This window comes from Quercus suber, unplaced genomic scaffold, assembly GCF_002906115.3.
Source record: "Quercus suber isolate HL8 unplaced genomic scaffold, Cork oak 2.0 scaffold_71, whole genome shotgun sequence".
NCBI lineage: Eukaryota > Viridiplantae > Streptophyta > Magnoliopsida > Fagales > Fagaceae > Quercus > Quercus suber.
Window position 1 is genome coordinate 377,849 of NW_027069536.1, and position 72,089 is coordinate 449,937.

General features: G+C 31.2%; 3 protein-coding genes across 5 annotated transcripts; 1 reads left to right on the forward strand and 2 right to left on the reverse strand.

Moving 5' to 3' along the window:
• Positions 1–7,804: 7,804 nt before the first annotated feature.
• On the forward strand, positions 7,805–29,606 carry LOC112029507 (agamous-like MADS-box protein MADS1). The gene is given in 8 exon segments (XM_024062192.2): positions 7,805–7,985; positions 8,140–8,375; positions 16,146–16,227; positions 23,191–23,252; positions 23,344–23,443; positions 23,559–23,600; positions 29,310–29,351; positions 29,436–29,606. Coding segments are annotated over 7 exon segments (726 nt in total). The 5' UTR covers positions 7,805–7,985; positions 8,140–8,148.
• A 2,449-nt stretch (positions 29,607–32,055) lies between these two features.
• On the reverse strand, positions 32,056–42,671 carry LOC112029506 (probable galacturonosyltransferase 15). 2 transcript variants are annotated; one of them, XM_065773216.1, is made up of 4 exons: positions 42,548–42,671; positions 42,055–42,443; positions 41,281–41,324; positions 32,056–33,320 (listed from the first exon to the last, which is right to left on the reverse strand). In XM_065773216.1, the coding sequence occupies exons 2-4, from the start codon at positions 42,281–42,283 to the stop codon at positions 33,108–33,110; spliced, it is 486 nt and encodes a 161-aa protein (XP_065629288.1). In that variant the 5' UTR covers positions 42,284–42,443; positions 42,548–42,671; the 3' UTR covers positions 32,056–33,107. The 2 variants fall into 2 exon arrangements, with proteins under 2 accessions (XP_065629288.1, XP_065629287.1); XM_065773215.1 differs by having other exon boundaries at positions 32,062–33,323.
• A 23,698-nt stretch (positions 42,672–66,369) lies between these two features.
• On the reverse strand, positions 66,370–70,088 carry LOC112029494 (trifunctional UDP-glucose 4,6-dehydratase/UDP-4-keto-6-deoxy-D-glucose 3,5-epimerase/UDP-4-keto-L-rhamnose-reductase RHM1). 2 transcript variants are annotated; one of them, XM_024062179.2, is made up of 3 exons: positions 69,910–70,088; positions 67,218–68,802; positions 66,370–67,119 (listed from the first exon to the last, which is right to left on the reverse strand). In XM_024062179.2, the coding sequence occupies exons 2-3, from the start codon at positions 68,790–68,792 to the stop codon at positions 66,655–66,657; spliced, it is 2,040 nt and encodes a 679-aa protein (XP_023917947.1). In that variant the 5' UTR covers positions 68,793–68,802; positions 69,910–70,088; the 3' UTR covers positions 66,370–66,654. The 2 variants fall into 2 exon arrangements, with proteins under 2 accessions (XP_023917947.1, XP_023917946.1); XM_024062178.2 differs by having other exon boundaries at positions 67,218–68,805.
• Between the last annotated feature and the right edge of the window lie 2,001 nt (positions 70,089–72,089).

The following is a 72,089-nucleotide window of genomic DNA, read 5'->3' on the forward strand; positions in this document are numbered from 1 at the left end:
TAGTCCTTCTGTAAGAACTTCAATTCTTTCATAGTGAATTCTGTTATGCCTTGAGGATCGGTAGGTCAAATCCTCCCCAGGTTTTTACCGAGTGGTTTCCTGAGTGATCATATCTTGTGTTATTTATTATTCCGCTTCTTTATATCTTGATATGATTATTTGATTGCTTTAACCTAGAATTGCATAATTTGACTAAGTAACAATTTGGCTAATTAATCTAGGCTACGCTATCTGTGTGTTTAAGGGGTCTAAATTTCCAACAGAATGGAAACAGGATAAAAAAGAGCATGAGCGGTAGAAGAACTCCTATAAACTTCATTCAAAGAACGAAAAAACAAATAAGGAAAACTAATAAGAGTATCTGTAACAAGAACGTACAAAAATGCACATTACTCCATAAGAATGGTGTGTAGATGAGAGATAGGCCACAAAGAATGACACGCTATCCTAAAGAAAAGATAATGCACCTCGGTAAGCTCAGCAGTGGTGATTCGAGGATCAGAACCTCATTGGATAGAAGACCCAGTGATGTAAGACATAATGTCGTCCAAGGGAGGGGACTCATCATAGGGATAGACAGGGTGCTGGACCAACGGAACCCCAAGAGCATCAGCCACGACTTTAGGAGTAATGGTGAACTCTACACCTCGTATCCAACTTTTTACTAAAGTGTTGGAATCATAGACGTGAATAGAGAGGTTCGAGTAGAACTCTCTAATCAGGGTAGCTGGCGGTGGGGGACCAATATCCAATAATGGTGGCCAGCCCCTACGCTCAAAATTAGCCCTAATGATTGGATCAAGCTTTTTTAACAACACTTTTCGCTTAGCCCAAATCTTTCTCTTAAGGTTTAAAGTCTCAAAAAGCACTCGGTTTTTCTCACTTGGAAATAAATCGCTAAAAGGGGAAGGAGTAGAAGAAAAGGAGGATGTCCTATGGGCTCTAGTCTTCTTAGGCACGGTGCTAGGGTAAGGACAAGACACAAGGACAAAATCAAAAAGAATAAAAAGAAAAACTAAGGGCAAACTGCAAGTTAGCACAAAAAAATAAAAACAACAATTTATATGATGCATGAACAGATAAATATCGTGATGCATGCTCTAATTTAGTGATGACAAGTTCAATTTAAGTTTAGAATCACAAAATTGGCTTGAGTATAGAGTTTATAACAAAAACCCCAAAATTTTGAAAAACCACTTATTCAATTTGTACTAAATTGACCAATTGATCATCACACAAGATAGAAAACAGTTTATTATTATCAAATTTATCAATCTAACGAGCCAATTTCATCAATTAAACTCAATTTGAACAAAATCCCTAATTTAGGTATATTCAAGCCCTAGAATTTCTAATTTTTCACAATACATCAAATTGATCAAATTAAACACCATAGATCATGTTTATAACATCTCTAAACAAAAACCCATTGATTGATTTCAAGAAAACAAGCATGAATCATCAAAAACCCCAAAAATTCTTAGATTCGAAATTTCCCAAATAATCCATGATTTTATGCATGAAAAATGAAAATAAATGCAAAAGGAAGGGTAAAAGGGTCTTACCGGCCTTAGGAGAGAAAAACATTGCAAAAAGAATGGAGGAAAACGACAAAAATTTGGATTGAAGCCTTGACCAAGTCGTATGGAGGGAGAGAGTGTTTGAAAACTTTTCGAAAAGTAAGTTGAACACTTGAAAATCAACTTTTTAAAAAACTCTCTATATGATTTTCGATTGATTGAAATTTAGGTTTGATCGATTGAAAATGTTTTGATTGATCCATTATCAATTGAGCATCGACCGAAACAGATAGAGGCTGACCAAAAATTTAATTGCAATTTTGATTGATTGAAGAATAGATTCGATCGATCGAAATTCTGGAAAAAAACAACTTTTTTAAAAAACAAAGTAATTTTGTGCAGAAACTCCTCAAAGCATTGAATTTTCAAAATAAAATGAATGAGTATGAGATAAAATGTCTTTAAAACACACAAGTTTTGAATACAGTTTTCCCAAAATTAATATTTTCATACCATTATCTTAAAATCTCAAGCATCAAATATGTTTTGTATAAAACTCAAGGAATTTTCAAATTTGGTTGGTCAAACCAAAGACACACAATAACATATACAAAGTTTAACAAATAGTAACTTGTGTAGTATGTACAACTAGCAAAAGTTTGAGATACATGTGAGGTGATATGTGAACAGAAATCAAACACAAAGTCTATAAAAATCATCACATAGAATTTGAAAGATACCATCATCTAAAGTGTTACATCATATAACTCCCACATCTCCTAGATCATAAGCTTGCAATCATGTAAGTTTCTTGATGTGCCTCATATTGTACACACAAATTATAATTGATTAGAAACTTATTAAAATAGCCGAGATAATATATACACTAATTTTAGTTGCTTGATTTAACTTTAAGTCCAATAATGTACACACCAATTTTAAGCATTTAAACCAAGGCTACACCTTATATTGTTTTTGTGCATGTGCTATACTTTCTTGAGCACAAAATCTTACGATATGCACTAAGGTATTCATGATTGGCTAGTGAACAGTGATGAGATGGTTATTTATGCATTTCTCAAAAGGTTCAAATCCAACAGTCAAAGACATGTGGCTTCAAGATCAAGACAAAGTGATAAAAAAACCATAAACATCTTTCCCACACAACATGCACTACAAAACTTCACTTAGTAAAGTACAATAAATGAGCATATCTAAGTTAAACCAGATACAAAGACATGTTATGTGAAAAAAAAAATTGACCAACCTTGTTTTCAAAACCAAGAAAATCAATACAAAACACAATTTGCTTCCCTTTTTTCCTTTTTAAAAAAAAAAAATGAAATGAAGAAACAAAAACAGTCCTAAAATGAAATGCATGAATGTTATGCAATGCAAGTATTAGAAGAAAAAAAAAAAAAAAAAACAATGGTCACAAAGAGTAGAGCAATGAAGTACAAGGACCATGTTAGAAAGACTCAATTAGATTGAGCATTTTGCATCTAAAAATTTTTAGATGCACCTCGAGCATTGGAGTTCTTATTCACATTAGAGTGATTTCCAACTCCATGATTGGAATAAAGGTTGAGAGTCTTTACCAATTTACTAATAAGTATCATAAGATCTTGTGCTTGAGGCATAGACACTTTTAGCTTATTTGCTTGCTTAGCAGCTTGGAACTTGAAATAGTTTGGACGAATGTACCTAGACTTTCCATAAAAATGACAAACCCAAGCAGGTTTATCATGCACCTTATCCTTAGAAAAGGTAGACTCCTTAGGTTTAGACTCTTTCAGATCAACCCTAATCTTCCCTGGAGTTGTGACCTCTACAAGTTTAATAGTCTTACTCACAAGGGGTTCGGAGGAAGAAGAAGGAACAAAGTTTGTAGAATGGGGTGTAGACATAGAGTTGCTTTCTACAAAACCTAAGCCAGTTTTGTCAGAGGGAGACTTTTGAAAACTTAGCATGTGATCAAGTTTGGAACTTGCAGACTTAATAGATTGTTCTCTAGCAACAGATAGTTCAAGTTCCAAATTCTTAACTTTATCAAACAAAAGCATATTTTTAATTTTCACATTGTTCAAAAGTTCATTAGCATCAAACAATTTCACAAGCAAAATTTTCTTATCAAGCTCAAGAGATGCAATTTTCTTCAAGCCAAGATCAACATTCATAGCATCCTTTGCAGCAACTTTGCAAAGGTTATTGTAGGCTTCTTGAAGATCTGCATCCTCAGAAAGTTCCTCATCAAAAGGGTTATCTTCAATAGACACGCTTTCATTGACTACAGCAGTAGTAGTGAAAGCAATAAAGTTTTCATCCTCATCAGAACCAGACTCATCATCGAAAACTTCATTATCACTAAGGGTTACAGTCACAACCTTACCCTTAGACCTCAAGTATGTAGGACATTCAGATTTCATGTGACCATACCCTTGACATCCAAAACATTGAGGACTCATAGAATTATTAGAAGATTGACCAACTTTTTTTCTAGGTTTTTTTAGTGTTGTTAACCTTAGTAGGATCATTCTTCCTAAAATTTCTAGGTTCAGCAGTGTTCTTATCTCTTGCCCTTCTGTTGTTGTTTCTAAGGAAATTTCTAAAATTCTTGGCAAGGTAAGCAATCTCTATAGCATAGATCTCATCATCAAATCCACCAACATCAACATCGTCAACTGACTTAAGAGTTATTGATTTGGATTTGCTAGTTTTGGATAGGTCTAACTTATAGGACTGAAGAGATCCTGCAAGTTCATCAATAGGGATGGAGTCCACATCCTTGCTCTCAATGATGGTAGTCACTTTGGGTTTAAAATCTTCAGTTAAAGATCTAAGAATCTTCCTAATAATTTTAGGTTAATCATAGATTTCACCCAAGTTGTATGCAGAATTAACAATGTCATTAAGTTTAGCATAAAATTTATCAAATGATTTATTATCAGACATCTTAATGCTCTCAAATCTAGAAGTTAATTGCTGCAACTTATTAATTTTAATTGTCTTAGTGCTTTCATGTATAATCTGGAGGATATTCCAAGCAGTGTGAGCAACCTCAATATTTGAGATTCTCTTAAATTCCTCCATAGAAACAGCATTGAAAATAGCATTCATAACTTTGCTATTGAAAGCGGCTGCTTCTTTCTGAGAAGTTTGCCACTCACTCACAGGAGTAGTGGGCTCCGTACTCAACGGAGTTCCAGACTCTCTCATCAATAGATTTCAGGAATGCTTTCATCCTTACTTTTCAATACGCATAATTATTCCCATCAAAGTAAGGTGGAATAACAAGAGAGTGTTCGTGTTCCATGACAGCAGGGGTCAAGGATCAGTCCAGAGATCAAAAGATCTATAACAAGAGAGCTACCTACTCTGATACCCCTTGTTTGTTTTTAAACCCCTTAAAACACAACAGATTAGCCTAGTTAATTAGCCAAGTGATTACTTAGCCCAAATTTCAGATATAGGTTAACACAATCATATAATTATATTAATGCAAAGTGAGGAATATAAAGAATACAAAGATATGATCATCCAGGAAAACCAAACCGGTAAAAAACTTGGGGAGGATTTAACTTAGCTATCTTTAAGGTAAAACTGAATCCACTATGAAAGAATCGAAGTTTTACAATAGCGATTTAGACCACTAACATCCTATCGCTACCTCATGTAGAAAATTTACTGACACGACCACGTGCAAGCTTCAAGACCACAGACTCCTTTTTTCTTGGATTCTCCAGCAAATACAAGCATTCTCGCTTGTGTATTTTAAATTTTAAGCTCTTTAGTGCAGCAATTGAATGATCATCAAGCTCTCAATGGAATCTCCTTCTTGATAATCTTAAGCATATGTGAAGGCAACCACCTCTCAAATCTCAGAAAAGATTCACACACACAGCAAATAGAGTAACATCTAAAACGTGGCTAGGGTTTCCTTTTTATACTTAGGGCAAAACATAAAACCCTACACGTCATATGAGCTTAGAGCTGAGTTGAAAATTCTGCAGAAAAAATATTATGCCCGACTTTCGATCGATCGAGAATTAATTCTCGATCGATCGAGCTAGTCAGAATTGCACACTCAATTTTGTAGTTAACTCGATTCCAACTTTACATAAAAGACATACTTTGAACAAGTCTAAAACAATACTAACAACCTGTTTTGATCATGGTTTGCCAACAATACAAATTAGAGTTCTAATACATAAGTTCCTAAGTACTTAGAACCTAACAGAGGGTATGCTCCTAATAGGCAATGATATCGTTGCATGCCTGATCATTGAGATTGGTACTATGAAGATCAAAATGTTAGATGAAGTGGTGAGAGTTCTTGGAGGTATCAGAACTATCCTAGATCTCAATAAGAATTTAATGTCTTTCTTATTTGTTAGAGGGTTGAGTCATGAAGATTGCCATAAGTGCCTTAGTGGTAATGAGAAGTAAGCTATACAATTAGTTAAGAACATAGTTGTAGGTGAAGTTGTAGTCTCCACTCCTGCAAAGTCAAAGTTCAAACGACACAAAATTGTCTTATATGCAACTTGGTCATATTGGTAAGAGTAATGTGTAAGAGAAATTTGTTAAGAGAGTGAAAACTTGCAAACTAGACTTCTGCACTTATTGTGTATACGGTTTGGAAGCAGGATATAAAGTCAATTTTCAAGACCAGCTTTCATACCAATAAAAATGTTACTAAATATGTCCACATTTGAGGGCTAGTTTCAGTTTCTTTCCATGGTGGTGCTTGGTATTAGTTCCATTCATAACTGCTCCAGGAATGTATGGATTTAGTTTATAAAGCATGAATCATTAACAATTCATTTCTTCTAACATGATATATATCGTTACATGGATATATCATATATAGTCTTAGATCAACAAGAACATGAAGGCATAAAAAGCATAATGATCTGAGTTTGCACGATATACAGAGGTCTGTATGTATCTCTCTCTCTCTCAATGAGAAAGAGAGAAAGTAAAATGCTAAGCATAGGCATGGCGAAAAAAGAAAATGGAGTGGTACCTGCAGGTAGTTTGGTGTTGGGGTTGGGGATCGCACCAGCGTCCCTGATATGAAAGAGACAAAATAATGCAGCTAAAACATTATGAAAGAGGGTCTTTCCTCGTTACCATAAATGCACTAAAGAACTGGAGATTTTGAGCAGGATTTCACATGGGGGAGTCTCCTTCAGTTACGTCACCACTATAATATGTAAAAAACAAAAATTCCAATAATGTCTTTGTGTGAGAGAAAGATCGGGGCTCGTGAAAACTTTCAACCACTGGGGTTGAGCTCAGAAACAGATATCCAAAAAGTCTCCAAAACCAATATTTTCCAAAAGCAAATAACATGGGAGGTCCGCCATTTTATCTTCCTTCTTTATTTTTATTTATTTTTTCAACCCTCCATTATATTAGCTTAGCTCTTGAGTGCAACTTAGCCTAAGGGTAATTTCCAACCCCATTACCATTAGAATGTCACTTTTCGAAAGACGCTTTTATTATCGCCCTCCCTCTTTTCCCATCTAGGAAAAATGTATGGTTGATGGACTATGAAAGTGAACCCGAAGGCCTTCTCTTTTTTCATCCTTTTCTACATATCAAATAAAGCGTAGGGACTCTTTTTTTTTTTTTTTTTTTTCAAAGAAATTTGAAAAAGCTTAGGGACTTATATATTACTATGGCATTGCAATTTGAAAAATATTTATACAAATTAAAATAATAATTAGAATTCTCACTTGCAATAAAACTAGGTGGAAATCTAAAACACTATTTAAGTATGTTTTTAATCACACAAGTAATTAACTTAATAATAATAATAATAATGATGATGACGACGATGACAACGACTATTAAAGTATTGTTTAATTATTAGTTAGTCACCAAGTGTCTTTTTTGGAATAGCTTCTTTTTCAACTTTTTGTAAATGGGATTGTTGGAAAAAATTGTAAATAGAAAACTGTATTTTGAAAAGGTGATTAAGACCATTTTACCAAATGGCACAAATATATTATATGATTATTAAATAAATCATATGAATGAAAATACACTTGTGGGTTATTAACAGTGGAGATTCTCAAAAAAAAAAAAAAAAACAGTGGAGGAAATTTGTTCAATCCAATCTAGAGCAAAATAAAAAATGGCAAAACATTTTAACCTCTTGTTATTAGATTATTTTTTGAAAAAAAGAGTAAAAAGAAAATAACAGTGCAAGTGATGGTTGGAGGGTCTATTTTCCTTTTCATAAATATCCACCTTATGGACTAACCCACATCCATTTTCTGCATCTGTAACTGTTGGTGTAACCTGAGCAAAATCATTTGAAGAAAAAAAGTGAGAGAGAGAAAGAAAAGAAAGAACTGCTGCTGAAAACTACATCATAGAATTTGGTCTAGGCCAAACTCACCTAGAAATACTTGTTTTTATCCAAAATTTTTCCATTCCTCCTAGTTTCTTTACCAGGTCAGTGGCCAAATACAAAATCATACGTAATCCATTAGCACAAGTTTGTAGTCTGGTTTATTGGGTTTTCCCAACTCAAGGTTAAAGTCAGCTTGTTTTCTATTGCTAACAAGGTTATAAACAACAATCATCTTGGTTTTGCTCATTTTTTCAGCTTGCATCCATGGAGTTTCCGAATCAAGCACTGGAGGGATCTTCGCAGAGGAAAATCGGAAGAGGAAAAATCGAAATTAAGCGGATCGAAAACACAACAAATCGGCAAGTCACCTTCTGCAAGCGCCGCAACGGTTTGCTAAAGAAAGCCTATGAACTATCTGTTCTTTGTGATGCTGAAGTTGCACTCATCGTCTTCTCCAGCCGTGGCCGCCTCTATGAGTATTCTAACAACAGGTTTGTAACGTTTTTCACCTTTTACTTCTAATCAATCTTCATGCTCTTAACTATTCTTCTGTTTCTTCATGTGTTTGTGTTTGATCTTTCTCTATTCTTCTCATTTCTTTTCTTTCTTTCCTTTAGATTTTTTTCTTTGTTAAATTGTTGGTTTTTGAATATTCTTGAGCTGGATATTTGAGATGGGTATTACGTGCTTAGATTTGCAGCTTCGGTCAAAACAATTCTATAGATTTTTTTTTTTTCGAAAAAAACAAAAATGAGAACATGGTCATTTTATGCAAGTTAGATTGAGCTTTACTTTTTAGGTCTGCAGTGAACACGATTCGCTTGTCTTATTTCTTGTTCTTGCTCTTATTTTTTGCTTTGTTTTGTTTCCTTTATGAGCTTTGTGGGATTTTTTCTTCTTTTAATACTTTTTCCCAGTTTTCTGCTCAGTAGATATGCAGATCTGTAAGTAATAGATGGAAATGGAAGTGTTGTGTAACAGTGTATTAGTAGGAAACTTGGAAGAGATAAGCAAGCACAGTTTAGGGTTACAAAGATTTTCAGGTCTGTAAGATCAGCTTCCTTCTATCTGCCTTCTTGTTAAACTATACATTTCTTCTCTCTCTCTCTCTCTCTCCTTCTCTCTCTCTCCACATGTCATCCATCAGCTAAAGAGTCATGCCAGCTAAAGGTGTCGCACTCTCACTGGGGGTTAGCCCATTCTCTCGCATCGCTTGACCCATCCTTCGTAACATGTCACTTCAGCAAAACAGTGAAACACAAAGGACCCTACCAAATTGGAGATTAAATTGGGGATCTTTAATTGCTTAGTACGTGTCAGAACTAAATTAGGGTTTCAAGGGCAATTTGAGGACTCAAAAAAAAAAAAAAAAAAAAAACTATTTCACACTCATACACATTAGACATGAGAATGTCTATATTTTAAGACGTGAAATAGTAAATATGAGAGAATCAAATAAATTCTTTGAGTACTTAAGTTATTGTCCATTTTACCCTTGGAGACGTTTTTGATTAGGGTTTCAAATGCCAATTCATTATATTGTAGAGCTCACCCAAAATCTTTTATTGTTTTCATGATCTTTCTTATAAGGGAATTTTATTGCCCTATGCACGCGTTGTAGCCTTTTGTTAGGCTGTTTAGATGAATTCCATATTTGGCCTAAAAGAAAAGGAAAAGGCTGGTACCAAAAAAGAGGAAAAAGCGTTTTGGCCTTTCAGTGCTTATTGATTTTTTTTTTAAGGGTTAATGGGTGCCTCTGATTTTACCCGTTTAATTGCGTGCATAATAACAAAGTGACAAAAAACATATCAAATGATGATTATTAGGGTTTCAGAACCCAATTTTTTTTCCTTTATCACCCTCTTGAGAACATAGTAAGAAAGAATCAATCAGAATGCAATTAGGGTTTTTAAACCCAATATTGGGTACGCCATAAAATCTTCAGACACATCATCATTTCTTCAATCAACCCCAAACCCAAAGAGCAACATATGTAGAGGTTAAAGGGAAATGGGTGTTTCTAAACTTTAACCTACTCTAACCACTTTTAACCTAATCAGATCTATAAAAGATGGTTATAATAAGAGTCTTGTTAGCTAGGGCTTGAATACTCAAAACTCCAAAATGGGTTTCTATTTCGAACTTCTGCAACGTCTTATTTCAATCAGTCAAGAGGCAGATAAGACATTTTTGGCAAGTAAGTTTTGGATATTGTCTCTTTTATTGACCGTCTTGCCCTTGAAATGGTTAATGAGCTGTATGGTTTAAGGTTACCCAACACACGAATCTTTTGTCACGTCAGACTGATTTTTCAGTTCTTCACTCCTGACAACAAGGTGGTGTCATGATTCCTCTTCTGGTTTTTTCTTATCCAATTAATTTTTCCTTTTTCCTTTTTCCTTTTTCAACTAAATAATTGATGAAAAAACCAAAACGGTTTAAAAAACCATCCTGAAATTTCCTTTATAGATTAATTTCACCATCAAAAAAAAAAAAAAAAAAAAAAAATCCTAATATAGATAAAAAAAAAAAAAAAAAAAAAAAAAATCCTAATATAGATCACTTTGGCAGTTTGGCCCCCACTTCTTTTGAACTTCGTAAGCCAAAACCTAAACAACGTGGAGTTATGAATCAAGGTAGAGCTTTACTTTAATACATTGCACATTAAAGAGAGAGAGCTTTAATTGTAATTATTATGAAGTTCTCAAAGTTCATGATCTGTCTACTTCATATTGACTGTAAAAATGTCCAATTCATTAAAGTGTACATAGTTTAAACTTGTAAACAAAGTCATATTAATCATTGCTGTACCCGTTTGAATTTAAAGAGGCAGAGTGATAACTTTCATACTTTTGGAAACAAACTCCTCAAAACTTATGGATCCTATACATGTATTTTATGTCCCTTACATGTATATTCCAAAAAGCTGTGCGTTTCGTGGGCATGGGAGAGAGAGAGAGAGAGAGAGGTTTGAAGTAAAGTTTGAGGCGACAGAAAATATAGAGAGGGAAGCAAAGGGTACGAGCCAATGGCAGGCTCTGCACATTATGGCTCTTTTCATGCATAGGGATGCAAGAATGGCTGCAAGAACAGACTTCTCGGTCTCAGACACACAAGCACATGAATTTTTTTTTTTTTTCTTTTCTATTTTTTAATTTGAACATAAATCTATTCATGCTTCAATCGTAGAAATATCAGATCCAGATTTTGGTCCCTGGGCTGATCGAGGTGGGTAATAGTGAGCTCTCATGGTCATTACACTTAGTCCAATGGTTTTAGTGCACGTGGCATACAGGAGTATAGAGATAGAGTTAAAAGCCAGTCAAAATGAGGCATCTTCGTGGCAGAGACAACCAATCACTGGCTCGAGAAAATTAAGGTTACGGCATACTGATTGTTAGTTAGGTGCTCCGTTATGTTCATAATGATAAAACAGTCTAAGTACAAAATAGTATATATGTGTGTGTTATTTTTTGATAATATGTATATATGTGTGTGTTTTTTTTCCCTATATTTTTACCTTTAAAAGAAATAATTATTTCTAAAACTTTTTATTGAAAAAAAAAAAACTAAATATTTTGATAATTTTTATATATTTTTTATAAAAGTGATATTAAATTTTTTTTAAAAATATTTTATTAATAAATATCCTAAGAATGGCCGTTAAGTACTGGACCTTACATATATAACCTTCAAATATAACTATTTAATAGGACACTTTGAAAGGTCAAAAGGAGAGACTAAAAAACTGGTAAAAGTTTACTTTTTTTTCTTTTTTTTATTTTATTTTTCTTTTTTGAAGATGTTAAAACTTACTTAGACATTGAACATTTTTAATACAAAATATGAATATAGATATTATTATTTTTAAAATAAACCTTACTATTGATAAGATTTCAGTTTATTAAGTTTTTCCTTAATCTGTCCTACTATACTCCTTATAACCTTTTTCAAGCTTGAGGTGAAGTTAGTTACAACAAATTTTCTCTAAATTAAGCTTAACCTTTCCATTTAAGATTTAATTTAAAAAGAAAACAGATACAATAAAATCTCACAATTTATTCACTAAAACCTTGTTTTGAAATGTAGTGAGTCTAAATGTGCTCTTTATTTTATTTTGATTTATAATGAATTATCACATCAGCTTTCCTATGAAAAATTGTTGTGGAGGTACAAGAACTCTAATTTAAAGATTTACAAACAAAAGCAAAGTTCTTTTAGGCACAAAGACAGCTATCATGTATATTCTGAGGCTGTGTATTATAAAGCTGATCTAGCCAGACAGATTTTGTAAAAATTTGAACAAAATACTTACCAAAAGATTTAATTTGTTGGATATAATCAATTTATAATAAAATATATGTTATTTCTCAAAATTTTATATTAATGTTTTGTTTCAATTTTGTAAGTTGCAAACATTTTATCTTAATTTAAAAAAAAAAACTATAATAATGATTATATATTTTAGTTACTCAAAGTTTTAAATACAGATTGAATAACACGCACGTACATGCACACACAGAAACAACAAAATTCATATAATTGATCTTCAGACCTTTGTTGTGTTAAATTTATATATCAAGAATTGTGCAAGTGCGTTAAAATTTATTTAATTGACCTTTCAGTTGAATTCTTCATAAGGATGTATGAATATAAAATTTTCATATAACATTGATGTTGTTAAAGACTGAAAATAATGACAAATGGATTATTAGAAAAACTCCCATATATGGCAAATTAAATCTGAATTAGGACAAATTTGATCAGAGTTGGTTGCATGACAAAAGCTCTAGACCTCTCAGATTTTTACTTGAATGTGAATTCTCAGGAATTACTTATTCTGTTATAATAATTTCTTTCTACATTATTTTTTTTTTCTAGTGTAATCTCATTTATTTTTTATGCACTTTTTGGACACTAGTTTAAAAGATTCCCAGAGAATATTTTGCAAGGGCTTGTGGGTGAGACTTAGGTCAGATTTAGCCACTCTCAATGAAAGTTTTAAATAAGTTACTACACTGGAATGAAAATAATAGAATTGGTAACTTGAATCAAAATTGATCACCAATTTAATGTATGATTGCCAAATAAATTGAAAATTATAAATGAAAAATCCAGGTTATATAGTTTTAGTGAGATTGCAATAATTTGTGTAGTCGTTTCTGTTTGTTGCTCAGCCAAAATTGGGTCTTTAAGGAATCTCCGTATAGGCTCTCGTTTATGGTGTTTAGCAATGTCCTCGTAAATACACAATGGTGGTGAGAACCGGGAATGAGAGAATAGTGATACTGTTGAGAAAAAAAAGAAAGTCAAACTGACAGTCCGGCTGTTCCACCCTGTTGCATTGAGCGGAATGCTTTGCCTTTTAAAGACCTTTCTTTATGGCATGGTACGATCATTTTTATACATTGTCACTTCATGTTTATCCAAACTCATGCTAAGTGCTAACTGTATAGTCTTGTACCCAGCAAAAAAAAAAAGAGAGAGAGAGAGAGAGAGGTTTGAAGTAAAGTTTGAGGCGACAGAAAATATAGAGAGGGAAGCAAAGGGTACGAGCCAATGGCAGGCTCTGCACATTATGGCTCTTTTCATGCATAGGGATGCAAGAATGGCTGCAAGAACAGACTTCTCGGTCTCAGACACACAAGCACATGAATTTTTTTTTTTTTTCTTTTCTATTTTTTAATTTGAACATAAATCTATTCATGCTTCAATCGTAGAAATATCAGATCCAGATTTTGGTCCCTGGGCTGATCGAGGTGGGTAATAGTGAGCTCTCATGGTCATTACACTTAGTCCAATGGTTTTAGTGCACGTGGCATACAGGAGTATAGAGATAGAGTTAAAAGCCAGTCAAAATGAGGCATCTTCGTGGCAGAGACAACCAATCACTGGCTCGAGAAAATTAAGGTTACGGCATACTGATTGTTAGTTAGGTGCTCCGTTATGTTCATAATGATAAAACAGTCTAAGTACAAAATAGTATATATGTGTGTGTTATTTTTTGATAATATGTATATATGTGTGTGTTTTTTTTCCCTATATTTTTACCTTTAAAAGAAATAATTATTTCTAAAACTTTTTATTGAAAAAAAAAAAACTAAATATTTTGATAATTTTTATATATTTTTTATAAAAGTGATATTAAATTTTTTTTAAAAATATTTTATTAATAAATATCCTAAGAATGGCCGTTAAGTACTGGACCTTACATATATAACCTTCAAATATAACTATTTAATAGGACACTTTGAAAGGTCAAAAGGAGAGACTAAAAAACTGGTAAAAGTTTACTTTTTTTTCTTTTTTTTATTTTATTTTTCTTTTTTGAAGATGTTAAAACTTACTTAGACATTGAACATTTTTAATACAAAATATGAATATAGATATTATTATTTTTAAAATAAACCTTACTATTGATAAGATTTCAGTTTATTAAGTTTTTCCTTAATCTGTCCTACTATACTCCTTATAACCTTTTTCAAGCTTGAGGTGAAGTTAGTTACAACAAATTTTCTCTAAATTAAGCTTAACCTTTCCATTTAAGATTTAATTTAAAAAGAAAACAGATACAATAAAATCTCACAATTTATTCACTAAAACCTTGTTTTGAAATGTAGTGAGTCTAAATGTGCTCTTTATTTTATTTTGATTTATAATGAATTATCACATCAGCTTTCCTATGAAAAATTGTTGTGGAGGTACAAGAACTCTAATTTAAAGATTTACAAACAAAAGCAAAGTTCTTTTAGGCACAAAGACAGCTATCATGTATATTCTGAGGCTGTGTATTATAAAGCTGATCTAGCCAGACAGATTTTGTAAAAATTTGAACAAAATACTTACCAAAAGATTTAATTTGTTGGATATAATCAATTTATAATAAAATATATGTTATTTCTCAAAATTTTATATTAATGTTTTGTTTCAATTTTGTAAGTTGCAAACATTTTATCTTAATTTAAAAAAAAAAACTATAATAATGATTATATATTTTAGTTACTCAAAGTTTTAAATACAGATTGAATAACACGCACGTACATGCACACACAGAAACAACAAAATTCATATAATTGATCTTCAGACCTTTGTTGTGTTAAATTTATATATCAAGAATTGTGCAAGTGCGTTAAAATTTATTTAATTGACCTTTCAGTTGAATTCTTCATAAGGATGTATGAATATAAAATTTTCATATAACATTGATGTTGTTAAAGACTGAAAATAATGACAAATGGATTATTAGAAAAACTCCCATATATGGCAAATTAAATCTGAATTAGGACAAATTTGATCAGAGTTGGTTGCATGACAAAAGCTCTAGACCTCTCAGATTTTTACTTGAATGTGAATTCTCAGGAATTACTTATTCTGTTATAATAATTTCTTTCTACATTATTTTTTTTTTCTAGTGTAATCTCATTTATTTTTTATGCACTTTTTGGACACTAGTTTAAAAGATTCCCAGAGAATATTTTGCAAGGGCTTGTGGGTGAGACTTAGGTCAGATTTAGCCACTCTCAATGAAAGTTTTAAATAAGTTACTACACTGGAATGAAAATAATAGAATTGGTAACTTGAATCAAAATTGATCACCAATTTAATGTATGATTGCCAAATAAATTGAAAATTATAAATGAAAAATCCAGGTTATATAGTTTTAGTGAGATTGCAATAATTTGTGTAGTCGTTTCTGTTTGTTGCTCAGCCAAAATTGGGTCTTTAAGGAATCTCCGTATAGGCTCTCGTTTATGGTGTTTAGCAATGTCCTAGTAAATACACAATGGTGGTGAGAACCGGGAATGAGAGAATAGTGATACTGTTGAGAAAAAAAAGAAAGTCAAACTGACAGTCCGGCTGTTCCACCCTGTTGCATTGAGCGGAATGCTTTGCCTTTTAAAGACCTTTCTTTATGGCATGGTACGATCATTTTTATACATTGTCACTTCATGTTTATCCAAACTCATGCTAAGTGCTAACTGTATAGTCTTGTACCCAGCAAAAAAAAAAAAAAAAAAACTGTATAGTCTTGTTATTGATGGCAATGATATCTTGCTTCAGCGCTTCATTCCTCGAATACAATCTCAATAATAATTTCATTGCATATTTTCTCTAGCATTCAGATGTTGCAGTCCAATCCTCGTTTGAACTTTATGAACTAGCTAGTAGAGTATTAAAATGTAATGAAAATGTTATCTCTTTACAAATGCATATGATGCTTCTAGTTGTTAAAGCTCGTAATTTTTCATGCACTTTTGCAGTGTTAGAGGAACAATTAACAGGTACAAGAAAGTGTCTACTGAGTCCTCCAACCCGGGATCTGTTGCTGAAATTAATGCGCAGGTAAACTTCTTTCCGTTGATTTTAACAAATCAATAAAATGGTTCTGACAAAGAATATTGAAGTTATGGTTTATATTAGAAAAAGAAGAAACATAAAATATGAAAAAGAATGCAAAGAAAGAGAGAAAAAGAAAGAATTCACGTAATTAGCCTAAACTTTGTGTATTACAAATTTACAATAAATTCATTGAAGGATACTTATAGTCGCACTATCTAGGTTTACTGTACTTGTAAGACAAGTGAACTTCGGATTTTTTTTTGGCTTACAATCTAAATAAGATTAGAATTACTTTACTTACACTAAAAAAAGTATTAGATACAATAAACATAAATAACAAACTTAGGCCTTCTTCTAAAAAAAAAAAACTTAGGCCTTAGCCAAGATTGGGTATTGATATCGTTAACAACCAAATCATACCTATTATATTACTCAAAAAAAAAAAAATCATACCTATTTTATTACTCAAATGTGATTACAACAGTTCACATTTAAGAAACTTAAATTTGCAGCAGATTATATTACTAAAGCTTAAAATGTTCGAGTTCAATTGTTTGGTTTTCATATAAAGAATAAGTTGTAACTCTTGCTTTCCTATAGAATCATTCAATAATAGTGACAATAAGATAGTCTTATATATTGAGGTGAGTGAGATGATCATTTGGGTGTTTGTACTGAATATTATGAATGAATCACGTGGCACCAAAATTAAAAAAATAAAATAAAATAAAATAGATATTTCCTGCAAATTTTGGTTACAATTAAAAGCTAATTTGGATTTATTTTGAGTTTAATATCTTATATATGATTAACGGTAATTTTAGGCAAGTATAAATAGGGTTCAAATAGTTTGAAGGTGGTACGCAGTTGTCTTATATTTAGATCCCATTTGTTTGGTGTAAATTAGTTTTTATTTTTTTTTTATAGAGAAAATCTTTTTATTTTCCAATATTTGGTCGTGTTCTTGAAAAACATGATATTTGGCTCATACAAAAATTGCAATTTTACATATAGATATTAAATAACAACTTTTTTTTTTTTTTTTTTTTTGAGGGGGAACAACTCTAGTTCATGACTTTAAAATATTAATTAAAAAAACCATTAATTACCCCTATAAGCACAATTACAATATGTGTGCAACCAAAAAAAAAAAAAAAACATTAATTAAACAAGTAATTGATGATTCAAGAGCCTATGATTTGGTGGAATATACATAGTTGTGTATGAAACTTCTTTAAAAAAGGAAAAAAAAAGTTTATAACTTAATTAATTATTGTAATACGATATTTTCTTCTNTTTTTGTATTTTTCTCATTTTTTTAAAGACTATTTTTTTTTAAGAGAATAATATAGATATAGAAATGTTTTAAGGAAAATGCTTATGAGAAAAAAAAAGGGGGGGGGGGGAGTTTAGTATATCCAGATGCTTATACAAATGAGGAATAATTAACAACTTAATTCTCAGAATAATACATGCAATGGAAAATGCTTATGAGAATAATAAATGTGTTTAGTGCACATATATAGTTGTTCATTTTTTTTTTTTTTTTACTTTTTAATTTTTTATCTTTCTCTCAAAAAATATAGTTATTTTTTGTCCATGATTTCTTCTCATTGTTGCCACATGATCGCATAAAAAAATTTAATCATATATATGTCAGCTTCAAGCATAGGCAAATAGATTATTTTTTATTAGTTGATAAAATGTTATTTAATCATGCTTTTTCTTCACAGCCTTGCTCTACACTTTTATGAGTTAAACGTTATGACTAGCCTCTTATCCTAGTTCTTCACATCCTAGCCACTATAGATTTAGGAATTAGGATCCTAGTTTTTTAGGGTAAGTCTATCACAATTTTGGTGTATCTATTAAAATAACTGCGATGTAATAAAATTACTTGAAAGTGTAGCAATATCACTTCAAACAAGGACATTAAATGCCCTTCATGCCACAGATTTGGCCATCTAAGCCAACTGTCTCATATTGTAGCTGGTTACTCTACCAACTTCGTGCTAAAATATTACACTTTCGTTCCACAAATACTGAAATTCATCTCATCTAACATTTTCATTTTTTTTTTCCTTAGTTTTTCGTAAGAACTTCAATTTTCTTTACACAATTTTATAGACAAGAGTTCATAACAATCACCAGACTTTCCTGCGGCTCTGACCAGACTTTCCTAAATTTTATTTCATTTAGGAAGCTATGCGAGCTATAAAAAGCCTTAAACATTTGTTTTTTGAAGGCAACAATAAAAAAACTTCATTATATGCTAATTAAGCCAATGATTTAATTCTATAATTGAGTCTTTATTACAAGATAAAATAATATTTACTTGCTAATGATGCCCAATTATAAAATCATCTTGTTGATGATGAGCATGACCTCATGCCTCAACACAACGAGCATTCATATATAGGGCATAAACATTCTGTCTCACAAAATAATTTGACAATGGCAAGTAAACCATCACATCAATTATCTATGAATTTTTGGTTAAATACTTTAGTAGATATTAAAAAAAAAAAAATTGATCACATTTGAAATGTCTTGAGGCAATTACTGTAATTAAAGCTTGACAAAGTGAATGAGTAATTTATGTAGTTTCTTTCATGAGATGCAAGATGAAGATCAATTCAAATGAACTCAATGCCAAATATGCTGAGATTACTTCTCCTCGTTAAGAGTAGTTCCTTCATTCACCATGTTAAGTAAAAAAACACATGTTACATTAAACATCTTTACGCTGCAAGTTGGAAACTGATATCAAGTAAAAACTCCGCCGATTATTTCAAGCTCATTGTAAAGTGTCAATCTGATTAGGTCTTGTCGCAATCTAGAGCTTATCAATGTCAATAATATATGTAATTTCAATAGGTTCAGTTGCTCTTTACTCTTGCATAAAGCACTGACAATATTGACAGTATAGTAAATATAGTAAAAATAAAATAAAATGATGAACATAGATAACTTATTTTGATGCTTCCACTAAGCGATGTGTGAAACAATAGATGTAGTAAAATATAGTCAATCACGAGTTTCATCAACAGTAATAAAAAAATTTGCATCACCAATTTCTGGATCTTGTAAATCTTTATTTTATTACATCCTTATTTCATATTTGTAATATTATTTTACTATCTCACTAGTCAAAATCGTGTGCTGTAGGTTCCTATGGTAGGTAAGATGAGTTTTAGTGGACTATAAAACCTTTGTAAACAGGAGTATATCTTTGCCAAGCTGTACTTAAGAACCCTTTATTTCATCTTCCTCAATGGCTTATATATGGGCATCATTGTAGAGATTTAACATATTGATGGCAATGATATCTTGCTTCAGCGCTTCATTCCTCGAATACAATCTCAATAATAATTTCATTGCATATTTTCTCTAGCATTCAGATGTTGCAGTCCAATCCTCGTTTGAACTTTATGAACTAGCTAGTAGAGTATTAAAATGTAATGAAAATGTTATCTCTTTACAAATGCATATGATGCTTCTAGTTGTTAAAGCTCGTAATTTTTCATGCACTTTTGCAGTGTTAGAGGAACAATTAACAGGTACAAGAAAGTGTCTACTGAGTCCTCCAACCCGGGATCTGTTGCTGAAATTAATGCGCAGGTAAACTTCTTTCCGTTGATTTTAACAAATCAATAAAATGGTTCTGACAAAGAATATTGAAGTTATGGTTTATATTAGAAAAAGAAGAAACATAAAATATGAAAAAGAATGCAAAGAAAGAGAGAAAAAGAAAGAATTCACGTAATTAGCCTAAACTTTGTGTATTACAAATTTACAATAAATTCATTGAAGGATACTTATAGTCGCACTATCTAGGTTTACTGTACTTGTAAGACAAGTGAACTTCGGATTTTTTTTTGGCTTACAATCTAAATAAGATTAGAATTACTTTACTTACACTAAAAAAAGTATTAGATACAATAAACATAAATAACAAACTTAGGCCTTCTTCTAAAAAAAAAAAACTTAGGCCTTAGCCAAGATTGGGTATTGATATCGTTAACAACCAAATCATACCTATTATATTACTCAAAAAAAAAAAAATCATACCTATTTTATTACTCAAATGTGATTACAACAGTTCACATTTAAGAAACTTAAATTTGCAGCAGATTATATTACTAAAGCTTAAAATGTTCGAGTTCAATTGTTTGGTTTTCATATAAAGAATAAGTTGTAACTCTTGCTTTCCTATAGAATCATTCAATAATAGTGACAATAAGATAGTCTTATATATTGAGGTGAGTGAGATGATCATTTGGGTGTTTGTACTGAATATTATGAATGAATCACGTGGCACCAAAATTAAAAAAATAAAATAAAATAAAATAGATATTTCCTGCAAATTTTGGTTACAATTAAAAGCTAATTTGGATTTATTTTGAGTTTAATATCTTATATATGATTAACGGTAATTTTAGGCAAGTATAAATAGGGTTCAAATAGTTTGAAGGTGGTACGCAGTTGTCTTATATTTAGATCCCATTTGTTTGGTGTAAATTAGTTTTTATTTTTTTTTTATAGAGAAAATCTTTTTATTTTCCAATATTTGGTCGTGTTCTTGAAAAACATGATATTTGGCTCAAAATTATTGTAATACGATATTTTCTTCTCTCCTGTGACCTTTGAGCCTTAATGGTATTTCATTTCACTCCAAAAATATATATATATATATATATATATATATATTGCTAGCAAGTAAATGAAATATCTATTTTTAGACACAACATGAATATTAAGGGTCCGTTTGGTTAAGAGGATGAAAAAGTAAAAAAATAAAAAATTGAGAGAATGTGTAAAAGTAAGAAAATAAAAGAGATTTTAGTTTTCCCATAACGTGTTTAGTTAAGGGGTTGAAAAAGTGAAAGGATTGAAAACTTTTTTTTTTCCTTGGGGTTAAAAAATGAGATGATAGAAAATGAAATTTGTTTGAATTTACTCTCATGTCCTTAGTACATAAGATAATAAATAATTTTTTATAATTATTAAAAAAATATGACTTATTAATGATTAAAATTAATAGAATAACATCTTAATAATCAACACATAATTTATATTATTTTATATTATTTTTCTCTATTATTATATTATATTATATTATATATATAAGTTGGAGGTGAAAGGCTGAAAGCCACCATTTGGTTAAAAATAAAAACTCACCATTGATTCAAAAAAACAAAAAAGTCACTGTTTGATTAAAATTTAAAAGTATAAAAATAAAAACACTTTGAAAGTGGGAAGCATAGAGCTTCATTGACACATTGGGGGAGGGAGGGGCAAAGTTGGTGTTTTATCATCTACCTCACGCTTCTCCATTTTCTCTGCTAAAATCATTCTAAATTGGAAAGATAAGACTTTAGTAGGTTCTGAGAGAAAATATTTAAACCCCACCAAAATCTCTCCTATTTTCCACCCCAATCAAACAACCCAAAAATCTACTTTCTCTTCGCCATTTTCTAGCATCCTTATTTTCACTTCAAACAAATGGACCCTAAAGCACTCCGGTCAAGTTTTAAAATGCAAATTTTATCTCTTTAGGGGCTGCAAAAATGTTAAAATTATATAATTATAGTTATAGAAGAGTGATCAGGATAGGGGCTATAAAACTTCCCAATTTTTTTGTTTTTTGTTTTTTGTTTTTTGTTTATCTCTTTAAGTTTTTTAATTCTAAGACAGACCGTAGCCTAAGAGATACCCTAGTATTGCCTATGCTAAACCTTTGGTCTTGTAATCATCTTAAATTTTTGATCACCTATGTGCTACTTTATTAACTTTTCTCCTGACATCACTGCCCAAATGCTTGAACATGGAGTTTGAGGTACAAGTACAAGGGTAGGGTAAACATTTTTTTTTTCCCTCCATGATGTGAATATATAAGACTAAGAAAATAAAGTGTCAGATCTTAAGCATGTTAAGTGCAAAAGTATTATATGCGATTAAGATATTGTGGCCTCTATTTTCTTGTTTGTTTCTTTCTTCTTCTTCTTTTTATTTTTTATAATGCTTCCTCTTATATGTTTTGTGAAAGTCAACAGTAGGTTTGTGCTGGCCATATCTTGTATTAGATTCTTTTTTAATTTCTTGTTGTCTTGTTTATATATCAATGTCTGAAAGTTCTTACTTCTCTACATCAAGATTTTAATTATAGTATTACATTAGAACATCTTAGTTAAACTTACCTTGAACACACTTATAAACAAATCTTTTGGGCTAAAGTACACTCCCTGGCTTGACAAATCCTAATTTTTCTCTATTCAAGTTATATTTTCTTCTTTATAAGGAGAATTAGAATTTCTAATTCTCACTCCCTCATTATTATAACCATTAAATTATTATTAAAAAAAAAAAAGCATATGTAATTCCTTAAAAGAAAGCCACTTTTTATAATTTCAACTTATTTTTATCCAACTTATATTTTATTTTATAATTGAAAGTTTGGAGAGAGATGATAGTAAATGATATGAGGGAGAAGAAGTGAAGAGAGGGATGGATACGTTTGGATAGATGTTTTAGAAGTTTGTTCCTTTTTTTTTCGGAGAAACGGATGTTTTAGAAGTTAAAATGGGGAGAGGAAAAAATGATATATGTGTGTGTGTGTGTAACAATTGACATTATAAAAGTAAAATTGGCAATTAAATTTTTTTTAATATAAGTGAAACCCCTTCCTTCCCATTCAAATTCCCCTCTCCCCTCCCTTTATAAATTATATATATATATATATATTAAGTCAAATAAACTAATGAACACTAAGCAGAAAATTAAACATATCATTATATGGTGTAATTTAATTTTCACTGTCTAGGAAGTCAATTCATCTAGCTCTCCCCCTCTCTCTCACAAAATCACACACACAAAATAAGACATGGTTACCAAGTAATCCTTCCACTCAACTTCTCATTTTGTGAGATACACATACACTGATATTAGTAATTACTACATCCTCAGTTTTACCAGCAAGAATCATCCAAACTTCGAAGACAGATCCGGGAAATCCAAAATCTGAACAGGTAAAGGGTTCATTGGATATTTCCATTAAAGTGCATTTGAGATGCTTATTATACTTATACATTAGTCTTATAAAATAATGTTGGTTTTTAGGCATATAGTGGGTGAAGCACTTAGCTCAATGACCTTTAAGGAGCTCAAGAACCTGGAGGGAAGATTGGAGAAAGGAATCACAAGAGTTAGAACCAAAAAGGTACTACGCTTCACTATGAGGATTATGAATATATCTACCGACACGTCTTTCACTGCTTGTTTTGATTAGGGAATGTTAATCTCTTAAGGACTAACAACGCTCGAATTTTTGACAGAATGAAATGCTCCTTGCTGAGATCGAGTTCATGCAAAAGAGGGTATCTATTGTTTCCTGTTCCTAGTCTTTTGTTTCTCTTTGTGTTACTGCTCTTTCATATAATGTGAGACTGTTTCTGTGTTTCTTCAATGCCATTTTTTCTTTTCTTTTTTTTTGTGGTTTTGAAGGACTGTTGTTCATTGAGTGGCAAAAATGCCTTAGTTTTGTTTCATCAGTAAAAGAAGAGCTCAAAAGCTTTTAAATGAATAAATATAGAAATTATACTCATTTCAATTCAACTAATCTTAAACCTCAACACAAAAACTATAGAGCTGTTTAGTAGAGTATTTTAAACAACAGTTTTCAGTGTTTAAACAACATTACACACATTTTTACACTTATATGTATTTTTAAAAAATACAAAAAAAAGTTACTAGAATAATATTACCAAATGAGCCTTATATTTTAATTCATAAATATAATAGCTAACTTTTGCTTGGTGCCATTGAACGTAACATGGTGAAGGGATACAGGTATTCTATAGAGTTCAAAGAATACCTCTCTTCACCTTGTTGCCTATGACTTGGATGCCAAATGTCACAGACAAGCAATCGAATGTTAGGACAACATTTGCTGCACAGAAAGCTATAAGACACAAAACACGTCCATCTAAAAAATATATAAAAAGGAAACCTCTCTAAAAAATTTCTGGAATTTACAAGGGATATCTAACACTGCATTGATTTGGTCTCCAAAGGCTATTTTTCTTTGAATCCACAAAAGGATTCTTGTAATCCACTAGAAAAAAAAAATCTAAAAAAATATTATTAATCAAAGTGTGAATTCCAAAAATACTACAATCACAATATATACAGTAAAGAAATCTTACGAAACTAGGAGATCTTTAAAAAGCCCTAGAAAACCTTGATTCATGTTAAGACCAAAATTAGGCTAGAAAATAGAAGAAGAAAAATTGCCAAAATAAGGACAAAATTGGTAAAATTACAAAATAAAATATTTGATTTTGTAATTAAAATAAAAGGAAAAATTACTCTCCTTCGTTGAAGATTTTATCAAATCTTTTCTTGTTAGCTACTTGCCTACTTATACATGGAATCTAATGCTTCAAACCATTGTTGGATTTCATCCTCTAGCAGTCGGCCATATTTTCTGCTGGCTCATTCTAGGAAGGTCAAGTAATGGCACCAAGTCTAATGTGTGTTTTGGGGGCACACAATAGACGATGGAGAATGGAATTTTGCTTAGGCCAAAGCAACATCCTATTATTTGGACTTCTCTCCCAAGTTACATCAAATTACCCAAGGTTCAATATACCACCTCATTCTGGCCATCTACGTAAGGATGACTAGTGGTGTTGTAATTTAGGAATATATTAAACCGCTTCCACAAAGTCCTCCAGAAGTGATTGAGGAATATCATATCTCGATATGAGGTAATGGAATATGGTACTCTATGGAGGCATACTACTTTAAAAAATAAGTTGACTACTTATGTGGTGTCTAAGATCTTTTTACAAGAAATGAAATTAGTTGTTTTTAGTACTTGTCAACCATTACGAAAACAAAATTCATACCACATTGGGCTTGTGGAAGATTCATACCACATCTGGTTGATAGCAAATTTGGTTGTTGTCGAAATTTAAAGCCTGATAGTTCATGAACATCACAAACTTCCCCTAGATCAAGTAGTGCTCCCATTGCTTAAGGATATGTACAACAACATACATCTCAAGCTCATATGCTAACCATTTTTTTCTAGCCTAGTTTCTCACAAAAGAAGAATATTGGTCAGCCTTCTTGTGAAAGTAAAACATTGATGCCAACGGGGCAGTGCTCAGCTTCTTTTCAATTAGAGCGAAGCTTTAGACTTTTGTTTCTCCCTATGATTCTCTTCTTTAAGCATTTGGTGATAGGGGCCACTTTAATACTAAAACTTTGAACAAACCTCACGTAGAAGGTTACTAGACTGTGGAAACTCCAAGCATTAATCATTGTCTATATTCTCGGATAACTAGGACCTTATCTTCATCAACATGAATATCCTCAACATTGCATTGTTCCCAAGAATAATAATCAGTTAATCAAGAAACAGTACTTGTTCAAGTTGATATACAATGTACTTGCATGTTGAAAAGACCGTTAACACTTCCCACACATACATGTAGTGCTAAGATTTGTTCAAATAGAAAAACGAGAATATTGTCAATATGAACAATGACAAACTTACCAATAATGGTTTTAAAACCTTATTCATGAGTCGAATTAAGGTTTTTAGGGCATTGGATAGCACAAATACAACACCGGCAACTATTTATAAATTCCTTCCTTGGTCTTAAACGCAGTCTTCCCTTCATCCATGGGTCGAAGTTGGATATGATGGTACCCACTTTTAAGATCAATTTTCACGTAGAACTTAGATTCACTCAGCATATCAAATATATCATCCAAACTGTGATGTCAGAAATATGTACTTAATTGTAATATTGTTCATAGCACAACTATCCACACACATGCACAAACTTCCATCATTCTTCGATGTTAGGATAGTTAGCACAAAATAAGAACTAGTAATTTCTTGGGTCTGTCCTTTACTGAGTAAATCATCTACTTGTTAGTGAAGGATCTGGATCTCTTTTAGTTCTAGTCTTGGGAGTATGTCTTGTCTTCAATGCTTCCTTCTTCTCAAACAAGAAGTCTGTTTGGTTAGATTGCTCCCAGACCACGAACAAGTTAGGCACACTCATTCATGTTGTCGTGCAGACCATTATCATTGTGGTTAGGTTCCTCAGCAAGAAGGTTAACTCATAGTTTGCGTAATACTTGCTAGGTGTTTTGTTGAAATTGGAAAAATTCGGTCCTTTTAAGGACTTCTTCACCAATATCTACATCACTAAAATTGCTTCTGTCTCGTTCATCACTCTTGTTTTTGCTTGAACAAGTCTTGATGGTAATCTAGGGGTAAAAATCACCCTCATCAGCTGTAACTCATCCTACACCATGTGCATTAAGGCACCAAGATGTGCATTAAGGCACCTTTCACTTGATTGACTTTTGGGATCTCCATGTACTCAAAGAAACTTTCAACTTTGATGACCCAATCTAGGAAATCTTCTGTCTGAGGATGATCATTGAAAGATGGAAGATCCATCTTCATTCGCTAATCTCTGCATTCTTGATTTCCAAAACCATGATCTTCACCTTGGTCTTGATATGCTCTAGCATCTTCACCTCTAACTTGACTGCAACTTTCCTCAGTAATGTCTTGTGTCGTAGGTCTCATCTTCAGTGCTTCCTTCCTCACAAACTAGAGTTCTATTTTGTTGGATTGCTTCATGACCACGAATAGGTTGGGCAAGCTAAATTCTATTATTGTAAAGACCATTATCATCGTGGTTGGGCTCCCTAGCAAGAAGGGTAGCCAGTGACTGCTTACCATATTTTGTATAATACTTTCTAGTTATTTATTTATTGAAAATTGACGGATTCAAGCTTTATAGGGTCTTCTCTGTTAATCTCTACATCATTGGAAGTGTTGTCATCACGTTCATTAACCATTAGACCATAGTGAGAACAAGGCTTTGATATCACTTGAAGCATGCGGAAAGTTATAAGAAAACATAGGCCTGTTTGATAGTAACTTTCAAGTAATGTTGTTTAAAATTATGTGAAAATTGTGATTTAAAAAGTGTTGTGAAAATAAGTGTTTAAAATACTCATAATGCAAAAAATGTGTTTAGTACTGTATTTCAAATAACATATTTAAAATATGAAAAAAAAATATATAATTGTGTGTTTGGTATGTGTATATATTTTATTTTTAAGTGGTAACTTTTTAACAAGTACAATTATTTTATTAATATTTATTAGAGGAGTAAATGTGAGAGAGAAGGGAGGAAAAAGAGAGAGAATAAAAAAAAGAAAAAGATGAGGTGTGGATGTGAGAGAGAGAATTGTAGTTATATTAAGTCTTATCAAGAGGGTCCCACACTTTTCTAAATATTTACAAAATTGTCATTATGTAATACTATTTGAAAACTGGAAACTAGTAGGATAAGTTATCTAAATTCAGTATTTATACACCCTAAAATGAGAAACGTAACTCAAATACTCTTAAATAAATCATTTACCAAGCACATCGTTTTTTTATGGGGCTTACCGATTTTGTGTTTAAACATTGGAAACTGTTGTTTGAACTACCTTACTAAATAGGATGACATGTCTATCTCAAGAAAATAACCCTTAAATCCACAAAGAGAATTCCTAGAAATTCTCAAGACACTTAGAAATCATAATTTGTGTTAGACACAATTTTAAGCTAGAATATAGGAAAATTTGAAAAAATTACAAAACCAAATCTTATGGACTTTAGGAAATGCATCATAATAAAGTAATATATAAACAATACCTTATTCCTTATTTTATATTGAAAAGATTATCATAAATAGTAACTAAAAAAACAGAAGTCCAAATAAATAAATTTTCCCAAAAAATGGCATATGTCATTGCCAAAGGCGATGGGTTTTGATCCTCGTGAAGATTACAATTGTAAATATACTAAGCTATTTATGAATAATTCGAGTTTAGCTATAAAAATTTTGTTTACGTTCGTTTGTTTAGCAAACAAGTCAAGCTTATGCCTAAATTTAGGCTCGATTATTAAATCAGTCAAGCTTAACTATAATAATGTATTCATGAACAAGCCATTAAACATGAGGCTCAATTTAACTATATATACTTGACTAAAAATTTAATTACATAGATCTAAAATTGGTTTGTATAAGTTTATAAATAAGTTAATATGATATCAAATTACTATTTGTAGCCTATTTTTTTCTCCTATATAATTAGTCAATTTGTAGTAAAAATTCATAAATTTGTGAAGGTATAAAAAATTTAGTCATAGCTTTTCTATATACAAGAAAAAAATAAGTTAATCATGTAGCTTAAAAACAAGTTCAAGCTTGTTCGACTCTGCAATGACCCAAACTTTAACATATAATTTTATTTAGTGATGAGCTCAAGTTCGGTTTGTGTTTGAAATAAATTTAAATAAACAAGCCTGAACTTTTAAACTTAATTGGTTAGGCTCGGTTTATTTACATCCCTAAATTGGCGATTCCCTTAATGTCATCAAATTTTGCACAATTTTGTCATTGTTTTAATTACTTCTACTAGTACTATTTTATTTTCTGAATTTCTTGCAGGTTGACGTCTAACGATTTCTCCATATGAAGTCTATATTGTCCCTTATACATCAACATTAGAGACTAAATTGTACTTTTGACCTTAAAGTTTGAGATAATTTTCATTTTGGTCTCTCTTAAGTTTAAGATGTTATATTTTGGTCTAGTAAGTTCGATTTTGTTTTCAAAATGATTTTTCCTTTTATCTATGTGACTAATTTGGCCTTTAAGTCCAAACAATGTGTCTTTTTCCCCCCTCTTTATTATCACTTAGATTATTACTCAAGCATGGACAGAAGGACCATTTTGGTAATGGAATCAAAATTAGTTGACCAAAATAAAAACAAAATCAATCTTTAGGGGTCAAAAATTTAATTTAATCCAATATTAAGTAATTATATTAATAATGATATGACCCGTTTTAGCAGGTTAACATCCTTTACGAAACACATTAATCGTGTATGCCTATGTTTCAATCCTATGATAATGAAACCCACCACCCTTATGGGCCTAATGCTTCTAATGAAACTGAAATATATATTCTTCTTACTTGAACCCATTGTGCAGGAAGTTGAGCTGCAAAATGAGAACAATTACCTGCGAGCAAAGGTCTGTGTGTCTGCTATCTGTCTGTCTCTCTCTCTCTCTCTCTAAAGTTAATTTTGATGATAAAATAATTGTTTTCTGGTGTAGATAGCTGAAAATGAGAGAGCACAGCAGCAGCAAGGAACAAACTTGATGCCAGAAACTGTGTACGAGTCCGTGTCCTCACAAACATATGATCGGAACTACCTCCCAGCAAACCTTCTGGAATCCAATCATCATTACTCTCGCTAAGACCAGACTGCTCTCTAACTAGTGTAAGATTCCATCTTCCCTCAACAGTTAGTTCATAAAAGATCTCCACCAATGGGGTGATTGCTTCATTCCTATGCAGATAATGTGGTACGGTGGGGACTCAAATATTGGAACTTTGGAAGATTATCATTTAATACTCTTACAAAAACTTCACTACAATTAGCAGTACTACAATTATATTTCAAAACAAAGAATGGCTGCCAATTTGAATTATTACTAAAAAATTTTAATTTTGCATGCAAGCATGGAACTGTACTATTTAAATAGAATATAAAAAGTTAACCATTATGAGATAATTTTGTTCACAACAAAACAGTGACCTAAACTGGTGGTACAGACTACAGATGATAACTCCGTTGGTCTTGATAATTTGGTGAGACTATTCCATGATAGTGGTGATCTCACCTATGCCTATTTGACTGAGACGGGACTTTAGTGTGGAGAATAGGATCAATAAAACCTTAAAACATTGTAGACTTGTAGTGTGATCACCTATCTACTACAATAATGTTACAAGAAGTAACCTAAGCTATGAAAGCATCACCAAGATTTTAAAAAAAAAAAAAAATACAAGAAAAATAGCATGAATATTTTTTACTGTGCAATTTACTGAGTTGGGGTTTCTATGAACAATATATCTATTGTAGCAAGATAATTCCCTCTTCAATATTTTCATGTTATCATTGTATAATCCCTTATCCCTTTCTATGTGCATCTAAGTGCTTGAGTTCTATAAAATATCTTTTATTTGACCTCATCATAAAAGAGGTCCTGTTTACTCATGTGTTGATTTAAGTTTTTTTTCTTTCTGCATTTTGGTTTTTGGGTGCAGTTGACCTAGCCTGAAGGAAGAAAACTGGTGTTACATTATATCCCTGCCTTTCTTATGTCTGGTTGAAATTTTAATTTGTGTACAGCTGAAAAGCAGTTTGTTCTAGTTCAAATAATAAGTGCTATTTAGAGTTTTCTCTACAGGTCATAAATTTGTGTCACTAGAAATGTATTCCAGTTGTGTGTTCCTGCAAATACTACGATAACATAGGGAGCTTGAAACTTTCTTACGCTGCATATTTTGCTGCTCATTGCATGTGTGTGTGTCTGCATGCAAATGCAAAGTTCAAGGCCTTTTTACAATATATCACCTTGTGTTTTCAATGTATTTTTATCTGTGGCAATGAAAACTTCAATAATATTAAAATCTGCCACCGATTCTCTGTAGGCTAATTTTGGCAGTGTTATTGGGCCCCAGTAAGTATGTAGACGTTTTCCAAAAATATTATTCAGTTTATTTATGCTTGTTCATAAATTTATAACTTTGCTCGAAATGAAAAAAGTCTGTAAACACTAAAAGGTTGATGTATGCATTGCTCGAAATGGATTATGGGGTTTCACCAAGGCTGGAGGCACTCTTGGACTTGGGGGCAATGGCCTCTCAAAGGTTTATATATATATATATATATATATATATTAACATTAGTATATGTATAAATACTAATTTTAGTAATTTTGTTTTATAAAACTACACTTTTCTCTTTTAAAATATCATTAATTTATTTACGAGTAATGTTATAACCAAAAACTTTGCTACAACGTTTTTATAAACTATTGAGGTAACAAATGCTTACTGGTTAACGTTACCTTTTTACTTACCAATAACCACTCATCACATTTGCAATTTGTAAAAAACAATTGTAATTCTAACATTTTCCTTAGAGGTGGAAAAATCCAACTTGACTCACGAACCTGATACGACTAACCTATTTATAAAGAGGACATGAGTTGAGGCTAAACAGGTTCATGTCATATTCGGGTCGACAAGACTAACCTGTTTAATAAACAGGTCGTATTTGTGTTCAACATATGAACTCATTTGACCCGTTTAGGTATTAGATTATTTTTATTATTATTTTGTTATTATTGCTTTTTTTTTTTGAGAAAATATTATTGCTTAATTTGTTGTTGTAATTATATGTTTATTACTATATTTATGATTGTAATTGTATTTTAATTTTAGATATATGGAAATTAATAATAGGTTATTTAGGTTAGATATGACCTATTAATCCAATAGGATATTAAACGAATCATTTGTATTGACCTTTACATGATTTGTTAATTAAATGAGTTAAATGTATCGTGTTGGATCGACCTATTTAATAAACGAGTCGGGTTAATGTTGAGGATTCTTGATATGTTTACTAAACAAGTCGGGTTCAGGTCAATCCATTTAGCCTAGTACTCATGGCTCAATGCGACATGAACCCGACCTGCGAACATGAATTGCCACCCTTAATTTTCCTCTTGCCATAAAAAAAAAAATATATATATATATATATATATATAGATCTAAAATCTTTTAAAACATTATCCAAACCCAAAAAAATTAGCCCGACAAAAAAAATTACTAATAGTAAAGCTTAAAAAAATTAATTAAATCTAGTCAAACAGCCCTAACAAAAAAAGTCATAAAATTCCTGCAAAAGATGTACTGTAACTGCCACACTTCATCATAAATAGCTATATAACATTAAAAAAAAAAATGACATAGTAATGATAGCTAAAGAATTTCATGCCATCAAAGAAAAGAGCTTTTCCTTTCATGCCACCCATTTGTTTGGCTTATGTATTTACTTTGTTTATGTACCAATGCTAAGATTAGTAAACCAATGAAATTAAACTCTCTTAAACGGCCTATTGTTGTAGAGTTGCCAATTTTCAACCTATCACTCATTACATGCACTTCACATGTGTGATGTGAACAAATTCTACGTTTTCCCATAAACTCCGTTATCATCTTCTTTTAGCCCTTATGTTTAAGGGTCCAGTTAATGTGTGCCCTAAGAGCACACATTAACAAATCCGTTTTTGAAAAAAATTTATTGAAAATTAAAAAAGTTGTCAAAACTTTTTCAATTCTCAATAAAACTTTTTTAAAAAATGGTATACTATTATGTGCCCTTAGGGCACACATTAGTAAAATCCTATGTTTAAAGCTAACACAATGTTTTTCACAACTTCTTTCACATCAACATTCATATATATATTAAGCAATACTACAAACACAACAAATTTCACATATGCTAGGTTGGTACACCATTAACACTATTTTATTATCTAATTAACAACTTGCCAATTTTAGCGTGCCTTACTGTTTTTTAAACTGGAAAACCCCATGTTTCTGCAGTTCTATATAACTGGATGCTTTTGGATAACTGTGCAAACAATTATGGCTAGGGTTTAGGGTTTGGTACCCATTCTACCTCCCACAGACTCATTATTCATTCTACCTCCCACAGACTCATTATTCAAGACAAGGACAATTCACTTAGTATAATAGTGAAAACTACTTATTATATTGTTCGTTCAAAAGAATATAGTTACTATAAAAATCATACTCCATTAAGATCATGCATAGAGATTAGACCCAGACCCAAACACAGTAAAGCCAACCAACTATAATAGTAGATAAGATGTCAACCTATGCATGCTATAAATCCCAACATTGACTCAAAAGATAACAGAAACCAAATAAGAAGAAATAAAAGACAAAAGTAGAAATATAAGTACCATAGCCTTGGTCTTGAAAGCGAATGCCTTGACATCTTGTCTTTTTGACGTCATCTCCTTTACTAGCTCATTGAACGACCCTATTCCTTCCTCATTAATGTTGTTACCTTCCTTATTAGCCTCAACTAGTGCTCTACTTAGCTCCTCTCTAAGCTTCTTTATTGTACATGCATGACCACGGTAAGAAACACAACACCATCAATAATCATCATCATTACCCCCTTTTGAAACAATCTACAAAAATAGTGCAATCTATAAAACCGCGTTGACGTGTGGTGACGTGGCCCATATAACATGAAGATGGAGAAAAGCTAGAATGCCAGTTATATTTTTTTGGATGATTCCATGAAAATTTAATGCAACTCTCGTGGACATTTTCGATAACAACGTTGGATAGACGTGGATCTAGCAGTTCTGCACTACACCAATTATTGCATTTCTTGTTTGTTTCTACTTTTTATTGTTGTCAAAAGAAAGATAAAGATAAACTTAAAAAGAGAATCAAGTGGACGACTTGACGAGAACATCATGATTGCGGTACAACTGGCCACGTGTCCTAAAAAGAAAGCAACTGGTGGAAATGCTACATCCGTGGTCCCTCAAAATGCGTGCATCCACGGACTGTATTCGGTATTGCCTAGGACCATAATGCCATTGAGCTTTTAATGGTTTTAACGAAAAATGCCATTTGTCATTATAAAATGCCTAACATTGACAATTATTTTTATTAACGTAATGTCGTAAAAATTATGTAAATAAACATTTTTAGGAAAAATTTTTCAAGTTTTTGAATTAACCTCAATACTAGAAAATACAAATACAAACCAACAACCACCAACCACCACAAACTCAATCACCACAGCCACCACCAGTTACCTAAATCACAAATTGAAGAGAAAAAATCAACAAAAGCCAACCTGCCACCGCAACCCGCCCAATCACCACTACCCACAAACCCACCCAGCCGCCACCCACCACAACCCCTAAGCCATCCTAGAAACTCAGATCGCGAAGGTACAAAAACCCACTCACTCTCAGCGATTCCAAATCAGAGATCTTAGTAGTGGCATTTGTAGCTTTCAAAACCAGATCCAACCAACAAGCAATGGAGTAGCAGTAATAAGGCTCACCTCGAGCCTCTCACGGTGACTTCTCCAATGAAAAAACATACCGAAATTTGATGGTGGTGGCACCAGAATGGAGGTGAAGGGCAGTGAAGGGTGCTGGCGAAGTGGAGGCAGAGAGTGGCCAGTGGGTGTCGTTACTAGTTTGGGCTAGTGTGAGAAAGGATGAGTAAAGTATGAGAAAGGGAGAGAGAGTCGGGTGTGAGGCTGTGAGATTTTTGTATAATATTTTACACATGCTTTTTAGGCAAAATATTTTACAAGTTTTTACCCACAAAGTTTTAGTCAAAGGAAAATATTTTACAACTTTGACTATATTTTACATTCAATCAAACACTTAAAAATAGAAAAATATTTTACGAAAAATATTTTACATCAAAACGGCGTAAAATACCTTTTTTTTTTTTTTATATTAAAATACCTAATATTGAATATAGATTGTTTTTTAGATTGTACTATTATTGACTATAGTAGCAGAATGAATAATCTTTCCTTCCTTTCATTTTTTGGGGAAAGATTAAATATTTTAACGAAGGTTTGGTATATTTTGATTGTGATCACTTGGATGCTTGGTGGGCCCTATCACTGTTTTCATCAAATTGCGCAATACTATTGTTTGCTCACACTACAAACAAATCATTCTTTCTAATGAAAATTCTAGTTTAATTATCATTACGGAAAGAAATGTCAATCAACTAGGCTTGAAATTTTGCAATTTCGCATATTAAGTAATTTGATATCGGATTAAGAGAGAGAGAGAGAGAGAGAGTGGGGGGGGGGGGGGGGTAGTGAAAAGAAAAAGTTATGCTAATGTCANAATACTACGATAACATAGGGAGCTTGAAACTTTCTTACGCTGCATATTTTGCTGCTCATTGCATGTGTGTGTGTCTGCATGCAAATGCAAAGTTCAAGGCCTTTTTACAATATATCACCTTGTGTTTTCAATGTATTTTTATCTGTGGCAATGAAAACTTCAATAATATTAAAATCTGCCACCGATTCTCTGTAGGCTAATTTTGGCAGTGTTATTGGGCCCCAGTAAGTATGTAGACGTTTTCCAAAAATATTATTCAGTTTATTTATGCTTGTTCATAAATTTATAACTTTGCTCGAAATGAAAAAAGTCTGTAAACACTAAAAGGTTGATGTATGCATTGCTCGAAATGGATTATGGGGTTTCACCAAGGCTGGAGGCACTCTTGGACTTGGGGGCAATGGCCTCTCAAAGGTTTATATATATATATATATATATATATATTAACATTAGTATATGTATAAATACTAATTTTAGTAATTTTGTTTTATAAAACTACACTTTTCTCTTTTAAAATATCATTAATTTATTTACGAGTAATGTTATAACCAAAAACTTTGCTACAACGTTTTTATAAACTATTGAGGTAACAAATGCTTACTGGTTAACGTTACCTTTTTACTTACCAATAACCACTCATCACATTTGCAATTTGTAAAAAACAATTGTAATTCTAACATTTTCCTTAGAGGTGGAAAAATCCAACTTGACTCACGAACCTGATACGACTAACCTATTTATAAAGAGGACATGAGTTGAGGCTAAACAGGTTCATGTCATATTCGGGTCGACAAGACTAACCTGTTTAATAAACAGGTCGTATTTGTGTTCAACATATGAACTCATTTGACCCGTTTAGGTATTAGATTATTTTTATTATTATTTTGTTATTATTGCTTTTTTTTTTTGAGAAAATATTATTGCTTAATTTGTTGTTGTAATTATATGTTTATTACTATATTTATGATTGTAATTGTATTTTAATTTTAGATATATGGAAATTAATAATAGGTTATTTAGGTTAGATATGACCTATTAATCCAATAGGATATTAAACGAATCATTTGTATTGACCTTTACATGATTTGTTAATTAAATGAGTTAAATGTATCGTGTTGGATCGACCTATTTAATAAACGAGTCGGGTTAATGTTGAGGATTCTTGATATGTTTACTAAACAAGTCGGGTTCAGGTCAATCCATTTAGCCTAGTACTCATGGCTCAATGCGACATGAACCCGACCTGCGAACATGAATTGCCACCCTTAATTTTCCTCTTGCCATAAAAAAAAAAATATATATATATATATATATATATAGATCTAAAATCTTTTAAAACATTATCCAAACCCAAAAAAATTAGCCCGACAAAAAAAATTACTAATAGTAAAGCTTAAAAAAATTAATTAAATCTAGTCAACCAATTTTACCCAAAACAAACAACCTGGCTTTCTAAAAAACCTAAACAATATAATTTTGTCCTTACTAGCAGCAGATGCATGAAAGTAATAAAAAAAAATTAATTTATTAAAAAAATAATAATAATAAAATAATAAAAAAATAATAAAAAAAAAAAAAAAAAAAACCTCAATGGCTAAGTAACAAAATTGTTCCTAACTCCAAATTCTGGCTTTGTCCCTAAGATTCACACTTTTATAGTAGAACGAGGCAAAGCATATTTAGTGGGACATAGGAATGGAGGTCGTGGCAACTCATACACAAGTAACAAAACATAATTCATGAAACATAACATAGTTGCATTTGATTCGACTGAAAATGAATTTGAGAAAATATTTTACACCCTGATGCGTGTTTGGTTGCACACGTAAAATTTGATCAAACTGAAAACCATTTCATTGACTGTAAAATTCAATCCCTAGAAACGTAAAATCAATTACACACTTTATTTACCTTCAAACTCAATTTTACGAACTGAAAATTTGAAGAGAGACTAAGTGAGAGAGAGAGAGAGAGAGAGAGAGAGAGAGAGAGAGAGAGAGAGAGAGCTCAAAGAGAAAACCCAAAGAAGGCCGAAAATCACTCACACCAAGCCCAAGCCGAGCAAGGATAGGGTACTGCCAGTGATGCCCAGAACCACCCCTCAACACACGGCCCTGCCATCGCATGCAAGTCACTCTGCTGACCCATCCCTAGTCCTCATCCTCACCAACCCACCTCCATCGAAGAGAGAGAGCTTGAACCTGGGAGAATCTCATCACCCGACTCATAGTCGCCTTCTGAAGCTCGTCGTCACCAGCAAACATAGATCGAAGCCTTATCATCTCGTTCTTGTCACCACTAAAGCTCGTCGTCAACGCCAAACATAGATCGAGGCCTTGTATCTCGTTCTCATTGCTGCCGATCTGTAGCTCGTCTCCTCCATTTCTCTCGATCTCGTCGCCGCCACCCTTTAGATCGACCCACCCATGACTGATCTTGTCATCACCTCCAAAGATCGTCGTCACCACCTCTAGATCAATCCCCCTTGACCCGATTTCAACCAAGTTTCTCGATCTACCTCTCTCTTTCCCTCAATCTCTCACTCTTTCTTCCTCTCTGTGTTTGACCGAGTTTGAGAGTTAATGGTTTTATTTTGATTTTTGTTTCTTTAAAAAGTTTATATCTTGCAATTTTCTATTATAAAATTTGTTTGGAAGCTGAGAAAATTTGCATTTTTTAGAACGTTATCAAACATTTGAAAATATTTTCTAATACAATTTTCAAATTGCAATCAAACACTAGAAAATATTTTTCTTTTTAAAAATATTTTCACCTGAAAATATTTTACACTTGAAAAATAATTTACATGTTTCCAAACACAACCAATTTTTTTTTTTTTGGACTCAATTAAATTATACAAATAGCAATGCTTAAGTTACTTCTAAGTTCGGAATAAGTTTGCATAAGTGTTTCATGGTCAGTAAGACAACTGCACTAAGCCAAATCAATAAATAGGTCATACGTCATGTTCTAAATTTATTGACGCGATTCATTAATGTTTAAGATACGTGATATTATTATCAGAAAAAAAAAAAAAAAAAAAAAAAAAAAAAAAAAAAAAAAGATACGTGATATTGGGTTTATGTGTCCTTATCTGTAATGGTTCAAGGGGTCCAATAATCAATATATTGTTTTTTTTTTTTTTAATAATATATATACAGTTAAGCATATAATAAAAATGTGGCTGCTAAAGGCTTTTTTGTACATGTAAGCCGTCTAGCCGAATTACGTGACTAACGCCAGACAGAAAGGGCCCTAGAAAGAACTATTAGTTTCTTAAGAGATTGACTCTTAACTAAGATTGAACTCTTTTCTTTGATTGTGCTCTTCCACTATTAAGATCCTAATTAATTAATCAAGATTATACATTATCTAGAGGATAAATAAAATTATCTTAAAATAAATTAAAAAATAACGCATTAGCCATATGAAATGATCTAGTGGTTGCATCTTGCATGTCTATGGTCTACCGTAAGTAAAATTAACTAATAAGATTATATCTTTCAATTAAATTTTAAACTTTTAATTAATCTTTTTGAACTAATAAATTAGGAGTCATGTTAATGGGTATTCTTAAGGTAATAGTTTAGGGAAAATTTTTATATCACTTTTATTAGAAATTAAAAAAGTTGTTAAAAATTTAATTTATTTTTCTTTTCAATAACAAACTTTTTAAAAATAGTTCATTAACAAATGCCCTTAGGGCATTCGTTAACTTTTCCCATAAATTAATATAAGGATAATTCCGTGAATGCACGTGTGTGATATGAATATGAATCAACCAATCAAATTCAAGCATTGATAAACATGAGATAGGGACAAATGAGGGAGATAGGGTGTGGAATATTCGGTTTGGGTATATATCCAATTAGGACTTAGGAAGTCCAAATCTTCTATCCCATTTTTCCTGTTCTACTCTATACACCAATAAATACTTGCCATATATTCACTTAATTAATTAAACAGTACTATTAATTAATAATTGTAGTATTAATAAGTCAATAATGATAGTATTTAATTAATTAGGTGAACACGTGAGAAGTATTTATTGGTGGAGTATAGAGTGGCAAAGGAAAAGTGGGACAGAAGATTTGGATTAAGACTTAGGAGAAATTATAGAGTCCTTTGGTGGACCATGTCATTTGTTCACCATTTCACAAAAAAACTTTCACTTGTTTAAAATTGCTGAGTCAGTAATTAATTTATATTTTAAAAAAAATTTCTAACTAATAATTTTAAACAAGTAGAAGTTTTTTAGTAGAATAATAGATCACATCACTTATCTACCATATAGATCTTATAATTTCTCCGGACTTAGGAGGTCCCATAGTGTTGTTATCTATGCAGTATTGGATGTTTCCACACATTTGGTAATTTTTTTTTTTTCCTAAAATAAAATGTTCTTATGAAATCTCATACGGGTGAATTTAGGTTAGGCAGAAAGCAATTTTTCTAGCAAAACTGTGAATCAGGTTTTGGGCCATCTCACTCAAGCAATTGTCGCATAAACTATTTGCTTGCTTTAATTATTCACTCCAGCAAGTTTAACTTTCGCTCCTATACTTTTAATTTAGAGCTCTACATTTTTTGAAATTGAATTGCATTGACAATTTGACATAATCTGAAGGAATCGATTACTTTTATAGGCAACAATGCAAACTCGCATACTATATACAATGATTGGCGTGATGGTCTCAAGTCTCACACAAGGGGGGGGGGGGGGGGGGGTTAGTGAAAAGAAAAAGTTATGCTAATGTCATCCTAAGTGATTTCATAATAAAATTATTTTCTAACATTTTTTTTTTCCATAAAATGTATGATTTTGTTAGAAATTTGGGATGCAAATTAAGAAGGTGTTTGGTTTGTGTTTTCAAACAACAATTTTTAATTTTTAAACAACATTACACGAATTTTCACACACTTTTTCATCCACACGTATTTTCACATATATTTTTAAATAACAATTTTTAGTTTTTAAACACAGGTACAATTTTCAAGAGTTGTTGAAAAAAATTTATCTTTTTGCTTTTTGTCTAACTTTTTTTCTTTTTCTTTTTTTTTTTTTCGAAATAAACCAAATTTTTGTTTTTTTAAAACATATTTAACATGTAAATTATATTTTTTTTAATAAATACTATGCAAATAAACTCTCAAAAATATGAAAATACTAAACGAATGCTAAACATTTTCTTTTTGAACTACCAAAGTTGGATAACAAAAATCATCATACTGTTTGCTATTACTAATATAGACATACTACCACACATGTTTAAGAAAAAAACATAAAAGTTGCTGACAACTCAAGCAAATAATTTATCAAATAACGTCAGTAGGATGATTCGGACAAGACCAAGTCTTTCACTGTATGTCATACTCAATTGAGAATATAGAACATACATATGAAAATAAAAGAGAATAAAATGTAGGAAACATAGTAGGGAATTCAAAGAAATTGGGATGAAAACAATCAAGCAAAGACGGAGGAGTCAAAAATCAAACTGATGAAAAATTGGCTGCATATGTATAGAAAAAAAAAAAAAGGGTGTCCCCCATGAGTTATGACTCAAACCTAACAGTTGTGAATGTGACAAGTTCAATAAGATCAAGCCCTTAAAAAACAATTAGGGTCTGTTTGTTTTAGTTTAAAATATTTACAGTCAGCTTACCTTAATTTTAATAAGGTACAATAATACGTTTAACACAGTTATTATTTTCCAAACAACAGGAATTAATGAAAATAACCTCATAAAAAATTCAAAATGCAACCATGCAAGGATACAAAAGGTTCCAGTGGATTTAACCTAAGACAGTGACAAAGACAATACAAGTTTCCACCAAGTTAGAGTAATACTAAGGACACGTAAAATAGCATAAGTTGTATCACAACTCACTAACATGGAGTTGTTAGTGGTAAAGATATGACGATGGATTTATGTACAAATACACCTCTACCACTTACCACGTGAACGAGTCGTATTATAAATTATGTCATTTTATGCATCCCAACAACTTCCCATTTCAATCGCACAGTGTATGGACAACATCGCTGAAGCATGGTACACTGTATTTTTTTTTTTTTTTGTATTTTTTAGAATGTATAATTAAAATCGAGAAACATATTCCAAAAATAATCAATGAAGGGTATTTTCGTCATTAGGTCTGAAAAACTTACCAGAGACGTGTCAGCCCCATTGAAAAATCTCCACCCTATACAATCTGGAAAAATAAATAAATTAATTTTGTCTGAGAAGAGAATAATCCAAAAATACAAAAGAATGTACATCGGAAACATAGAACACCCGTGAAACCAGTTACGCTTGGGGTCCCCGAACAAATATGGAGTATATAACTTTTTTACTTTTTGAAGGAAAAATATATATAAATTAAAACCTATTTTTGGTAAGTGAAAAAAATAAAATCAAAGCCTTAATACAAAACTCGTTTGGAAGTGCTTGTACCATAAGATAAACCTCTTCTTTTAAAAAAAAAAAAAAAAGAAAAAAGAAAAAAAAGAAACGTTTTGTACCAAATGTACAATTACACACAGTACAGTTTAATTAACTAATCCAATCAACTCCAATTCATTCCCAATCATTTTTAATAAAAATTTTAAGATTAAATTATTCTTCTAATCATTCAGCCAAAAAAATTTTTTTTAAAAAAAACCTATGCTATTTTCATATTAATTCTTTTGGTGTGTTACTATTAGAAATGACTAGAATTAATATCAAAATGGAAAATCAAATGTAAATATGATCATAATGGATCAAAATGAAATTTTTCAAGTAACAAAAGTGTACTATAGTCAAATTTCCAAGTCTAGTCTTCCAAAAAAGAAAAGCAAATTGAAAGTCCTTCTAATTTCTTTACTTAGAAAATTGCACACATACTAAAAATAAATAAATAAAAAATCTAAAAAATTAAGAAAAGGTAAATTAGGATTTACCGAGAGGAGAATAGCAAACAGTGGTGGATTCGAGAACCAAAAACGCAATTCTAACGAAGAGAAACGGCAGCACGATCCCGAGCACCAGCACCACCGGAAGCAAAGTCCGGCTCGGAATCCGACGGCTCAACGCCGTCGTCGCCTTCGCCGTCTCCGGCAATCCCTTCCCGGCGACAGGGCTCGATATGGTCAGTCGCTTTATCCCCTTCGTCGATATGTAAAACTTCATCTTCTAGAACCTTCCTTCACTCCCCTTAACATCAATGATAAGATCTCCTCTAATTCCATGAATATGAGAGATTAAATTCCCCCAAAAAAAACCTGTTCCAGCTTCCAAAATTTTTTCACTTTCTGTGCCTCGTGTTTGTGCTCATTTATGAGTGCGAGATCTGGAAGGAAAATATATATATATATATATATATATAGGAAGCAAAAGAGGTTTGAGATTTGAAATGCGAGCAGAGTGTGAAAACGGTAATGGAAAAGCATTTACCTCAATTTGGGAGACTCGATGAGATCACATCAGACACGCTATTGTGTTTGCTGCTCAGATATTGTGGAAAGTGATATATGTATATATATAAAACAATTAAAATAAATTGTTAAAATATAGTAATATTTAAATGTAATTAAATTGGAGAGAGAGAGAGAGAAAGTGAAAAGCCAAAACTGAAGCCGCGTTCAAAGCCGCGGGAAAGAAAAGGAGCGCAGCGTAATTAACTACTACTATATGTGATTTGGAAATAGGAAGAGAGGTTGGGGCTGTGATTTGCCCTTGGATTTTTGTTGGAATTACGGATTTTGCCATTCGGTTCACCGACACATTGCCGAATGACATGCCAACAGTTGTTTTGAGACTTCCGTATTCAGCTCTCTTCCTCTCGCTTCCTAGTTCCCAGTTAGCTTAGTTTACTTGCTACAATGAAAGTCTAGAATAGATTAGCATAAACAAAGTTGATCAATCTGAAAACAGGCGATTGATACATAATACAGGTTATATAAATCTCGTAAGAGTGACTTTATACTAATTATAATTTTAATATGATTTTTTTTTAATATAATAAGTGTGCAATTTGTTATGTATGTAGTAGTATTGTTATTACTTGTATCTTGACAAAATATTTTTTAGAATTTGAAAGAAAATTCACAAACATGATGATATTTTTAAGTAGTTTTTTATTTTTAAACTAAAAAACTAAACAAATAAATTAATTAAAATTGGGGGAGGGGGGAAGGGGGTTATTCAAGAGTTAACTATGTCTTGAATCACCCTGACTTGCAAAAATATGTATGTAAATTGTTGGGTTATAGATTAACCTTGGTTAATTAGTTCAATTACCCAAATTGATTAATTATGTAAAATTACATGTAAATCATGAAGATACCAATAAATCACAAAATAAACTAAGTTGCAGTGAAAATTAAATTGACATAGTGATTTGTTAACGAATGAGAAAAACTTCTTGCAAGGTAAAAATCTCACTTAGTGAATTTTAGGTCACCACTTCTAATAATCCACTAATCAATAACAAGTAATTACAAATATAAAGAATCTTACCACTACCCTAGACTGTCCCAAAATATCAACTTACAGTTGAACCTTTGTTCCAATCCCTAATTGGACTTTATCTTATAGTGATTTCTTCCATTTTTGCACAAATCTTCAATCTGCGACTAACTCTTTTGCACAGATCTCAATATGTGACTAACTTCATAATAACCATTTGATTGTTGTAGTTGATTTGCAACAACTTCAAATAGAAATACCAATAAGATCTTCAATGTTGGTGCCAAAAACTTTGCTTAGTTATAGAATCCAAAGACGTACAAAAAAAACAACAATATCTCTTTCTTCTGTAGGAGGAGACTAAGGTTTCAAAAAAAAAAAAAAACTTATGAAGTTTTCTAGGGTTAGAATTTTCTTTATCCACCTCATTATTTTAAATAGGAGCTTAGTGGGTATTTTTAAACAGACTCTCATATTCCAATCAGGTTTACACAAAATTGGACTTTCCTAGTCCTATAAAGATTATACAAACCTATAAACAAATAGCCTTTTAGAATAAAACATTATTGGCTATATTCTAAAATCTGTCAACTTGATAGATTGAGAGGTGTCGAGCTTGTGTCGAGATTCACCATTAATTCTTGATAGATGCTAGTGTCAAGACCAATGTTGAGCTTCACTGTTTTAGTTTTTCTTCACTTGTTTCTTAGATCAATCTTCATATCTTGAATGATACCACTTGTAAAGTAAACTTCAGACACTTGTTGATATATTAAACCCAACTTATATCTACAAAATTACAAATAAAATGCATTTTGTCAAATGATAAGTTAATATATAGAAAATATGACCCTAACATATATACTTGCCAAAAAAATATTATATGCTAAACTAATCTATTGTGAGTACCCTCAAAAAAATGTTGAATACCCTGACTTGAGAATTACAAAAATTTGGGTTAAAAAATATGAGTAATGCACTGACAACATTTTAACAATAATTTCACAACAAATTCAATGTGGTAAGCTATTATTGATTCTAATTTGGCCCCAATACTTAAATTATTATTTTACCTATCAATAACAGCTTTTCTATAAGATTTATTGTAAAAATGTTTTGGATGTAGCATTACTCCAAAATTAATTATCTCCCCCCCCAAAAAAAAAATCCTCAATCCCTTTTATAAAAACAAAAAACAAAAAAGAAGAAGCTTAAATAACAACAATAAATATTAGCCCAAATAGCAACAAACATAAACCAAACAAAAACAATACAAAACCAAACAACAAGAAGTTTACTTCTATTTTATTTCATTAGTCTAATAACTTAATCATCAAAGTCTCCCTGTTCAACCACGAGTTTGTCAAGATCTAACTAAGGTTTATCTTTCTCAATAAGTTGTTTATTGGGTTGTAAGTATTTATCATTGTTTTAGTTTGGTCCATGTTGAAACCCTGGTTAAGACTCCATTTCTTTTATGAAATTTTACCCACCAACAAAAATATTGAAGAAAAAAAACATAATTTTACTAATCTGTGAAAAGAACCGCATTTAAAAATAATCTCAAAATATTGAACAAAAAACTAGGCTTTTTTTTGGTGAGAGAGAACTTGCTATCTTACAATGAATAAGGACAAAACATATCGTATCTCTTTAGAATTTTTAGTCTATTGACTCCATTTTTAGCAGTAGTGATAATGCAAATATGAAAGGACAAGAGAAATGGAAGTCATAGAAACAATTTATCCAATTAAAAAGGGGGAAGTAATGGAAGCACTATTGATAGTCATACTACAGGACATTATCTTCATAAGAAAAATCTCTTCATAAATCATAAGAGATATCAATTATCGTAGTATGGGACCTGCAATGGCAAATCATAGTTAAGAACAAGGGCCATAGCTCCTATAATTTTATATATACATACATACATATATATATATATATATTTATATATATATTTATATATATATAATTAAATGTACTAAAAATGAATAAAATAATTAGGTTTATTATAAATCTCAATTAAAATTACATATATATATATATATATATCTAAATAAAATTAATTTTTACATTATATAACTTTTACATAAAAATTAGTTATTTATATTCTTTTAAAATTTAAATAGAGTCGAAATCTCATTAATGATTTCCTTAAATTATAGTTATATAGTTCATGTATTTTTATTTATTTTTATACTTTTTTAGTACCTAAAAAGGCTATATATTTTTAAAATAGATTGTATGTTCTTTATATATATATATATATATATATTATTAACACGTATATCAAATTTTATCTCAATCGGATGTTATTTACTATTTAATTCAAAATTTTATTTTTTATACATAATTTCAAATTACAAAAAATTTGAAATTTAAACATTTTATTAATGACATACTTATTAATATTTAATTTTCTAAAAATTTTACAAGAATGGAAAATAGAAGAAAAAAAAATGTTATTTAATAGTGGATTTGTCAAAATTCTTTTCCAATAAAAGATTAGTAGAGTTGCAATTATTGGCTACAAAATTTGTCCTATATATTATGTATAATTAAAAAAAATTAAATGTAGTAAAAAAGGAATAAAATAATTAGTTTTATGAAACCCAAAATCTCAAATAAAATTCATATATATCTCTAAATAATATTAATTTTTTATACTAGCATATATCTTTTACATAAAATTCAGTTATTTATATTCATTTTTAAAATTTAAATAGATGAAATCTCATTAGTAATTTCCCTTAAAAATTCATTAGTGATAAGTTGTATGTTGCAACTAGCAATCACTTAAATTAACTGAATATTCACAAATTAAAATAAACATATTTTAACAATTATCTCAAACAATAAAGGGGGAAAATTTATATAGCTTTTGTATTATTATTTATTTTTGTACTTTTTTAGTACTAAATTAATTATTGATTAAAGATATATTAAAATATCAAAGAAAAAAATTTAAGTATGGTCACATTTTGAAATTTTTAATAAATATACTTTTTCAGTACATATATTGGGTTATAAATTACCATTTTTTAGAGGAAGGCTATAAATTACTTGATTTAGGTTTAAACTTTATTTTATTTTCTTATTAAAAAAAAAAAACTTTAAATTACTTTATAGTACACTTTCATGCTAAAACATCTCAAATTCATAAAGAAAGTTCGAACGGAGTGCTTTCTCTAAAAAATAAAAGTTGTAACTGAGAGCCAAAATGCACAAAATAATTTTATCTAGACATTCTCACAAACATCCAGGAGAGCACGTTCAATTTTAAAAAAATTAAATACACAATTCATCCAAATCGTGAATCCCGTTTACAATACTACCAAAATTGTGTCTCAAAAACTTGGTCACTTCATTTCAACATCAACAAATCAAATAAAATCATAATCCCACTTAATCATAATCCCACTTACAATACTACCAAAATTATGTCCCAAAAACTTGGTCACTTCATTTCACATCAACAAATCAAACAAAATTAAAAAATGAGTTCGTACTTCATGGTGTCTCTCTGCAATTTGCTCTATTATTTTTTTGGATACAACCTCCCCCTCTATTGAAAAGCGATGATTAATGCACTTTATTTACGTACCTATCTTGTCGAACCTACATGATGTAAAATTAGAACAAATGTTGGGATTCAGAATCTGAAGAAACTATTTAAAGTAAAAAATATTAAGAGAAAAAACAAGAATAGTCTAAGACAAACGACCAAATTTTAATGTTAAACTATATAGAGTGTGTAAGTTGTAACTACATGTGGGAAGTCTTCCAAATCAATAACTAGGTAGGAGCCATGCTCCAACTTAGTTTAACATCAACAAGAACAATTTGTCTGTAAATTCAACCTTTAGATTAAAAAAATGGGAGAGGTTAGGAAAAGATATTGATGGTTCTAAACTAGCAATGGTCAACATCAACTGTATGGAGTTCGTGTACTACTTACATAGAGTCTTCCAATTCCAGAAATAAGTAGGAGTTGGGCTCTTATTTAGATTAACTTCAAGCAAGAAGAATTTGGTTATAAATTACAACAAAATTAAATTCTAAGCCATAACTGCTGTGGGCTTGGAATCCTAAATGCAGTTCAAGATGTTCCTTTGCTCATGCCGTTTAGCTTTAGGCTCCTTTTTGGAGGTTTCCTTTGCATATTTAGTTTGTTGAAGTTATAGATGCTGCCATTCAAAATTTGCAATCAGTTTGTTGAAGTTATTGGTAGATTTCTTGAACTCCGATAGGAGTTACTCTTTGTAAGTGGTCTGGATTTTGGAAGGTTTTTAAGTTGATTTGTGAAAAAATTGTTAGTATATCCTTTGTGTTCATTTAAAATATTATATTTTTGTTCTAGCTATTATTAGTGCTGTAAAAGAAAATAAGAAAACCATTATTTGATTAGAAGAATGTCATTCTTTTTCTTTCTCATTTTATAGAGTGATTTTAAATGAATAAAGTCACTGTTGTTTCTATTAAAAAGAAAAAGGAAAAAGAAAAAGAATGACTGTCTTTGATGCAGAGAGATCTAATCCAACACTTAATTTGGTCATTTATGAGAGGGTTGTCAAATTTTGGATGGATTTGCTTTTGAACCATCAATTTAGAGGAAGTATGCCAGTTATTCAACTTTCTAATTAAAACGATCCTTAATGGGCTTACATCAACAAAATTTGGAAAAGTCTTTACCTATAATGGTTTGAACATTTTTTTCCCCTAACAAAAAATGGTAAGGACAACCAATCTGATTAATACTCGACCTAGGTATGACTATAGTACCATTTACTTATTAATGAATCAATATTTAAAGGACTTTGAGCATTCGCATCATCCTAAACCGCTCACATTCTAAATCTCTCAATTAAGTAAATTAGCAAAGCATAAAGTTTATTATAAAATGTTTATCAAGGTGAATCCAACTAAAAAGGAAAAACAAAAAAAAAAAAACTTATTTTTTTTAAATGTCAAAGCCAAAAAAATCATTGGCTAGAATTGTTTTTTTCTTTTTCTTTTTTCTAAAATACTTTAAAAAATGATTTGAAATTGTTAAACGCAAGAGATACACCATGCATCGGAGGAAACATGCATCGATGCATAATGTATTTTCTTCAAAGTAGGGGCATATGTTGCACTTGTATTGTCACTGACAGTATTGCTTTTGCCCTCAATGTTTGGTGTATACAGGAAGTCACTTATAGTGACGTGACAACAACACATGGAATTATTATTTTATAAAAGCTTAGCACCAACCACCGGATAGTAATATTACTTAATTGATATCCTAATTTGGCTCAACTGTCGGCTTCTTTTAACGATGACTACGGTCACATAGTTTCCACCAGAAAGTAAAATCATGGGAAAAAAAAAAGGTGAATCCATTCTTCGGATTAAGTTCCTATCTCTTTTGTTTTTTTTCCAGGAAAGATTATTCTAACATAAATGTAAAGCTCTCGTCAAAAAGTGCACAATAAATAAATAATGTGAAGCTACTTTCTAGCATTTATATTTGATTTCTTATATATATTAAATGTCCACTAGGACCACTACTTCTCTTTCGCTGAATAATTAAGTAGTCACCTATGTCAAGTTTTCAACACTGTGTTCCTTGTTTTTCAACAGAAAAAAATAATAATAATAATAATAATAATATTGTGTTCCTTGTTCACTATACTTGTATTTTTATTGTACTTTTGTTTTTTTTTTTTGTTAATATTTAATTGTATTTTACTAATATATATATATACTAAAAATTATTTATATTTGCTTTTCTTTTTCGTCGGTAGTATAACAGACTAACAGTCCATTTCTCATGTCATTTCAGCATATAGTCTTTGATCCGAAAGATATGTTAGGAGCATAGTCAAAGCGAATTTATTTTGCAAGAGTAAACGTGGCTCAATCTATAGAAGCATGCACATGGCTTAGCTTTGAATCTATATGTTTTTTTTTTTTTTTTTTTTTAAATCAAACTTTCAATTTATATGCTAACATTACGCAACAAATTAACATAAATTGATGCCTTTGTCAAGAGAGAGAGAGAGAAAAAAAAATTAAAAAATTGATAGTTTGATAGCATAAAGGTGGTGCATGTGGGCCTTGCAGTGGCCCACAAAAGAAGCCATTACCACAGATTTGTCTGGCCTAGTAACATGCAAATTGAGTTCATGATGAAAAGATTGAAGTTTAGATCCACAAGTGGCAACCATGATATCGATAGGTGATTAAGAAGTCACATCTCACGGTCAAGAATTTATTGAGGATTTATCCTTGGTGTTTGTTTGTTTTTTTTTTTTTTTTTTGAGAAGGAAGACAAAGAACTTTTATTAAGTAATTCCAGCCAAATCAGCTTGGATGACAGACAAACAATGCGGTGGAATACACTCCATCCACACAATAAAGTTAGAGATATGCTTAGCATACCTAGCAAGACTGTGAGCAACCTTATTACCTTCTCTCTTTACATGAGAGTAACGTAATTGATTATAAAAACTAGAACAACGATGCACACCATTAAGCAAAAGCATCCTTGGTGTTTGTTAGGATCACTATTATGCAATTTTTTAATTTATTTTTGAATAAATGAATTTATTATTAAAAGAAAGAGAGCCAACAAGAACCTATTTCATCTCAGATAATCACACTCATTTAGACAAAATTTAAGTACAAAATTAGTTGTAACTTTAAATTACAACCTTACTCAATATCTTTTTATTAGAGGAGAATTTTGACAAATCCACCATTGGATGATATCTTCTTCTTCTATTCTCCATACTTGCAAAATTTTAAAAAAATTAAAGATCATTAATTATATCATCAGTAAATTTTTTAAATTGCAAATTTTTATAGTTTCAAATTATGCATAGAAAATAAACTTATAAATTATATAATAAATAATATCTACTTGACATAAAATTTGACATGTGTATTAAAAGCGTAAAAAACATGAAATTCAAATATTAGATTTTCAAAATATACAGTAGTAAAGGCATTAAAGTGATGGAACTTTATATTCATTAAAAATAAAATAGTAATAAAAAAAGTTCTATGTTAAAAAAGTTTGCACTCCGGGTAACAAAAGAGTGAATTTTGTAGCTAGAGGGCTTGAATACCCAAAAGATACTCAGGCTTGACCGCTATTATGAATCTTAGTTTTACACAAGGCTAACCATTCATTATTAGCTAGAGGGCTGAGGAGGATCAAACCGTTGCTTTTGATCGACAAAGTGAGGACCCTATCTATATATGCTGGTTGTCCAAAAAATGTTATCCACATGCACCTAATTAAGAGTTTAGGGGAGATGAATCTGTAATATGTTATAGCTGAAGCGCATCCGATTGGTTAACTTAGAAATAGGTACAGTATAACTATGGATCGGAATCAAGTTACATCTAATATATAACTTTAAACAATATTATATTACTCAATATGTTTTAATTAAATGCAAATTTTGATAAATCTATTGTTAGATTACATTAACTTTTTTTATTCTCTATGCTTGCAAAATGTTAAGATGATAAAAAATCAATGGTCATGTCATTTATCAATTTTTTAAATCTAATTATTTGTAGTTTAAAATAATACATAAAATATGAGTTTCTGGATTGAATGGTTAATAACATTCAATTGAGATATATGTTAAAAACATATAAAATATATAATTAAGCGATGAGATTTTCAAAACATGAATTCAATAACAAGTTATTTTGTGATATAACATTGCTTAGAGTTATATTATGTTAGGTGTATCTTGAGATTGCATATGAAATATTGAGGAGGTTACTAATTCTTGATTACTTTCTCAACTAGCTCACTGATGGCGTCTTTCTTTGGTCTTCCAACTTGCAAAGGTAGACCAAGATACTAGAAAGGGATGGCAATGGGACTGGGCATAGCCAAAGGATGGGGTGTTCATTCCTACCTTGCATAGTTTTGTTTTACCTTGTCCTTGACTTGCCTCTCATGGCAAGGCAAACTGCCTTGCCCTATCCTCACCTGGCAAAACTTTATTTCGTGTTTATCTGTCACACCCCGCCCATACCTATTACAATTTTTTTCTTCTTAAAAAGAAACACATGTTTCATTAATATAAATATACTTGAAATTACAATTAAATTTTTTACATCAAATCAAACTAATTTTTAGAAATGAGTGAATAATATTATCTAGAATGTTTAATAAGACAATATCACAATAAAACAAAATGTTTTAATAGTTATATGCATTTAAATACTTAGTAATACAAATTAAGTCTTTAATACTAATAGAACAGGACGGAGTGGGATTAAAAAGTTTAAACCTATCCTCACCTTACCCGGAGTGAGGGAAAAAAATCTTACTCCATCCCTGTCCTACCACATTTGCAATTTTTAATCACTACTAAGCTAGATTTCAACTGTTGCCCAATATCCTGCTGAAAAGATTGTTAGTTTTGATATGTATATATTTTGCCCCGACAAAGTTGCATAAGTATTAAGAAATTCCTGAATTATTTAAATATTGCCCCTTTTCTTCGCTCCAAACACTATCAAATCATTTGCAAATAGCAACTGATTTTTGTGAGATGCCTTTTTATCTTTTGGTAAATGATTTATTGAGATACTTTTTTTTTTTTTTGACAAATGAGAGTATTTAGACCTCTTCGAGTATTTGATTATTCTCTCGGGTGTATGCAGTCTCCATATTCCACATAGACCAAATTATTATAAAGAGGAATCCCTTAGGGGTGGCCTCAAGATACTGAAAAGAGATTTCAAATTTAAGATTTCATGAAATCAAGGCCTAAGGAACCACATAGACCCATATTTGGGGTTTGAGATACTATTTCGAGACACCTCATAGTTGTAGCCTTTTATCTTACCTAAGTCCTTTCTCCTTTGGAACGTTATTGAAATAATTTTAGCTGCTAGAGAGTTAGGGACAAAAAGTCTCTTTGCCTCAGCCCTCCCATTCAACAATATAGAGAAAGATGTTGTTACTAGCAAAATTTTAGCATTGGTAAAGAGATGAGTGATAGGGCGGCTCCACATTAAAGGCAGGGTGGTCACAGGACCACCTTGACTTGGAAAAAAAATTATTATATATAAAATTTTAAAATTTTTATATTTTTTTTACCTTAAAAAATTGTGACCACCCTAATTTTTTTTAGGCCCAACATAATTAAACTTTGGACAAAATTTGATAACAAACTTGGATATAGATTAATGCTACAACTCCATTCATTATTTTTTTATTAGATGTGAAATTTGACAAACCACCATTGGATTACATTTTCTTCTTATATCCCATACTTGCAAAATTTTAATAAAATTAAAGATCAATAGCTATGTTATCAATCAAATGTTTAATTTTGAGTTTTTATAGTCTAAAATTATACTAAAAAAAATAATAAAATTTATGGTTCAAATGGTATATAACATCTAATTGGCTTGAAATTTGACATGTGTTTTAAAAACATAAAGAACATGCAATTTAACGATTAGATTTTCAGAATATGTAGTCATGTTAATTTGTTTAGGGAGAGTTATAGCCTTAGGCTATAACTAAATTTGTAGCCAAATTTTGTCCTTAAACTTTGATTTCCTTAACAATATATTAGATCCTCACCAAAAAAAAAAAAAAAAAAAAAAAGANTATATATATATATATATATTCCCATAGGATATGGGACAAAACAAAAAGCCTCAAAACATAAATCATATACTGCACATAAAGGATAGGAGAGCGAGTTTTCAATTTTCTCATCAAAAAATATAAAAATATTATCTCATCATTTCTAACACTTCAGACACTTTGAATTCTCACCAACTATATAAGAAGCAAACGGAACTTTGAATTTTCAATTCATCGAATTTAAAAAGAATGATCGAGTAAAAATAGTTTTTTATTATTATTATTACTTTTAGATGATTCGACGAATTTTTTATTATTAATTAAGTTAATTGGAAGTCTACAACCCACTAAAAATTATTTATATTTGCTTTTCTTTTTCGTCGGTAGTATAACAGACTAACAGTCCATTTCTCATGTCATTTCAGCATATAGTCTTTGATCCGAAAGATATGTTAGGAGCATAGTCAAAGCGAATTTATTTTGCAAGAGTAAACGTGGCTCAATCTATAGAAGCATGCACATGGCTTAGCTTTGAATCTATATGTTTTTTTTGTTTTTTTTTTTTTAAATCAAACTTTCAATTTATATGCTAACATTACGCAACAAATTAACATAAATTGATGCCTTTGTCAAGAGAGAGAGAGAGAAAAAAAAATTAAAAAATTGATAGTTTGATAGCATAAAGGTGGTGCATGTGGGCCTTGCAGTGGCCCACAAAAGAAGCCATTACCACAGATTTGTCTGGCCTAGTAACATGCAAATTGAGTTCATGATGAAAAGATTGAAGTTTAGATCCACAAGTGGCAACCATGATATCGATAGGTGATTAAGAAGTCACATCTCACGGTCAAGAATTTATTGAGGATTTATCCTTGGTGTTTGTTTGTTTTTTTTTTTTTTTTTTGAGAAGGAAGACAAAGAACTTTTATTAAGTAATTCCAGCCAAATCAGCTTGGATGACAGACAAACAATGCGGTGGAATACACTCCATCCACACAATAAAGTTAGAGATATGCTTAGCATACCTAGCAAGACTGTGAGCAACCTTATTACCTTCTCTCTTTACATGAGAGTAACGTAATTGATTATAAAAACTAGAACAACGATGCACACCATTAAGCAAAAGCATCCTTGGTGTTTGTTAGGATCACTATTATGCAATTTTTTAATTTATTTTTGAATAAATGAATTTATTATTAAAAGAAAGAGAGCCAACAAGAACCTATTTCATCTCAGATAATCACACTCATTTAGACAAAATTTAAGTACAAAATTAGTTGTAACTTTAAATTACAACCTTACTCAATATCTTTTTATTAGAGGAGAATTTTGACAAATCCACCATTGGATGATATCTTCTTCTTCTATTCTCCATACTTGCAAAATTTTAAAAAATTAAAGATCATTAATTATATCATCAGTAAATTTTTTAAATTGCAAATTTTTATAGTTTCAAATTATGCATAGAAAATAAACTTATAAATTATATAATAAATAATATCTACTTGACATAAAATTTGACATGTGTATTAAAAGCGTAAAAAACATGAAATTCAAATATTAGATTTTCAAAATATACAGTAGTAAAGGCATTAAAGTGATGGAACTTTATATTCATTAAAAATAAAATAGTAATAAAAAAAGTTCTATGTTAAAAAAGTTTGCACTCCGGGTAACAAAAGAGTGAATTTTGTAGCTAGAGGGCTTGAATACCCAAAAGATACTCAGGCTTGACCGCTATTATGAATCTTAGTTTTACACAAGGCTAACCATTCATTATTAGCTAGAGGGCTGAGGAGGATCAAACCGTTGCTTTTGATCGACAAAGTGAGGACCCTATCTATATATGCTGGTTGTCCAAAAAATGTTATCCACATGCACCTAATTAAGAGTTTAGGGGAGATGAATCTGTAATATGTTATAGCTGAAGCGCATCCGATTGGTTAACTTAGAAATAGGTACAGTATAACTATGGATCGGAATCAAGTTACATCTAATATATAACTTTAAACAATATTATATTACTCAATATGTTTTAATTAAATGCAAATTTTGATAAATCTATTGTTAGATTACATTAACTTTTTTTATTCTCTATGCTTGCAAAATGTTAAGATGATAAAAAATCAATGGTCATGTCATTTATCAATTTTTTAAATCTAATTATTTGTAGTTTAAAATAATACATAAAATATGAGTTTCTGGATTGAATGGTTAATAACATTCAATTGAGATATATGTTAAAAACATATAAAATATATAATTAAGCGATGAGATTTTCAAAACATGAATTCAATAACAAGTTATTTTGTGATATAACATTGCTTAGAGTTATATTATGTTAGGTGTATCTTGAGATTGCATATGAAATATTGAGGAGGTTACTAATTCTTGATTACTTTCTCAACTAGCTCACTGATGGCGTCTTTCTTTGGTCTTCCAACTTGCAAAGGTAGACCAAGATACTAGAAAGGGATGGCAATGGGACTGGGCATAGCCAAAGGATGGGGTGTTCATTCCTACCTTGCATAGTTTTGTTTTACCTTGTCCTTGACTTGCCTCTCATGGCAAGGCAAACTGCCTTGCCCTATCCTCACCTGGCAAAACTTTATTTCGTGTTTATCTGTCACACCCCGCCCCATACCTATTACAATTTTTTTCTTCTTAAAAAGAAACACATGTTTCATTAATATAAATATACTTGAAATTACAATTAAATTTTTTACATCAAATCAAACTAATTTTTAGAAATGAGTGAATAATATTATCTAGAATGTTTAATAAGACAATATCACAATAAAACAAAATGTTTTAATAGTTATATGCATTTAAATACTTAGTAATACAAATTAAGTCTTTAATACTAATAGAACAGGACGGAGTGGGATTAAAAAGTTTAAACCTATCCTCACCTTACCCGGAGTGAGGGAAAAAAATCTTACTCCATCCCTGTCCTACCACATTTGCAATTTTTAATCACTACTAAGCTAGATTTCAACTGTTGCCCAATATCCTGCTGAAAAGATTGTTAGTTTTGATATGTATATATTTTGCCCCGACAAAGTTGCATAAGTATTAAGAAATTCCTGAATTATTTAAATATTGCCCCTTTTCTTCGCTCCAAACACTATCAAATCATTTGCAAATAGCAACTGATTTTTGTGAGATGCCTTTTTATCTTTTGGTAAATGATTTATTGAGATACTTTTTTTTTTTTTTGACAAATGAGAGTATTTAGACCTCTTCGAGTATTTGATTATTCTCTCGGGTGTATGCAGTCTCCATATTCCACATAGACCAAATTATTATAAAGAGGAATCCCTTAGGGGTGGCCTCAAGATACTGAAAAGAGATTTCAAATTTAAGATTTCATGAATATCATAAGGCCTTAGGAACCACATAGCCAACCCTTTGGGGTTTGAGATACTATTTCGAGACACCTCATAGTTGTAGCCTTTTATCTTACCTAAGTCCTTTCTCCTTTGGAACGTTATTGAAATAATTTAGCTAAAAAAAAAAAAAAAAAAAAAAAAAAAAGGCCCAAGAAGAGTTTTATTGAACTAAAATTTTGAAAGGGATGATATAGCTTGCATAATTGATATTGAGATTATCATGCAATGATTTCAAAACAAGAAAACTCATAGAAAAAAATTGTGAGATTTTATATATCTGTGTGTGTTTTTTTGTTCGATATATGAAGTTCTCTATTTTTTTTTTATATTATATTTTGTATAAATTAAGTTTCTTATAACCATCTTAAAAAAATATTCCTGGAGCCGCCACCCAATGATTGAATCTTATAATGTTCTATTATTAAAATCGTTTATTCCTAGAGCTGCCATCTAATGGGTGAACCTTATGTTCTATTATTAAAATTGTTAATTTGAAACGTTTTAATTTTAACAACATTTTATTTATGTTTCAGAAAGAAATTTATAGGTTAAAAACACACACAAAAACACAAAAAATCTCCTCAAACCATAATGATTTACGAAATTTTTTCTTATTTAAAAGCAAAAAGATAATTATTATGTGAAAATTCTGAAAATAACCCAAAATCCAGTACGCTACTCTATTCTCAATGCTTCAACTGAAATAGTAAATAAATATTAAGTCTACTGAGGATGAAATCTAAATCAAACAAGGAGACAACAGAGCTCTTTCTAGCTGACAGGCCAATACATATGGTAAAAACGGATAATTGAATTTCAATTCCATGAGGGTCTCCTCGTCTCCATTATTATTCCTAAATCCCAACCCTAATCTAAAAAATAATGTTGAAAATGAGTTTTTGGGAGAGGTGGGTGGGGTTGGTCATGGAGTGCATATCAATAGTTACTTGTTCTAACCTACTAAATTAGGGTTTGCAACCTTTATTTGTTGCAAAAGGGTTTTGTTTATTTGTTTCTACTTTGTGGAAAAGGGTTTTCAACCTTATGAAAAAGAGAATAACCAGACCATCATATCCATGGAGTAATAACAAGCAGAAGAGGACCAAGGCTTGCACATTTATTTTTTTGTAGATGATAGCTTATTGTTATACATGTAAAGGTATTATAAGGTACATGGGATTAATGCTAACATATACAGAAGCTACTAAAGGATTATGAAATTGAAATGGCTTTAGGATATATAGAATATAAACAAGTAAAAAATGACAGTGCAATTATGCTTCAGTTACCAAGCAGGATACTCAAGACAAGAGAAAGAATCTATTAATGGAGATGCAGATGATAAGGTAATACGAGAACCATTGTTGGATCAGAGTTAGGAAACAAACTAATGAAATTAACACAAGGTTTGGAAAAATCTCTCCAAGGATGGAAGGAACAATTCTTAGAATATTCCCCAGACCATCTTTTGCTTTATGTATATGTTTTTTGTTTGTTTGTTTTCCTCTTCTTTTTTCCCATCATGTTACACATAAAAAAGGTTTCATAGTCGACCTCAAACATTTAGGACTAAAATTTTATTGTTCTTGTACATATAAAAGAGGTCAAATGGAAGTCACCTTATCTTAAACGGGGTTGATTCTCTTTCCATATCTACCAATATTATTAATTACTATTAGGCATATGACAGTAATAGAACGATTCACTGCATAAACTCATTAATCTTTCTCTTTGGCCGCAGATCTATCTGCTATATATATATATATATATATGCAGTCTTTCATGCCATCATTCATATGATTGAGATTCTGAGACTGAAAGGCCACTCGTGATTTTAGGTTAGAGAACAAGCTGAGTGGAATGAAGTCATGCATATTGCTATTTGCATGTGATGTAGGGCAGGTGAAACTTTAAGAATCACTTTGTAGCCAACAACTTGGAATTTTGTGTGGAATATGATATGACAACCACTTTTCGTAAACTATAATTTATTTATTCTTTGTCTATGGTCTCACGTGTCACCAGCTCATTATACCCACCCCCCACCCCTTTTTTTTTCTTGGCTAGCTCCTTCAAAATTATTGGGTTTGCTGGTTTGAAGTTGCACTCATCCTATTTACTCCGTAGTCCGTACTGATAATACTGATTGATACACAATTATACCATTTACCAAATCAAAGCATGTAAATCATGGGTAGAGTTACATATTGCATTTATGGTGTCATTTCAGGGCATTTCAGCTTGTTATTCTTAAACAAGTATAAAAAGAATATTTACAAACAAAAATCAAGATCATCTGTGATGGTGTCATATCATGGCATTTCAGCTTGTTATTCTTAAACAAGTATACAAAGAATATTAACAAACAAAAATCAAGACCATCTGTGAATATATATATATATATATATTTATGTTACTGTCCGTTTGGATTGAGGGGAGAGAGAGAGAGAGAGTAGAGTAGATTAGATTTAGCACAAAATTAGCTTATTTTTAGCTAATTTTACTTCACTCCCCTTCACTCTCCCTCATTTCCTCCTCCATCGAAACAGGCCATTAGTATAGAACACACACACAAGCTCAATGAAAAGTGTTTTTTGATCATTAATGATCCGTTTGGATTAAGAAAAAGGGAGAGAGTGAGTAGAGTAGATTAGAATAGATTTAGTACAAAATTAACTTATTTTTAGCTAATTCTATTATACTACTCTTCACTTCCCCGCCTTCCCCTTTCTATCCAAACAGGCTATAAAGAATACAAGGTCCCCATATATGTAATAATCAGCCTACTATTATTACCTGCCACGTATATGTAGTATATGCACGGCGAAAACAGAGCCCATCAATGGGATAGAGAAACTTAATTTTTATTGAAGCACCTGTTTAAATCATAAATGCATCTTACGAAGAACATTAGTTTTCACAGTTTCTAATGTAAATGTGAAAAAAAAAAGAAGAAAAAATTTATTCAAATATATGAGGTGCCGAAGCAACCATGCTCGAATGAGATAAATAAATGCTAACCTAGAAAAAAACGTAAAACCATGTTTCTGGCTGAATTGTTCTTTCTGAAAATACGTCAACAGATGCCACATACAATGACATTTTTTATAAAATTTATTTTGAATTATTGATAACGAAACTTCTCCAAAACTTAAAAATAATGGCGTACTATATACTAATGTCAGCACCTTTTCAGCGCCTGATTTTTGTTTATTCACAGAATATATATAAACTAATATTTTTAAATTTATCTAGAAAATTTCTTCAGGAAAATTGAAGCGTATCAATCATATTCTAAACAAAAGGACGACAAAATTTCTACTATTTCATTTCTACCTGCAAATAGAGATGATCAAAATGACAGATCAAATCTTCTCCTTGGAAGTATAATTATTGACATTTCATTTGTATTTTCACAATGAGTTTTCCTCTAATTTCTTTGCAAACACTTGAACGAAATCTGAATTCAAATTGATTTAGACATTTTCTTTAATTGAAAGAGATATTGCATGCATGTGAATTGAATTTTGTTTGCATCTATAAAGTGTAAGGATGAACACACTACATGACATATTATTTCACCTCCCATAATATGAAAGATTATTCCAAATCATACAAGAGCTATGAAATTTGGCCTTAAATTTACACATCCGTCCCTTATGAGACTAACAAAAGCATATAACTAATAAATTATAACAAAATTAACATATTTCTCTCTTATAATAATGTAATAAGATGATAGTGTTGGCGTGCATGCACGCACACACAAGTTGATGAAATTCTATTTAAGACCGATTATCTCATAAAGAGATTATATGTTTGAAATTATTTATTTTCAGTAGTTCATTTGTATAATGTAAGATAAAAACCTAAAAGTTAATTTATTGGCGTAAATGTACTTTTGATCCCTATATTTTGGGTCAATTCGTATTTTGGTCCCAAAATTGATTTCGTTCCTATTGTCGTCCTTAAAAAAAGAAAATTGATTCTATTTTGGTCCTTACTGTCAACCCATTAACAGAAAATTCTACTTGGCTAACAGAGTGCCACGTTTGTGCTGACGTGGCTAATAAAATAATAATAATAAATCATATTTGGCATTTTTTAATACCACCTCAACATTTTAATTTTTTTTTTAAAAAAAGCCATGTCAAAAAATTGGAAAAAAAAAAAAAAACCTTAAATCTAATTTTATTTATTATTATTTTACTTTCATTATTTTTTTTTCGTAAGAACATAAGTCTGTGGTGATAAACTGAACTTGTTCTTCATGTTCTTCCAGCAACCAAATCTAATCTCCAACAAATCCCAAATCCAAATCCAGCAACCAAATCTAATCTTTATCAAATCCAAAGAAACCAAATCAAACCATAAATAAACCGAAGAAATAAACCCAAAAACCAGTAACTAACTTAATCAAAAGTAAACCCACAAATCCAGAATTTCTCTTAAGAAACAAACACACAAAAAACCCCGAACAAGAGCAAGCAAGATACCCAAATCTGAACCAAACAAACAACACCGCGTTCTCTCCAAAAAACAAAAACACAAACATACCAAGATCAATAGCAAGGATACCTTGATCTGAACAAACTCAATCATGCAAGTATCAAACAAACCCAGATACCCACTCATGGGCACTAATTCTCTTCTTGCTGCATGCCACGGCAACCACTGGCGATGTTCACATTTTCCATATCCAAACACCATCCTCCACCGAAACCCATAAATCCAGAAAAATCATTAAACCCACATAGAAAAGAAAAAAAACATAAATTTAAAACAAACAACACCCAGATGGAAAAACAAACCCAGATCGAACCTCTGGTGACAGAAGCGGTGGAGCAAAGAAGGACACTGAAAGAGAGGCCTTGCCAATTTAGTATGATGAGAAGCTCAAGGTTCGGCCATTGAGGCTATGCCGATTTGTGAGTATCGAAGGATTAGAGAGAGTGAGATTGTGAGGATAGAGGTTTGGAGAAAAATCACCACTGGTGGTGGCTCGTGGTAGCCATGGAATAGCTCAGATAGAGAGAGAGGAGAAGAGAACTAGAGAAGTTGATCTAATTTCCAGCTTAAAACCCGAATCTTTCGTATATTTGTGTTTGGTTAAGAAAACATAAAATGCATGAAAATGTAAGACTTGAGAAATTAAAATTTTAATTTAAATCAAATTTGTATTTTTAGTTTAAATCAAAATTATATTTTCTGATGTGGTTTTTGAAAGAATAATTAAAATGTTGACGTGGCACTAAAAAAATGCCAAATAGAATTTTTAATGATGTTTTAATGCCACGTCATTGACATGTCAATGCCACATCAGTGCAAACATGGCACTCCATTAGCCACATAGGATTTTCTATTAGTGGGTTGACAGCAAGGATTAAAATAGAATCAATTTTCTTTTTTTAGGAACGAAATCAATTTTTGGAACCAAAATGCGAATCAACCCAAAATGTAAGGTCCAAAAGTGCATTTACACCTAATTTATTTATAATAAAAACTAAAAGTTAAATTATTTAAAATAAAAATTGAGACAAAAAGTTGGGTGAGACTCGCAAACAGTTGATAATTTAAACAAAAAATTAGCTTTTAATTGGTTTACCAGTGCACACTATAAGTGGAATAGTTATCATCAATTGAAAAATGAGATTTTAACAAAGCATAAATTCAAAAGCTTATTTAGTAAATTTACATTTCAAAAAGTAATAAGAAATTAAAGTTGATAATTGTTATATCAGTTGAAATTGAGATATTACAAAGCCTAAATACCAAAATTTAATTAAAAATTTTGCATCTCATCTAAAGTATGAAAAATAGTTTTTAGATTAAAAATATAACAAAAAGTTAATTAATATTTAAATGTAATAAACGGTTCACTTAAATTTATCATTGTAGGTTAGGTTCTTAATATTTAGGATTAAATGCTTAGGTTCAAATTTTATCTATGTTGGCAAACCGAGAACAAAAATATGTCTAGGTTAAGATATTCATGTCTTAGAACAAGTGTTAAACATTGTTCAAGATGGTTTAAGTCAAGATTTAAGAACAGTTAAGCTGCAGAAAGATGAATTCAAAAACTACCTTGCTCGGCCGATTGAAAGACAAGGTCGACCGATCAAAAGTCGATTTCTGCAGAATTTAAATCAGGCCCGAAAGCCAGCAAAATGTTTAGGGTTTAAGTCCAACACTGCTAGGTATAAAATGAAAACCCTAAATCATGTTTCAAATGTTCTAGGAAGTCTTGTGAGTTACTCTTGTAAGATTTGAGAGGTTTTGTAACCTTATAACTCAACAAGCATCTACTAGAAAGAAGATCCATATACAAGAACCGGTGGAGATTAGTTGCTGCATACAAGATCATACATAGCTGATTTAAAGCTTTGAGTGGGATCTTAGAGCCACAAACGGGGGTGTTTGTATGTAACAAATTCATATAGAAGTGTCTATGGATTCAGAGCTGCGTGTGGTCACGTGAGTAAGTACTACAGGAGATAGCCTTAGATTTAGGGAAAAATCTATTGTAAAACTTCCATTCTATTTAGTAAATTTGTTACCTTGAGAATTCTTTAGGTTAAATCCTCCACAGGGTTTTTTTTACCTTGAAACTGGACGGTTTCATTAGTTTTTCTATGTCATCATATTGTTTGTCTTCTTTACTTTTTGGTACTTAGTGATATGATTGTTTGTGTTTAACCTAGATCTAAATAATAAATCTAAGTAACAACTTGGTTAATTAATTAGGTTAAACAATCTGAGTATACATGAGTCTAAATAAACTAACAAGTGGTATCAGAATAAGTTAGCTCTTGATGATGTAGTTTTACCTAGAGTTAATCCTTACCCCTGCTATTATTGAATGTGGTCACTCTCTAATGATCCCTCCCCACTTCGATGGGAATAACTATGCCTACTAGAAGGTGATGATGAAAGCCTTCCTGAAATCTCTGGATGAGAGAGTTTGGATGTTTGTGAAAACTGGTTGGGAAAGACCTGCTACTCCTATAGCTCAATGGTGTGATGCTAAAAAAGAAACAACTAGCTTTAATAATAAGGCTATGAATAAGATATTTAATGTTGTTTCAATAGAAGAATTCAAAAGGATTTCTAATGTAGAGATAGCACATTCTGCTTGGAACATCCAACAAAATGTGCATGAAGATACAAAAGCTATAAAAATTAATAAATTGCAATAGTTGACTTCTAGGTTTAAGAGCATTAGAATGGAAAATAATGAGACATTTGATGAGTTTTATGTCAAACTGAATGACATAGTCTTTTAATCTAGGTGAAGTTCATGAGGAACCTAAGATAAATAGGAAAATCTTAAGATCCTTGACTAAAGACTTTAGATCCAAAGTCACAGCCATAACTGAGAGCAAGGATGTGGACACTATTCCTGTAGATGAACTTGTAGGATCCCTTCAATCTTATGAGTCTAACCTACCCAAGACAAACAAGTCCAAATATATGGCCTTGAAATCTATAGATAATGTTGATGAAGGTGTGTTTGATGATAAAATAACATCTACAAAAATTGCTTACCTTGCCAAACATTTTCGAAATTTTTGAAAAACAATAATAGAAGAGCAAGTAATCAAAATGTTGTTGACCCTAATATGTAAACAAGAATGAACAAACCAAAAATAATTTTTCAGAAAAACCCAAAGATAAGGTTGTTCAATCTTTTAACAATTCTGTAGTTCAACAATGTTTTGGTTGTCAAAGGTGTTGTAAAGATTTTATAAATGATAATTGAACAAAAATTTTAATAAAAATAATAAGAAAAAGAAAAATGCAACCATACTTGCTGGATTAGGTTTGTTCTTTGGCGCCTCACGATCGTTGTAGGTTCCATGATTAGCTTGTGGCTTAAAATTGGCGCCAAGATAGTAGTTGGTAATGGAAGGACAATTAAATACATACAATGATAATTTTCAGGGACAATTAAATTTAAAATAGTTATATATTTGAATTTAATTAAAAAATCTAATGTATTGTACCTAAGTTTTAATGCTAATTATTGTTATATACAGCTTATGAAAATATTATTTAAGTTATAATTGTGAAATGGTAAAATCATTTTTTTTTTTTAAATGAAAAATTTTAGTTACAAAATTGGTTGTAGCATAAAACTACAAATTTACTCAATAAAATAAACATTGCTGCATATTTTGAAAATATAATCGTTGAGTTGTATGTTCTTTACATTCTTAATACACATATCAACTTTTGTGTCTGTCGAATATTATTTACTATATGATTTACAGGTTTATATTTTATGCATAATTTTAAATTACAAAAACTTGCAATTTAAACAATTTATTGATGACATAGCTATTGATCTTTAATTTTCTAAAAAATTTGCAAGTATAAGTGATATAAGAAGAAGAAGTAATCTAACGATTAATTTGTCAAAATTCATATCTAATAAAAAGAAATTAAGTAAGGTTATATAGGGTAAGACTACAACTAATTTTGTAACTAAATTTTGTCATTTTTTAAAATACAATTTTACAGCTTTAACTAAAATCTTGTTTTCAAGCCTATGTGATAATCATTAGTCAAGTTTTAAACTATGATATAACCTATTTGTAGTACGGATCTTATTGACTCCACTGTCTTTTAATTTGGGTCTGTTTTTATGGGTTTCAGTTAGCCCAACTGGTAAAATCTTTGATGGTTAAATAAAAAATCGGGAGTTTAATCCCATTTACACTAAAGAATTATTATCAGGAGCAGATGTCATAAGTTAAAACTTTCTCTTTAAAAAAAAAAAATTAGGCCTGTTTTTAAGGAAACATTACATGGGCTCTTAAAGGATGAGCTAAGGTCCACCTTGAGTAGTGTTTTCTTAAAAGGATGGGCTTAATTAATAGCTTCTTTAGTGGGTGGGAAAAATCTAAAATTCTCTTAATAAATATGCCAGATTGGGTTCTAATCATTTCCAAAAACCAAAATCAGGATTCTTTGAAGAACTCCCTAAAATCAATCAAAATCTAATCTTTTCTAACTTTAAATCCCGAAAATCCCTCCCCAAATCAATAGAAAAAATCTCCTTGAAATATTTTCTTTCCAAAATCAGTAAGAACACACATTTCGGTTATGTACAAATACAATCATACATGTTACAACAGAAACACATGAATAATAATCCATTGAAGAAATTTTAAAGGCCATTATTTTTTTGAAAGGAAGGTTAAAGGCCATTATTATATATATATATATATATATTAATAATCTAATAGTCACAACAAAGAGAGACAAATTTTAAATTTAAACTCTAAATGTTTTCGTTTGAAATATCATGAGATATCAAGCAATTAAACTACAAGGCTAATGGGCTTTCATTATTAAGGTATTGAACTCTGAATGTTTCTGTTTGAAATACCATGAGGTGTCAATTAATTAAGCTTCAAGGCCATTGGTTGAAGGCCCGTTATTAGGGTAACGAATGAGAACAAATTTCAACGTAGACAGACACCAAAGTTTGGAAATTCTTTTAGCTAATGTATATGGTTTTATCCTTTGAAATACTGTGTACACACCACTGGACAGTTTTCTTTCTTCCTTTCATTGAGAACAATGGCAAATAAATTTGTTGAGGGATTTTGAACGTCTCAATCTAATGCTCTAGACAAGCCAGCAGACAAGCTTCACATCAAATTTTAACGCCCTGCTTATATTTCACACTTCATTAGCAATTGGAAAATTATTCCTTGGGATGTCTGCATACTAACATAAACATACATTTATCAGCTTAAAAATCAATTTGAAAGTAAAACAGGTACAAACATTAATAAATACTAAACATCTTTTAATTTATTGATTTATTTTAAAATTACATGACAATAAGCTCACAAAACATATTTAGATAATTGGAAGCCAGTCAAAACTGGTTTCAACAATGACCAAACTGAAATTACAAACAATACAGCTTGTCAAACCATCCTAGCTATCATAAAAAATTACAAGAACTGATAGAAATGAAGAATCTGAATGATGAATAAAAATGGTAAGATGATAGTAAAGCAAATTCTGTAACCCAAAAAATAAGAATGCATAAATTGGTGTTCATGACATGCTTATTTTGACACTCCACCAGCACTAGTTTTCTTGTTGGGCTCAAAGACATATTTGATCAGTGAATCCTTGATTGGCAGAAGTTCAGGGAATTCTTTCTTCAACTTGGATGCATCCAACTCATTGTTGCTGCGAGGGGCAACAATAACCTTGGCCTGTTCTTCCAATGTGAAATTAACCCACTTAAAATTGGGCTCAATGTAGTTCTTGTACATCTCCAAAATCTCATTGTGACTCACAACACCAGGATTTGTGAAGTTCCAAATGCCCCTGCAATTCCTTTTGGCCATCTCAACTGAAATGGGCAGCAGCTCATCCAAGATAGTCATGCTGTTTGGAATGTCAACCACTTTGTTATAGCGTGTAATCTTTGTGATGAAGTTGCGTGGGTTGCCGAGATCAGATGATATTGGCATACGGACTCTGAGGATGCAAACATTGTCATATTCTCTCAAAAGCTCCTCAACCTGGCAAAACATTTGGAAAAGAGATTTCAGTTGGCAACCATAATAAGAAAATTTTCAAGATGAAAACAGAATTGAAAATGGACAGTGTAAGAAGTTACCATGGCTTTGGTTTTCGAATAGAATGAACCAGTGAAATTAGGTTTGTCTTCTTCCTTAAACCCAATTCCAGACCCCAACGGATGTGCTGCATCAAATTCAAAAATACAGCCAGTAGCATAATTCATCATTAGAAGGTTATTCTCTCTGCAGACATCTGCCAAGGTTAAAGTACCAACAACATTGGTCCGGATTGTCTCTGGCTTATGAGTTTCACACCAATCCACATTGGGTCTGCCAGTCACTCCAGCAGCATTAAAAACATGAGTTGGCTTAACAGTTTGAATATCTGCCAAGATCTGTGACCTCTCCTGCAAACGCCCTCTTCCATACTCAAAGGGTATACCTTGCTTCTCACAAATCTTCCCAAGAAGCCCCCCAATCCACCCAGTTCTACCATAAATTAAGAACTTCAGAGCTGGCTTCTGAATAGAGGGGTTGTTCTTTGGAGTTGGAACTATCATATGGTTCTGATTAGAATTATTTACCACAAAAGAGGAATCAGAATTGCTGATATCAGGCCCATCAAACTTTCTTTCAATTCCAGGCACCATTAGCATTCTTGGATGAGGGAGCAGTGCTCCAGAGACATCACCCCACCAGTCAGGATTGTTGACATACCATTCCATGGTCTTCTTTAGACCCTCTTCCCATGAAGTATGTTCAAACCATCCCAAGCTCTTCAGCTTTTGGTCATCCAAGAAGTATCTTTGATCATTAAAAGGCCTATTCTCTACTAACTTAATATAGGTATCTGGGTTCAAAGAGAAAAGTTGGCAAATCTCCTTGGCCACATCAATCACTCTCCTTTCTTTCAATGTCCCAATGTTGTAGACATGGCCCACTTCACCCCTGTGGAGAATGACTTCGAATGCCTCCGCCACATCTTCACAGTAGAGATAACTCCTAACATTAGATCCATCCCCATGAATTGGTAGAGGCTGTCCCTTCATGGCCAAGAGGATAAATTTTGGAATCATTTTTTCAGGGAACTGGTTGGGCCCATAAACATTGTTACCTCTGGTAGTAATCACAGGCAAGCCATATGATCGCCCATATGCCATAACAAGCATTTCTGCTCCAGCTTTAGTAGCAGAATATGGGTTTGTTGGGAGGAGCTGAGAAGCCTCGTGATTCCCCACAACAGCATCCTCATCTGTCTCACCATAAACCTCATCGGTGCTCACATGGATAAACCTCTTGATTTGGCCAGTAACTTTGCAGGCCTCTAGAAGGACATGGGTGCCATATATGTTGTTCTTAGTAAATTCAAAGCTGTTGCCAAAGGAGTTGTCAACATGAGTCTGGGCTGCAAAGTGCATAATGGTATCAATGGACTCGGAAAGCAAGATGTAGTTGACAAGGTCGGCACTGCCAATATCTCCCTTGACGAACTTGAAGTTAGGGGATGATTTTGAGGGAAGCAGGTTTTTCAAATTTGAACAGTAATCAAGCTTGTCGAGGACAACAATATTGTAATTAGGGTGGTTCCTAATGAGCCGATTGCAAACATGGGATGCAATGAAGCCAGCGGCTCCTGTGATGAGGATGTTCTTTGGTTCATATGTAGTGGCCATCTCCAACTAACTTCTACATTACACAGCATACAAAAAATCAACGCAAAATCTCAGATAAGTGGCATACAATAGCTAAAGTATACCTAGAAACATGGGAGAAACAGATAAATATTCAACAAGTAGAATAGAAAATCACAACAACAACAACAACAAAAGAAAAGGAATTTAAGACCAAGTGAGATTTAGGAGAATATTTTTTCGGGTCTGCATCTCAGTAAAACATAATAATAAAGAAAAAAAATTGAATTGAGGTGTGAAGAAATAATAATTCCCAAAAGTGAAAAAGGCAAACTGCCTCCAATAGAAATTCATCTCAATTTGCTGTACTGGTGAATAGACAATATTTCCTGGAAGATAGTTTCCCCCAATAAAATATATTTTCGTTCTTATTCCCCTAAACAAAAAAGCTCTATTCATCTCAATTTACATTTGACCTTAAGAATTAGACAAAGTATATCATGTCCCACCAATTAGCATATATACATATTTATATATATATATATATATATATATATATATATTATTCCACCTCATATTCATGTTTCTCTTGAGAAACACACTTCAGAAACATAAGGCCTTTTCCCCTGAACTATTTTCTATTGAAACAAACAGAAGAGTTCAAACTTCCCAGTTCCCAACATGTTAAGCAAAGCAAAATTCCACAGCAACACAAAAAATCTCCTTTTGTTTCTCTCCCTGCATTTGTAGAAGCCTAGAAGGTGAATCCAATATATCATACTAAAAAAAAAAAAAAGCAAAAACCCACAAACCCAAAATCAAGAAAAACAAAAATCCAGAACATATTCCTCACATTATTTTCCAGAAAATTAAACAGAACCCAGAAACACAATGCATACAAACAACCAGATCTGCAAAAACAGTGCCACAACAGAACAATATCCCAAACTCAAAGCAGAAAAAACAAAGAAAGCAAAATCATAGGAACACTTAAACTAACATGCCTAAATAACAACAACGAAACCAATGAAAAACACCATTATAACTTACATAATTAAGCAACTTGAAAACATAAAAAGAGAACTAATCCATAATTGAGAGCCATTAATTGACATTACTGTACAGTGTTAAAAAAAAAAAACCAGAGAGAGATACTTACAGGTAGTCCTGAGATTGAACCAAAGCCCAGAAAATAAAAAATCTTAGAGAAAATTCTAGAATTTTTTAAATATTTTTTTATTAAAAAAAAAAAAAAAAAAAACCTGAATTTTGACAATGAGAAAGAAGAACACAGAGAGAGAAGATTGTGAGTAGGATGAGGAGGGAAAGTCCTACGATTCAGGTATTTATAAATATGCCTAACTGGAAAATATCTTGTTTTTTTTGTTTGTTGTGTTTTTAACTACGTAGTACCATTAAAAGTTATTGTGTGGGGGACAGTTGGTAGTTAGAGAATAACTAACCAGTAAAATGTGGCCACGTATTGAGTTTGAGTGAACATGACAAACGATAACGTGGGGTATGAGGTTTCAATTAGGGGTTGTTATCAGATTTCAACGAGAAGATGAATGACATGGACCCAAAGCGCACGCTCGCCGACACAGAGAATAATTGCTTCGTACTTTGATAGTTCCTGTAGTTAAAGCCTTCTACAGATTTGTAGGGATTCACCGATTGATTCAGAATAAATTAGAGAGAAAACCTAAAAAAACAAAAAAACAAAATGATTCTTTTTTAATCTCATATTTTAGGTTTAGTTTATTTTGGTCAACTTATATTTTAAATAAAAATGTGTAATTATACTCTCATCCTTTAAGGTCAAAGAGAAAGACATTTTACCAAAATTTGAAAGAAAAAAAAAAAACCCTTTCTTAGGTTTATATTAGTAATCCAGTATTCTAAATATTTATAAGATTTTTTTTTTTTTACTAAAGTTTAACAATATTTAGTAAAAACAAAACTAATAAATTTAGAATTAAAATACCAAATTTATCAAATACCAAAAACTTGCAATGACTAATTTCCCAGCAACCCATTGAAAAAAATGAAAGAAGCAAAAATTGTACTAAATATTTTTTAATTAAAAAGTTAAAACACTGGATTTTAATTATGAGAGGGAGGTTAATTTTAGAAATTTGCTTTTAAGCAAAAGGCAGGTTAGTACACAATATTTTTAATATCAATTTAACATACTTTGGTCAAGTTGATGTAAAGGGTTTTTTTTTTTTTTTTTTTTCCTTTAAGTTTGAGGCAGAATGTCATTCGCATAAACTTTAAGGGAGGGGAGTGTAAATACTTCTAAATAAAATAAATTGATAAAAAAGTCTCTATTGGTCTATCAATTTATACTAGTTAGAACCTCATGCATGTGCATGAGTACAATTTTTTAGGAAAAAAGTACACGCATGCCATATATATATAAGTTTCAACCTAGTAAACAACAATTTTTCATAGAATTATGTAAAAAGTAGATAAATTTGAATTATTTTTAGCTAGACAAACATATGGCATTGGAAAGCATAATCTTTCAAACCCTATCTTTTTCTGATTTTAGATATATAATTACGTATATGATTGGATTTTTTTATAGGTCATTTATATTGGATTCCTCGTATTTTACGTTGAATTAACTCACTAGATACAAAAATTAAAAGGATTTAGATGGGACACATGATACAAAATTAAACTCTAATTGAAATCCAATTTGGATTCTATTTCAATTTTCTCTCACCTTTGGTTATACACACACACACACACACACATATGAGTCATTGAAAAAAAAAATGAAATTGCATATTATGGTGGGCTCATGTATGATATGGTAGGCTAATTTGAGAATGATGTGAAATTATTTTGTTAATAGCTTTATTGCAATAAAACTAAGCACATCTTTTTTCTTTTTATTTATTAATTGATAGCATAGGTTTTGAACTTATTATGAAGTCTACCCCATAATGATAAGACATGGATTTTATGTGTAAGCGGGACTTGAATCCAGATCTTACTCAATCACAAAACTTTACTAGTTGAGTGAAGTGGAATAGACAAAATAAGCTCATTCTAATACATAAATTACGCAGTTTGTTTAAATGGAAAACATTATTTGAAGACATTTTTTTGCATTTACCTTTGTTTGTTAGTATCGGGGAAAAGGGGTTGTTAGGTTCTAAAGGTTTAGGAGTTTATGTATTTAGAATTCTAATTTGTAATATTGGCAAACCATAATCAAAATAATATGTTTAGTCTTGTTAAAGTGTGCTCAAAATTGATTAATTATTGTAAAGTTGGAATCGAGAGATTGTAGATGCATTGGGGCATTTCGGTCTGACTCAATCGATC

What these genes read in the sequence shown, in the direction of transcription:
- LOC112029506 (XM_065773215.1), bottom strand. Translation starts at nt 42,283, where the DNA reads ATGAAGTTTTACATATCGACGAAGGGGATAAAGCGACTGACCATATCG. An exon ending in TGTTTGCTATTCTCCTCTCG is followed by an intron (nt 41,325 to 42,054) that starts GTAAATCCTAAT and finishes TTATTTTTCCAG; the next exon opens with ATTGTATAGGGTGGAGATTT. An exon ending in ATGGGGCTGACACGTCTCTG is followed by an intron (nt 33,324 to 41,280) that starts GTAAGTTTTTCA and finishes TGTACAATAAAG; the next exon opens with AAGCTTAGAGAGGAGCTAAG.
- LOC112029494 (XM_024062179.2), bottom strand. Translation starts at nt 68,792, where the DNA reads ATGGCCACTACATATGAACCAAAGAACATCCTCATCACAGGAGCCGCT. An exon ending in ATTCGAAAACCAAAGCCATG is followed by an intron (nt 67,120 to 67,217) that starts GTAACTTCTTAC and finishes ATGTTTTGCCAG; the next exon opens with GTTGAGGAGCTTTTGAGAGA.